A 58,222-nucleotide genomic window follows, 5' to 3' on the forward strand; every position below is an offset into this window, starting at 1 on the left:
ATTTAATGGGGGCGTAACAGTTACCCGCGCCGCGGGCCCTAGTTAAATTTTGGAAGTGAAGAAAGACTCCAGGATTTTAACCTTACGATTCTGATATTCATTAAGTTATTTCATAGTTTTACTCCTAAGATTATCATTAATAATTTTTAAGGTGAGTTGCATTTTACTAATTCGTTTATACAAAATTTCTCATCCACTAAGAATTTTATAACGATCGAAATCGTGTTGGTCAATTTCGGATCTAGATCTTAAAAATTATCTCGGATCTCCAAAAAAATTAAATAAACCAAAAGTTTTAATATCATCCTTTATGCGCGGCAAGTAATTTTTTAAATTAGCTCACTAATATTTTTGACAAATACCGGTACATTACTTTTAAAAGTAGAGGTTAGGAACAAACGATGGTGGCAACCCTTATTTCAAGCGAAATTTATATAACAGATTTATGACAATATTAGTATAGACTTAAAATGACGCTAACTTATTTTAAGGAAATTTTTTATAATATAGTTTCTCAGACTAAATATCAATTTTAAATAATAAAATAATATTTTATCACGTATAAAAATAATCGATAATATTCATATGCTGATTTAGTGTCTACAAATTAACTTTTAGATAAAAGTGAAGACCGGGGACAGGCTTTACTCAGGTGTGTATAAGTCATTTTTAAATAGACCTTTATTTTTAATTTTAAAAATTCAACTGAATCTGAAAGAACAACCAAGGCCACAAGTTATGATAAGACTACGGTTTACAAATATAAAGATCTTTTTTTGTTAATTACATTACATGATAGCTTGAAGAACAGATTTTTGATAAAATTTACCTAAAAATGCCAAAATCTTTTGTATTTTCATGCATAAATTTTTTTTATAAAAAATCTTTTAAGTGACAGAAATTACCTGGTGATATATATTTTAATACGATTAGTTGTGAAACATATTTTAAAAACTTTCTTATAAATTTGCTTTAATTCTAAAAATATAACACTATCCTGGCAGCTATGTTAAAGGACTCGTGTTAGCTGATTTTAAATTAAGATTTTAACCGGAATCATTACGCAAGCCTCGAGATTTCGTAAATAAATATCCAAATCTCGCAGCCTTCTATGAGCAAATTCTCCAGGCTTGCTTAATATTTTTGGTGAGAATATTGAGTTAGCCGTTTTTATAAAATCTAACCATTTATCAACATTATTGGCAAAACCTATTTCATGTCGAGCTATTATTTAATTTCGATTTTTAATTAAAATTAGCAATCTATCTTTTATAATATTAACTCCTTTATTTTTGTAAATTTTATCTTCATACTTTAATATATTTAAATTTTTTGAATTTATCTGCAACAATATTAAAAATGATAATAAGAACCATAAGTGTCACCAAACTCTACGATATTTGTCGAGTATCATCTAATTCAGTTAGTATCGCTAAATTTTTAAACAGATCAAAAATCGAGAAGAGTTTTTTAAGGGAGTCAGGTAGTGTTGTTAAACTGCCCGATTAAGATTTTAGCAAAAATAATATTTCTTAAGCCTCGATATTTGGTAAATAGAAGTTCAAATTTTTCTGCCATCTATGTGCAAAATATCCAGGACATAATATTATTTTGGCTAAAATCGAAATCAGGCCGTTTTTAAAAATCTACCCAAATTGGGTCGTTTAACAACACTAGAGTCAGGATTTCCAAAATTTTTAGAGGCTTGAAAATCTCACCACGTCATTGATCTAATTTAATTAAGCGATAATATATTAAAGACAAAACTGAGTAGGTGATCACCCAATAAACTTTCCTATTTTTTTTCTTTTTTTTTAAATAATTGTGGTTTATTTTTTATATTACAGTGATAATTAAATCAATTTTTTGGCCTTCCCGAACCGAACTTCTTATTAAATTAACATTTCAACCAAGCGGATCTAAAAAAGATCATGCGGGACCTATACAGCACTTCTGAGATTTTTCTTGATCTGACAAGGGCTATAAGAATAGGTTCGGGTTCTTTGGAAAGTTAAACTTAAAAGGAAATTATAAAATTATTCAACATTATTCTCTTCAAATTACAAATTAAGGATTGACTTTAAATTTTTTTAGTTCCCTTTTTCTGGCTTTCAAACTTATTTTTATCTGTATTTTCTGAAATATTTCCAAAACCATTAACCGTTGGCAAACTAGTGTTGTTAAACGGCTCGTTTTGAGCCGATTTTTAAAAACGGCTAACTCAATATTTCGTCCAGAATAGTATTACGCAAGCCTGAAGATTTTGTTTATAGAAGGAACAAAGGTTTGGACATCTATTAGCGAAATCTCGAGGCTTAGAAAATATTTTCCTGGCTAATATATTGAATTAGCCGTTTTTAAAAATCGGCTCAAAACGAGCCGATTAATTACTAATTCCAACTATCAACTATATACCATTATTAATAAATAAAATTTCAAAAATAACATTTTAATTCTGTCAGCGTCTCTGCGGATTTGCTAAAGCTATCAAAACATAAATTTTAAATAGAAAACAATGTCACTAATACATATCCACCTTTTTTAAATTACAATTTACCTTTTCAGATTAGCTTTTCAATAAGCGTAACCATGATTTTGTCAAAATGGAGGAAAAATGCTATTAGGTAAGTTCCGCCATAAATTTTATTCGGGGCTTTAGATCCACTTATTGTAGACCTTTGTAGATTTTAATAAAAAGATAATTTTGGGTTTTCACTTTTTTCAAAATGTTTCTTTTTCCTAAAAAATTTGAATTATAGTCATTATCTATCCCCTCTATATTGGTTACGCGCCTCTCTCATGTATATTTTAATGTAAAAAAAAATAACGAAAGCTTTATTTAAGGAGGAATAAATTTTAATTTAAAAGTTGTCATAATATTTCTAATAAAAATATACTTTTTTAAGTAAGTTTTATGGTTAGCTTTGGTTTCATATTGTTTTTATTATTAGAAGGTCGTAAATTTTCATTTTCGAAATTATGAATAAATTACAGAATAATAATAGATAATAAAAACTTCTTGAAACATGGTGGTGATGTAATGCTCATTCACTTTTGGGGTAAAATGATATTTATTTATTTTTACTTTTAGACTTTTAGCCAAAATTTAGATTTAGCCTTATAAATTTAAAAATAAATAAAAATAAAACAATTATAATAATTATAATTTTTTAAACAAAAATATAAATTATATTTATAAAAATTACAATAATGTTAGCGTGCCCCCTCCCACCTTCCCATAAAAAAGAATATTGTAATTTAAAAAACATAATTACAAATCAAATATAATAAGTAATTTATGTAAATTTTTGGTTCATTTTATATTTTGAAGAGGAAAAAAAAATTTCTTTGATTGGATAATTGTATAATATATTACATTTTAGTCTGGTATTAAAAATATATATTTTTTAAAACTGCTAGTATTTAGTAGTAAAACAATCTGAAAAATAATTTCCTCATCATCTTCTAGGTATAGAACTAAAAATAAAACGCTTTTTAGAAAAACCAATAAATGATTAATTTTAGAGTTAAACAAAATGCAATTGCAGACACTAAGTATAATAAAATTTAAGTTATTGGTTGATTTATTGATTTTAGGCGGTCCAAAATCTTTTTAAAAAATGCGAAAAGTTTTAAAATTTACAGTAGTTTTAAAATTTTTATGAAATCATAGTTTCTAGAATTATATTTTGGACATGCTTATATTTTTATATTTTAAAAAAACTTTATTTCACTTCGATAAAGTTTCAAAAATTTGAGAATCAAGTTTTTTGGTATTTTGGACACCTTGATTATTTTTAAAAAAATCTTTTCGTTCCATGTTCATGCTTTAGCTTTGAAGGTCATAAAACGTCGGGTTATTTTTCAGAATAGGCTCGGAAAAAATTTAAATATTTTGTCCGACTAACCTGATTAATTCCTAAATGTCTAAATCCGATCTATAAAGATTCAAATTAAAATAATGTTCGAGTCCGATCCAGAAATTTTTTATTTGAAGAAGTTATAAAATTATTTTACGATTTATGAATTTTTCGAGGAAGTGAATATTTTGATAAACCCTGGAGGAAAATAAGAATTTTTTGAAAAAATAGAATCTTGGTCTTGATTCATAATTCAGTGCCTGGCATGACATAAGACATTTTTTTGGTCTATTTTGAAATATTTCTCTTAATATAAAACATGCCCAAAATCTTCCAATAAATTTTTTTTAAAGTTTTGTAATATTGAAATTTATAATTACTACCAAATTATTTTTATATTTCCCATTAAATTTAAATACTTCCCATTTTGATTAAATAATTGCCCCTTTTATTCTAATTTAAAAAAGTTTATTAATTTTAATCTAAAATTGATTAAATTTTTAGAATTTTAAAAAAATAATAAATTTTTGTCGAAAAAATTATTTAGACCACTATTTTATTGTTAGATTATAAATAGTTTTTATCTCTTTTTTTTGTTAAAGTTTATAAATTATATTTTTAATATTTAGGTTATACAGCCTTAAGAAAACAAAAATAATTTAAATTTTTCGCCGAACTCTATACCCGGTACGAATGATCAATATCCAGCCACAGTATCTAATAATAATATTTGCCCATGCCTTGCCCATTACATATATTTATTTAATTATTAATTACCAGAAAAAGTGGTAGGGATTGTCATTTAATATTCATAAACCCGTAGAGAGCATAAGTTAGAGCCCTGAAAATTTAATTTATGGCCTGAGTTTGGTTTAGTGTTGTTGAATGCCTCGATTTGAGCCGATTTTTAAAAACGATTAACTCAATATTATTCAGAAAAATATTACGCTGAATATTTTGTAGATGGCACAAAGAGTTGGACTATTAACAAAATCTCAAGGCATTGGCAATATTCTCTGGCCAACATATGGAGTTAACCGTTTTTAAAAATCGACTCAAATTGAGTCGTTTAACAACACTACTTGGTTCAAAGTTGAAAAAATAGAGCCGATATTTTTGGCCACAGAGCTGACTCACATGACTTTAGCTTGAATGGTTAAGTTACTCCACTCCATAATATGTATTTAAGTAAATCTAAATTTCACTATATAAAATATAAAACAATATCTGTCTTGTATGTATACTAATTCCTTTCTTAAAATCTTATTCTAATTTTATTCAAATTCTATTTTATTCTAAATCTATCATATTATCTATTCATAATATATTGTGATGGAAAAAAAAAATTAAACCAAAAGAAAATTTAAATTAAATATTTTTTTGTAAATTATATAGACATGACACTGTATTTTAGAAAATTTCCTATTAGCATAAATTATTTTCCTTTTTTTTTGTGCCATTTAAGTCTGATATTGTTTTTTTTTAAAATATTTTAGCTCAAAAATTAGGATATTTGCATATTTGCAAAAAAAAATGTTTGAAAGTATTATAAAAGAAAAAGAATATATATCCAATATATACTCATGAATATTTAAATTTAATATATTTTTCTTATATATTTTATGTTAAGTTAAATAAGATTCTTCATAAGGAATTGTATGTAAATATTTATAGATAAAATAGCAATTTGTCAATCTCAGACCCAAAAATTAAATTATTGTTTTTAGATCAAATTAAAGGTGGAACCAGAATTCCCGGAGGAGGAGGTACCTTTTGAAATTTACCTTTTCTAATTAAGCTAATATTTCTCCCTACAACCCACCCCCTGCCACAAATATGCAAAGAATATATCATTATAAACAAGAGTTTAAATAAGTATATTTTTTTAAAATAAAGACTATAATTTGAAATTTGATAATAAAGAATTTTAATATATAAAAAATTGTGAAAATCAAAATTTGTTTTTATAAAAATATAACTTAGCCAAAGGCCTAGAGGTCTGCATTGGGGTTTTGCCGGCCCGCCTATCTAAGTGGACGTGTGCTGAGCGGGTTAAAAAATTTTAAAAACGGGTGGGTTGGCGGGTTAAGAGAAATATCTAAACTATGGATGGGTAGGCTGAAAAAATTTACAACTTTTATTTGTTATTTAAAATCATTTAAGTAAAATTTAAAAAAAATATGCTCCCTGAAATTTCGACACGGCAATAAACCATGTAATAAATCTAGGTTTAACAGCGACCCACATTCTGAACCATCTTGAACCTACAAATTTATCTCAAGTAGATGGCTTAAGATTGATTTGGGTCCTCGGAAGATCACTAGTATGGGGCTGCATACGTCTCTTTATTCCCCTCAAACTTAAATTTCAATCCACTAATACAGGCAGAAACTTAAAATATTAACAAATACCAAAATTTTAACAACTTCATATTCACTCCAATAGTAACTTAATTGTAAAATTGTATTTCATTTAGTGTTTATAGTATTTTAATTTGGTCTTAAACCAAATATATCTTTAGGAAATGAATTAATGATAAAATAATCAAAATTTTATTATATAATCTTTTTTTAAAAATATCTTCCTAAATATATTTTAATCAATTTTTTATTAAATAATAAATAGAGATTAAATATCTAGTAATATATAAATCTATTTTTATTTAATATTAATGGTGTAAAAAAATAATATTTACTAGCTTATTTTAACTAAAATTTAATTTACTATTTTAAAAATTTAATAAATATACTCTCAAAGAGGGCGTTATATACATAAATTTTGAAATACCTTATCATATCAGGAAACCCAAATGATTATGGATTAGCCCTTTTTTTATATTTGGTGTAGATACATATGGAAAACCTAAAAATAAAAATAAGATTATATGATCGAAAAATAATAACATACTTATGAGGCACATTGCATGTCTACGTTTAAAACCGTAATAGGAAAAACCCCCCGGGAAAAATACCCCCGGAAAAAAACTCCCGGAAAAAAACCACCAGATTTTTTTGGAACGTGAATCAGAGCACTCTATTCGACGAAGAACGCACAAATAATAAATGCGAAGGTTGGAATCATCGTTTTTCTAATCTGGTTGGGAATAAACACCCATCACTCTGGGTATTGATTTAAAAAAATGCAATGTGTAGTGGCTACCGATGAAACAAACTTGAGATGGCGTGTAGATAGTTGGACACATAAAAAATCGCATAGTTATAATACCCAGATTCAGTTAAAGAAACTTTGCGAGTAATACCGTGATGGGGTGCGAAGTCTTCCAAATTTTATAAGAACGATTTCCTTCAATAATAGATGTCAATCAATATAATTATTATTCTACCAATAAAATATATATTTTATAATAAAATTTTGTCAAATTTAGTTTACTTAATATCGTAATTAAGGATAAATATTGTATTTATTAATATAGCAAATAATCTTTACGAAAATAAGAAATACATGGGTTATTTTTTCCCCAGTACCAACTTGAACTTCAGCATTTTATCTTGTTTAAGTATTCTTTATAGAAAGTATATGAGTAATCTTTAAAATGAATTAGGGCCTAAAGAAATTTAGCTTTATTATATTTTTATAATATTTTTTTCTAAAATACTAATTTGTCTATACATTATAAATATGAGTATATCCATTATAATCCAAATAAAAATATATCTATATTATAAGGTCTTAAGTAAATTCTATAAATATGAAAAAATATCCTGAAGTTTTTTTTCGGTTTTTTTCCGTGGGTATATTTTCCTTGGGGTTTTTTCCGGGGGTTGTTTCCGGGATTCGTTTAAAACATCCCCAAAATATTTTACAAATATTGTGATTTTAACGATTGGCGACTCAAAACCGGCCGATGACTAAATAATGCATTGCTTGTGATATCTCTTTGAAAAATGTTCATTTATGTTTCATGTTGCTAAAAATACGTGAAAAACATTATCCCAAATAATATTTTAAAGCATATATTTAGAGAAAAAATCAAATATTTAGTAAGTGATCGGTTTTGAGTTCGGCAATCGGCCAAAATGTCAATATTTATAAAATAATTTTTTATTTTAAAAATATATTTTAGGATAATGTATTATACTTAATTATAGAGATATAAAGCAAGAACGAACCTTTTTCAATGGATGTTGCTAGCAATTTTCCAATCGAATATTTTGTAAACGGTGGGTTTTGAGTTCGACAATCAGTCAAATCACAATATTTTAAAAATATTTTTATCATAATGTTTAAACGTAAATATACACTTATAAAACAATTGAAGATTTTTCCAACAATAGAGCCTTCAATGTAATATTTAATCATTGCGTCGGGTATGAGTCGGACATCGGTCCATTTTAAAATATTATTTGGGATAATGTTTTGCACTTAAATTTAGCGGCATAACAAAAATGATATTTTTCAATCTATTACCAGCAATGCAGTATTTAGGGTTTTAAGTCGGCAATCGATCAAATCACAATATTTAAAAAATATTTTTGGGATGATGTTTTACATGTAAATGCAAGCATTGAGAACAAAATTAAGAGATTTCCAGCAATAAAGCCAGCAATATGTGCCTTACAAGTTTGCGGTTATTTTTCAATTTAAAATTTACTAATAAATTTAATGTCAAAGAAACCCATCATTTTTTTTAACTTTTAGGTTTTCCCTATGTATTTATATCCAATTCTAAAAAAAAGAGCTTACAATAATTATTCGGGTTTCATAATAGAAATTAACGCCCTCATTCAAAATAAATTTGATAAACATATTTTAATTAATATTAAATAAATCTATATTTTTTATTTAATAAAAAATTGATTAAAATATATTTAAAAACATTTCTGAAAATTATATTTAAAAAAAAGATTATATAAAAATTCTTTTATTAAAAGATATAGAAATAATACACAATTTAATTTTCAAATTGAATCTTGGTTATTATTAGAATAATTCATATCACATAACATAATAGAGGTCTGCATTGGGCGGGGTTTCGGCCCGTCCGCCCATCTAAGTGGGCGGGCATGGGCGGGTAAAAAATTTTTCGAGAATGCGCAGGCGGGCGGGCTAAAATAATTTTGAAACAATGGGCGGGCGGGTTAAGGAAATTTGAAATTTTTATTCAAAAACAAACTAAATAAAAATTATAATTAAATGATCAAGAACAATATTTCTTTTTTTATTACCAATCGTTATTGAGTGAAGAACACTTTACTAGTTTTTCGATATCTTTATCTAATTGTTCCCACCATATATAATGTCTCGTAATGGATTTCATTGATGTAATACCCGGATGTCCCTATGCAATATATGTAAAACTCTTTTTTGAAGTGAGTACGGAATGATTAATCTGCCATTCCAAAATAAAATACCCCATCATTTTCTATTTCATCTATTCTTGTTCTAAAAGCTTGTAATTCTGGTGCTTTATTTTGTATATTTGTACCATTTATTAATCTTTTTATTGGCATTCGTTCCCTCGTTGGATATCAGGGTTGAATTCCTTCTTGACTTGGTTCCATTGTTTCTACTGTTTTACTCCTAGCTTTATTGATTCGGTTTCCACTAGTTCTTCCCTTGTTCGTAGTTGGTCGGCATGTTTTCCTACTATTTTTTCTTTTTCTTCTTCCCTTTTCCAGAGTTGTGAAGGCGGATTCCCCTGGTATACGGCAACACTTGGTATATCTCTGCATTGTTTTTGACATCCACTACAGCTGTTTACTAGTTTTTCGACCCACCATATATAATGTCTCGTAAAAGATTTCATTGATGTAGTACCCGGATGTCCCGTATGCAATATATGTAAAATTCTTTTTTGAGAGTGCGGAATGATTAATGGCCATTCCAAAATAAAATACCGTCATCATTTTCTATTTTATCTATACTTATTCTAAAAGCTTGTAATTCTGGTGCTTGATTTTGTATATTTGTACCATTTATTAATATTTTTACACTTCTTAAAATTGGATCTTTTGCGGTTTCCTCTCTAAGTTCTTTTCTTGATAAAGTTAATGTGTCATAAGTAAGATTTCTTATATATTTCACTGTTTTATTTTCGCTTGTTATCTATCATAATTTTTCTCTATTGGGTTTCTCAATAAAGCATCTGCAATTATATTACTTGCGCCATTCTTATACATTATTTCATAATCATATGCAGATAATTTATAAACCCAATGTAATAATCTTTGGTTTGTTAATGAGCTTAAATCTCTGTTATTACTATATGTCTTTATTTAAGATTTGTGGTCTGTTCGTATTTTAAATTTTCGTCTATACAATAGTTATGAATTTTTTCTACGCCGTTTATTATTGCTTTTGCTTCTTTGTCTATTGTAGAATAATTTTTTCAGCGTCTTGTAAAGTTCTTGAGGTGTAAGAATTCGTTATATCATATTTTTGCATGAGTACAGCTCCAAATCCTTGGTTAGATGCTCCTGTTTCTAATATTAACTCGAGGTCCGGTTTATAAAACTGTATAGTATTTTATTCTGTTACTATTCCGAATAGCAAGAAAGCGATTACAAAAATAGCACAGTATTTTATTTTGGAATGGCAAATTAATCATTCCGTACTCACTTCAAAAAAAAGTTTTACATATATTGTATACGGGACATCCCGATCTCACTTGACTAAGAGAATCAAACGGATATCCTGTTTTGGTGGAAACGACAAGAAAGAGATTTGCCAAAGCCATCAAGATTTGCAAGAAAAATATTGGCAATTCCTGCAATTAGTGCTTCTTCTGAACGAGGATTTAGCAATGCTGGAAGGTTTTTAGATCAAAGAAGAACGTGTTTGTATTCAGAAAATGTCGATTCATTATTATTTTTGCATTATAATTACATATAATATCAATTTTATATTTATATTTTTTTCATAAATATTTTATTTGATCAAATAAATTGTCATAATTTAAATTGAATATTTTTTATGCTTAAATTAATTTCCTAAATTACAAACTTTTTGTAGAGGTGTAATGCTGAAATATTTTTATTAGATGCTTAAAAATTAAAAGAATGACCATAATTAAATTTTATAAGCGGGCTTGGGTTAAAATTTTTTATAAATAATGGGCGGGCGGGTAAGGAATTTTAAACAAATGGGCGGGACGGGCGGGTATATATATTTTTGAAAACTATGGGCGGGCTGGGCGGGCGGGTTAAATTTTTTTAAAACATTGGGTGGGCGGGCATTTGGTCCAAAAACTCGCTCAATGCAGACCTCTATAACATATCATCAATTTTTATCGAAAAATTTGTAATAAATATTCCCTCATAAATAACATTTATTTTATAAAAATAAAATCTGGTAATTTTTGCTGGTGCATAGGTATGCTTCAGGCCAGGATCGGACGATGAAATTATACAATTATAAAAATCTGGGCAAGCCCAAAAAAATGCAAACCGAGTAGGGTCGTAATAGAAATCAGTGCTAGGCATAAAAGAGAGATCCGGACTGAAGTCATGTAGATATTTTAAAAAACTAGTGAATTCGACCTTAGGAAGTCTGATGTTTATCAATAATCCGCTTTTGGCGTTATTTCGATTTCATTTCTAGAAGGGAGGGCTGAATTAAAAAATGATAGTGGGGAGGGAGATGGCTGGCGTATTGCATGTTTTGAACCCGAACTACAGGTTCGATTTTGACTTAGTTTAAATTTAAAATCTTATTCAAATATTTTTTCAATGTAAATTAAATTTATAAAATGTCAAACAAATTTTGCAAAATTTAATATATAAAATGTCATTTTAAAAAATAACATATTTTAAGGATTTAGTATACACATACAAACACCATATGGAATATAATATTTTACTTTTTAAAAAAAAATAGCGCGCGCAAATTGAAACCTACCCCATTTTTTTTTATTTTAAATATTGGTTGATTATATTGAGTTTGAATAGTATTCGGAAAAGTGTTCTATAAGTTTAGAATCTCTTATCTTTAAATTATTTTTTATCACGTAGATACCGCGTTTCTCGCCACAGAAGCACAATGCGAAGATCATAGAACTCTCCATAAATGAGATTTTTATGGCTTCCATTCCTATAATTTGACATCTCTTGATGCCCCCATGTCATGAAAGTGCGATTCACTGAGAAGAGTTTGAGCAGCAGATATGTAATTTATGTTATAAATTATGTTTGCTTTTGGTTTTTTATAAAAAAATATTCATATGGCATATATTAATTTTGTTTTACAATATTAACCTTATTATCAACCAAAGAGAAGTTTTTTTTAAAATTTAAACCAATTTTTTATAAAATATAAATATATAATTAAACCTTTGTGAGGGTTAAAAACCTTGTAATCCCTATTTATTCATTTTTTTTTAAAAAAAAGGATAATACTATAAAATCCATATTTAGAATTAGAAGGCTTAAACAACAAAAAATAACCACTTTTTAAAAATAAAAAAAAAATATGGTAATATTTTGTCTGCCAGAATAAAATGGTTTTTAAAAATATTTATATATATTCTTCCATATCATTTTTTTACCCTCTTCTGTTTTTTTGTTTCATGGAAGCCCGGACAAAAATGTCCTGGATAAAATGACCCCAACAAAAAAAAGATACCCCAATTTTAGAAAAAATTTTAAATGCTTAAAAAAATAGAACCTATGTAACGTGTGAAAGTGAAAACCCTGAGATTTTGAAATCTCACGATTTATAAAAATCAAAAATAAATATAATTTACTTTAAAAAGGCTAGGCCTGAAAATTTTATTTTCAAAAAAGTCGGGTTGGACCTAAAAAATTTTTTTAAAAAAACTCGGGCCGAAAAAATTTTTTTAAAAAAATCTGGCAAATGGGACCTCTGCAGGGCTCTGTTATTCTTTTTAAAAAAGATAATGTTCTCTCATTAGTTTACTAATGGGAAGAGTTGCTAATATATATAACCATTTTAATACATTAAGAATATAATCTAAAATGTGTTTAAAATAATGTTAAGCATCGATAGTATTTTTTGGGACTGCATCAACCATAGTTAATCTTTTAATCATAGTAATTCAGCTAATAAGGCATCATAAGATATTTTAACATCTTCGTTATAAAAATCTAACAAATAATTTTTTTTTCCTTCACCATCTGAAAAAGGTTGGAAAGGCTTTTGTGGAATTAATATCTGCGGATTTGTAAGTGCTGCATGATGAATTAAAAACCATTCATTTATTTGGGTTATAAATGTATCTAAGAGAGGGGCCATTTATAATACTCTTCTACTGATCCTATATTAATGTTTTGACGATGAGTTTGCTTGCTGCAAGTCGAGGGGGGCAAATATTAAACACTTATAGCTCTGCTTTTGACTCAACAATAACATATAAAATATGAAATTCTTCATCAACATTAGCTCTAATTTCCAGTTCTAATAAAATGCTCTCCGCTATTCTCATCTTCTTAATCAAGTCAATGTCATGTTTTTGAAAAGTATTACACAAAATAGTTGTATAATTAATAATACATTCAATGAGAAAAAAAAATTTGGAATAAGTATTGAATCCAATAATTTTATTGCTTCTGAGGAAATATTTATTTCAAGCCATTGTGATATTTCAGTAATAGCATTAATAATCGGCGCTTCTAACTCCATAAAAGCTGTTACTGCTTGATGGCGGAGACTCGATCTCGTTGGGCAAGCTTGCAATTTGAGTTTCAGCGATAATTATTATTTGACTAGAAATTTAGATAAATAATACGCCACTAAAATTTGAAAATATAGGTAAATTAGGCCAAGGAAAACTTGAAATCGAAATTAATTGATATAATAACTTAGTAAATGAATGTGATAAATAAATGTAATTAAATATATATATGAGATAGGAATAAATATTAACAAATATAAATTAATATTAACAATAATATTTTTGAAAAATAAATCCGGCATGTGCATTTTTTGGCTGGGGTGGGGGTGGGGGGGAATTTGTCCCCCTGCCCTACCCGCTGCGTACGCGCCTGCTTTAAATACACTGGGTGCCGTTTAAATTTCCAAAATCTCACGGCTATTCAATATTTCAAAATCTTATGGATTTTTTGTTCTCACACATGAATTTCGATATGCTTATGGCTTAAATTGTCTGAAATTGAAAACATCAGATTTGAATGAAACTGTCAAACATTTCTATATAATGCATTTTAATTTGAAAATCAGTTTTTTTTTCTCTATTTCCTTTATTTTAATCATTTTTTCAAAGATGTGCAATATAATCACAGAGGTGATTAGAATTTTAAATATTTTTACATGAAATCTTTAAATAAAAATTTTAAAATTTTGTAAAAATAAATAAATAAAATTATACTTATTGTTTATATCAATATAGTTCTTCGTCTATCTTTTTATTCTTTCATTAAATTTTTTTTATAAGATGCTAAATTATGAAACTTATTATAATATATAACCCGATTCAAATATAAGTACAAAGTAATATAGAGATAGGTTATCTTCAAAATATTATTTTTGAACATTTGAATTGTTTCATGTTAATAATTCTTGTAGTAACCCAAGATGGCCCTAAGAATTTACTAATTCCTTTTGAATAATTCCTATTTTATATTTCAAAATAAAATATCCTCCAATTTTTAAATTTATTTAATTGTATTCCAAAGGATGAAGTCTAAACAAAATAAGCATTACATTAATTAAATATAATTGTATTTTAAGATTAAGCCAATTTTTTAGGTTAAGATTTTTTCTTATTTTAGCTTCTACATAGAATATGGTAATTTTTAAGAGGATAGGGTAGAATTTTAAGGGGGTTTGCTTCCAGTAAATTTTCTGAGACGTAGAACGTCTTTGTATCTATTGCAAACTACCTTTTGTCAATACATTAATGTCGATCGAATAAATTTGCTATTAAATGAGTATATCATTTAGTTTGGTTTAATAATTTATTCCAACATCATTATTAATAAACTATAATTCCAATTATTACAAATGATAAATAATAGTAATATTAATATTTTGCCAAGGTAACGTTTAGGATTATTAATTGGAGCCTATCAATTTTCTGAACCATATCTACCCAAATGACACCTTTTGATATTAAATACAAAACTAAAAATATAAAATACAGACTAGAAATAGACGGCATTGAGCCTTTAGATATAATATCTAGTTTAGATAAATAAAAAGGCAAAACAAATAGATTTACAATTAAAAAATTTTAAAAAATGAATACCAACGGGATATTTAAATTATTGTTTTGAACGGCTAGTGACTCCTTCTCGAAAAGTATTTATTTTTATAAAATAAAAAAACCAAAAAAATGTATGGAGGTATGTGGATTCGAACCCAGATTTTCAGGATGTAATGCAGACTCTCACCAATCTGCTCACTATACTCATAGTCATTTCATAAGGAGTAGAGGTGGGTACGGGCCTAATTTTTTATTCACGGCCCGCCCGCTCACGGTGGCAATAAAAAATTTTCACGCCCATTCACGCTTACCACTAAAAATTTTCGACCCTACCCGCCCGCTCACGAAAGGTAATATTTTGATTCACGGCCTTCACGCCCGAAAATTCAGGATGTTTTTAAATTTTTCAAAACTTTAATGCTATAATATTTTACACTTTTTTGAATTTATTCTATTTATTTCTTTAATTCCATAATCCATAAAAACAAAAAATAAATACATATTATAAATCCAAATTTTTACTTAGAAAAAGATTAATGTCTATTTTTTTTTATTTCAATTGTGTACGCCTTTCCTCTAATAGGCGATTAACTACAGAAAATAACCTTTCACTAGAAGTTGAATTTGCCATTACTTTCTAATTTTTTTAAAAAAGGAAATAAATTTTCCTGCTTCCAAAACTTCAAAATATTGTAATTGTTATTTGTTTTATGGGATGAATCGTTTAAATTCACACAGCTTTCATCGGTAGATGTTGATGCTTCATCAGAATCTTCTAAAAATATGTTTCATTTAGAATATATGGTTTTTTATGAATGTAGGATGAATTGGGAAAGTTATAAATGACAGTTGGCATTGACTTATGCATATCTAATTTTATATCATTTTACATTTTTAAGATTGTTTTGTAAATATCTTCCTTTTCTTCGTCTATTAAAAACTTAAGGCTTTTGAAATTAGGATCTAGAATTAAGCCTACCTTAAGTGCTTGAGAATAAAATTTAGAGTTTAAGTAAAAAATCTCGCGACAAAACACCTAAACATAAAAAGAAAATAGAACTAGGAGCGTGACACTAGATGTTGTTTATAAAATTCCGGAATATTTTTTGTTTTCAAAAATTTTTCTTTTTTTAAAAAGAACTAAAATTAAATTAGAAAATATGTATTATAATTATAAAATTGCAAATTTATATTTATAAAAAAAAAATTTCCGTGATTCACGGGAAATTCGTGTTCACGCCCGATCACGCCCGGGAAAAATTTTGGGAAGGCCCGTCACGCCTAATAATTTAAAATTTATTCATACTCACGCCGTGACCCACCGTGACACGATGGATCACCTGTAATTTCACAGTCCTCGCCCAACTCTAATAAGGAGCAATTTTATTTGTATATAATTATAAATAATACACTATTTAATCTTATTCAATTACATTTATATATAGTAAAAATAGAAATTATATCCTTTACTTTATTGCTTAATGATGTTCGTTGATTTTATATCTTCTATCTTTTGACCTAATAATCTAAAAATATAAAGATGAGCTCTGAATGATATAAAATATCTCTCGCAAAGCATTATAAAAATATTATTCTATAACATAGATTATAATTATTAAAGGTTGTTTTTATTTTAAGATTATTACCATTGCCACCAATCATTTCTAAACTCTCTTTATAGTATTTGGAACAAAACAGAAATTATAGAACGGGAATTTAAAATTATTTGTTTTTCTAGACGAAATCCCCGCATAATAAAGGGATAGAAAATTTAAATTCATAATATTTACAACATCATTGAGAAATTTGTAAAATATTATTTTATAATATTATATCATGCGAATTGTGTATAAAATCGCAAATCAACTAATATTTCATTCTGGTCTGCTAGTTTGATTTAATATTTTTAAAAAAATGACGGCTAAAAATGGCGGTGGTATATTTTTAAAATTTCCCAATATATACAATTCAATTTGCCCTATTTACAATACACCAAGTTTCACTATTAAAAGAAGCGATTTTATTGCTCATCGATGACCGTGAATTATCATCTTTTGATACATTACAGTGAAATCTTGAGGTCATTGGTGATTACGTTTCGATCAGGGATCCAAACCAATCCTGAATTGTGAAGCGAGTAACCTTTATTATTCAAAACCTAACTGAACCTGAACAGCTAAAAGATTGTAACCTAAACATGAATTCAGCTTTGATTGATAAGCAACAGTAACTATTTTTAGATATTTTGCTAACGGTGCCCCAGGCTACTCAATAGGCGTATGAAAGTTTTCTCAACCATAAAATTATTTCTTCTCCTTATAGATGTAATTTTACAGAAGAGATTCTTTAAAATATTTTAATTGTATACAACTAAATATTATTTTTAAAGGAAATGTTAATTTAAAAAAAAAATGATTCTCTTTACATAATTCTAATAAGCCTGTATATGAAAAGATTCTAACTGGTTTTTAAATATTCAACCCGAACCGATACTATTTATTTTTATAAACCGAATCTGAACCGTTATTTTTATTTGAGCCTTAACATATTTTCGTTGTGGTTCGAATTGTAAACTTATTTAAAACGAGAATTATAATTTATCTGGAATTAGAAGATAGGAAATCGTGATTCTTTAATTAAATTTTATAAAAATGGGTTTAATATAAATTATGGGTTAAAATATTTTTAAAAAACTAAGCTGGGGAGTTGTAAAACAAATTTCCCGTCGGGCCGGGAAAAAAATGGTATTGGCAGAGTTCTGGTATGTCTAACAATATCAAATTATGAATTATATCAAAATGCTTTATTAGTTGAACATAACGAGGGATATTTCTATTTTATTTAATTTAAATATATTATAAGCTGGCCAAATTTTTTCATAAATTTTTAAGTCGCTCAAGTGTATTTCAAGTCGACTTGCAGGGCTATAGTATAGAGTGATTTAAAAAAGTTCAAGATAAGGAGATGATCATCTTTAACGGTTTCAATGTTCTATGCTAACGAACGACTAAAATATTATACTAAAATTAAAAATTATTAATATTGTATTTTTATTATAAATGTCGAAGACTATTAATTATTATAATGCATTCCCTGCGAGTTCATTCAAATTTGAAACCAAGGTATATGAATGAATGAAAAGAAAGCAGATCTAACACAACATCTATTAGACTCCTAGTCTAGACATTTTATTATAAATTATATATTATTTTGGTAATTTACTATAAATAATATAATGTCTAGCTTTTAATTTATAGAATTATTTATGGTTTTTAAATCTTAAGTTATAATATTATAAATATAATGAATATTATATGAAAAACATAATCTCGAACATATTTAGTGAAATATACTTATAGTTATAATAATCAATAATATGTTACATTTTTATAAATAATTAATAATAATGGTCATCCAAACCAAACCACACAGCGTATATAATAGTTTTCATTTAAACTTATAAGAGAGTGTGTGGGTTGGGGGGCTTACAAAACAAGAAAATGTTGTCTTCATTTTTTTTAGAAGTTAACCAAAATCAACCAGGTGTCATTTTCTTAAAACTATGACATTTAAAAATCCGAATTTATATTAAAATGTATTTTATCAGCTGAGCTTGGAATAAGAAAAATATTGGCATTTTTATGAAAATTATCAATCTTTTATAATAAATTTTAGACATTGCATTCCGGCATCGTTTTCTAGAAATCCTTCACGCTAGAGCTAGTAAGCATAATAAAATTAGGTGTAAAAATTCAAACTGGAAATATTTTTTTAGAGCTTAGCTTAAAATTTAAATTACTATGAGCCTTCTTAAACTAACTTATATCATGATTCTGAGTTTTTGACTAATCTAATTGTTATTACTAAAATATCAGATATTACCAAGCCTTTCATCATTAGTGAAATAATCACACTGCAGACAATTATGTTAATTAATCTGCTATATATGATTGTTTCTTTTCCATTTATATTATATTATTATAGAATAAAAACATACAATTTATTTTGGCAAGATAAAATATAATTTGGGATAAATATTAAAAAAAAAATAATATCAATATCCAAAATAATTGGTTCGGGCGGGGTGAGTGTCTAGTCATAATAAAAGTAATTTATGATTTTTTATTCGAAATAGTTATTTATAAATATATTAAATTTTATCGATGCGCCAAAGAAATTTGATTTTGTAAAAAATAATATATTTTTTTTAAATCTGTCTAAAATCGAAAAATTTATCTGCTAAGATTATAGGGGAATTTAGTTTTACATACCCAACAATTTTTCATTTTACTTTGGGCATGTTTGACCGTTTTAAGCAGGGATGCGAACCCGACAAAATTTTCGCCTGGGTTCGGTTTCAGGTTAAAAAAATAGGTGGGTTCGGTTCGGGTTTGGTTCAGGGAAATATTTTTGAACCAGGGTTTCGTTCCGTTCAGCTTGGGTTTAAGAAATTTTAAATTTATAAAAAAAATTCTATATTTAAATCATAATTGAAAAACTAGACATAGATTTGGTATAAAAAATAAATTTTTTATTTTATTTATAGGCAAAATATAGTTAAAAATACAAAGCTTAGTCATGTATCAATTTTAAAAATTTTATTTAGACTTATTACTTTAAATTAGTGTTGTTAAACGGCTCTTTTTGAGCTGATTTTTAAAAACGGCTAACTCAACATTTTAGCCTGAAAAATATTGCCTAAGCTTCGAGATTTCGATAATAGACCTCTGTTCCTTCTATGAGCAAAATCTTCAGGCTTGCGTAATATTTTTCTGGGTGAAGTATTGAGTTAGCCGTTTTAATCGGCTCATAACGAGCCGTTTAACCCTGAATTCATAGTGCGATCGCGATTTAGACGCGATATCGCTGCGATCGATCAGCTGATGGATCGCAGCGATTTTGCAAAGCGATTGTTAAAGCAGGCACAGTTTACTGCGGATACGACTTTATATTAATTCAAAATGGTAGCCATCCTCAAATTAATATTTTTTTACAGAATGATGTTGAAGAGTAGAAGATTAAATAATCTTAATATTAATAAAAGAAAGCATACATTACTACATAATATAATTATTGATAAGGAAAGATTTATTTCTTTTAATCCTAAAACAAAATCACCCCCTGAAAATTTATTTAAACCACAATCAATTAAATCAGCAACAAATATTGCAAAGTTTAATAGAAATTTATTATGCTTATATTTATATAAAAATCCCATAATAGATATTTATTTTGTATTTTATATAAAAATCTTGTTTTATATTTTATATAAATATCTTGTTTTGTATTTTATATATATTATAATAAAAATAAAGTTATTATTAATATAGTCTAAACTCATTAAATATATTTGTAGGAATATGTCACTAAAAAAGTTATATAGATGTTCTAAATTCATCTATTTAAAATATTTTTATAAAGCAAATAAACATAAATTACCAGTGTCATTAAACTTTCTATTAGGACATTTATAATATTAACTACCAGATTCAACAGAAGATCCTTCATTATAAATAATATATTTTTAGATATTATTGATTACCAAACTCACAAGCTTAATTAATGTAGGACTTTTGGGAATAATTATATTATTCAATGTATTTCACAAAATATTTATTTCAAATAATATAAATACATAAAAAATATCTATTTCAAATAAAATAAATATATACAAAATAATTTTATTCAATTAAAATCTTTTATAACATCAAATATTCTAGTTGTTAATTCTTTTTTTTCCTGTTTTGTACAATCATCTAATTTTTCTTTCAACATTAGACATATTCCATATTCAGTTGATTTATTTTTAATCAATTCCAATGTTAATAATGATTTTTCTTTTTCAAATTTAATTAGGTCCCTATATTCATCTATTTAAAATTTATCAAAAAATTAAAAAATATAAATTGCCCATATTATTGTTCTTTCTCTTAGGATATTTATAATATGAACTAGGTGATCCAACACAGGGTATAGATTCTTAAATATAAATAATATAAGTTTTTAGAGAATATTAATTACCAGAATCATTAAGATTTAGTGTTACAGAATCTTTATTAATAACTGTAACATCTGATGTATTGTCATTATCAATGAAATCACCTAAATAATAAATATATTTTCAATTAAAATGCTATATTTTACAATCATTCTCCCCTGTCATTTCATTAAAAATATCACGAACCTTTATTTTAAATTTAGTGCTAAATAAAATTTTGAGCTAAATTCACCAAAATCTGTATTTAACGAAGCACTATTTCAAAATCTCGCGATAAACACAAAATGATTTGTGTTTTGAAAAAAAATCGCGCGATCGGTAACTATGAATGCAATATCATATTTGCTGTATTTTGTATTTATCGCGTCTAAATCGCAATTGAGCCACTATGAATTCAGGGTAACAACATTACTTTAAATTAACAATATCCAATATAAATCTTTGAGAATAAGTTAAAAAAAAATAAATGGCGTAAATGAATTAATGTTTAAAATTTATTAACACCCCAATAGGAATCTTTAGGAATAAATTTAAAAATGGCGTAAATGAATTAAGTTGTTTAAAATTTATCAACACTTCACTTAATTGGAAATCTGAAAATATTATAAAATCTCAATTTAATTATTAATATTTTTATTTCTTATATGATTTTAAACAATACACTGAACTGAACCCGGGTTCAAATAAAATTCCCGGGTTATGGAAATTTTTTAAATGGGGTAGAGGTTCGGTTTGGGTTCAGATTTTTTTCCGAGTTAGGGTTCGAATCCCTGGCCATGACTATTTGATTTATATGCTCAAGGTTAAATATTAATGAAGCAAACGCGAAATATGTTGCCCCCCCCCTTGTGTTGCAGGGTTCTTACCTGCCAACTCAACCTGACACATAGAACTTTGGGCAAAAAATTTGGTTATATTGAATACTTAGAATGTTTTATTTTATCGAGTCGGATTCACTTATGCAGGAGGCGCTTAATACAAAGATATAAGATTTTCGGGAAAAATTTATTTATTTATTAAGGTTGAAATTGAGAGGTAGAGGAGGTGTTAAAATATTTTTTTATATTTATTATAATGAGTAGAAATCTATCTACTAAACTAATCTGTATGATGTGTTTTTTTTAAAGTCTAGAGTCTAGACAAACGCAAAAACAATTAAAAAATAACCTCTTTTTTTGTAATTACATTATATATTTTTTAAAGAATTTATTATATTTTTTTATGTGGTTTTTTAAACAAATTTGGATATCAGTCTCGCTTTTATACGAAATAATATAGATATTATATAATAAATTATAAAAATAATTGAGTAATCCACCAAAATAAATTTATATAAACACATAAATTTATAATTTATAGCTTTTTCCCTCGTCTTTCTAACCTTTTTTTTATAATCCAAAATACAATGCAATATAACATACCAAACCAATACTAGAATACACACCATTATTTATTTATATTACGTTAGATCAAAGGAAATTATTAGTGTCTAGCAAAATAACAGAAAAAAAATGCACTTTTAGCTAATCATAATCGATAATAATTCATTCCGGTAAGTATATAAACTTGGGAAGAATTTTAGATGGTACGTGGTTCAAATTGGACAGACATATTATAGTTGCTTCTTTTGATTACAAAATATTTTTTTAAAAAACAATTTAAAATAAAATTAATAACACACTTTTTGGTAGGGTGTTGTTTATATGAAATTGATTTATCGCAAGCTCGTAGCTATGAATTTTCAGTGGGGCGAGGGCACTGTTTATTTAGAGGGGTCAATTTTTCTTTAAAACAAAAAGACACTCATAGAAAATTTTTGTTATTTTTATTGAAATTTTTTAAATGCAAATGAATGAATATACAAATAATGCACAATAAAGCCAATACCAATAAAAATAAATTGAATAAAATGGATTGTATGATTAATATAAAATGGAAAGAGATATTGAAGGAGCTTACCACCTGGAAAGGTGAAAACTTAAAAGGAAAAAAAATATATAACATGAAAATTTTTTATTTTTAAATTTTAACATAGAGAATTAAAAACGAAATTTTAAGTTATTATTTTCCATACATACCAAAAAATCGAAGACTTTTAGGCTCTTTACGAACGCTTGAGGATTTTTCCGGGGTTAGATTAAATTTTGATATAAAATTTCAGCCTCAATCTTTATTAAGTCGAATAAATGTATCAACGGATTGAAGATACTTATTGAATGACAATTGTTGCTAATATTTCATTAATTACAATGGCCAATATAATTTATATTTTACATTTATGCATTGAGAAAAAAAACCAGTGGCTTAGACTGAATCATGAGTAGAAACTTTCTAAGAGTCCCTATTAGGAAAGTAAAATATTCACACCAATAGCCTCATGATTTTCATAAATGATAAGAGATGTTGCCAAATGACTAGTCCATCTTTTGTTTAAGTCTTTTAAGAGTGTGGCCTATATATTTACATAATACGTTAAAACGCCATAAATTGTATAAATATTTGCTAAATTGAAAAAATTAAAATTACAGAATATACCAATTATCAGAGTTGATAAAGTATCTAGATACTAGATATAAAAATGTGATATCTGTATCTAGATAGATTTTTTAAAAGTATCTGTATCTCGATATTATTTTAGAGGTATCTGTATCTGTTTTTAGTTATTTTTTAGTATACATTTGATATACTTTTATATAACGCCTTCTTATATTATAAATAAAAATACTTGAATACAAAATTTATTTTATATGAGCATATAATTTAAATATATATAAATATTTATTAAATATTATGTTTGAGTTTTTCAATAAACCAGACAAATTTTGATATTACAATCCATCTCAAGGAATCTGCCATTTTTATTTTCAATGGAATTGGTTAGTTTTATTTTATTATACTAATTTCAAAAATTTATTTTAAATTAATATTATAGTGATTAAGAAGAAGTTATAATTAATGAAGAATCAACAAGTTCAGACATTGTTTTTCCATGGCCAATTTATAGAGCATATTTTAAAATAATATCTCAAAATAAAGAAAAAAAATCTCTGATAGAAGTCTAAAAAAATACGAAAATTTGAGTTAGCATTACCTCAACTTGCAACATTGTAAAACATTTAAGGGGATAGAATAGATACTAAATAAATGTTCACAATTGTAATTTTCAGAGTTTATAATGTATCTAGATATAAAAATGTGGTATCTGTATCTAGATAGATTTTTGATTAAAGTATCTGTATCTAGATATTATTTTAGAGGTATCTGTATCTGTTTTAGATACTTTTTAAGATACATTTTGATTATAAAATATAAATAATTGAATGTAAAATTTATTTTATTTCATATGAGCATATAACTTAATATTAATATATATATATTAAAAAATATATATATATATATATATGTAAAATATTAAAACTTATATATAAAAAAGATTATATAAATATTATGTCCGAGTTATCAATAACATGCAAATTCTGATATTACAATCCATCTCAAGGAATTTGCCATTTTTAATTGCAATGGAATTGGTATTTTATTTAATTTTATTCTATTATATTAATTATTATATTAATTTATCATTGATAATATCTCAAAATAAAGAAAACAAATCTCTGTTAGTAAAATGTTTGCCATGTCTACCAAAAAATATGCAAATTTTAGTTAGCATTACCTCAACTTGCAACATTGTAAAACATTTCAGGATATAGATACTAAATAAATGTTTACAATTATAATTTTAAATTTTAAGAGAAAACATCAAACACTCTTAATCCAAAATAAAAAGGGGGAAGGAAAAAAATCTATTAAAGAAAATATTGGACTAGGCTCATCGTCCAGTGATTTTTTTCCCAAGAGATCTCAGACTTTAACCCAAACACTTTAGATGATTTAATAACTGATTTTATTATAGATAACATTCAGCCATTTTCAATTGTTGAAAATCCTTCATTTATAAAAATGATCAAAACATTAGCTCCACAAAAAAATATAATTTGCCAACAGACAGTGGTTGGTAGAATTTCCCAAAGATGGGAAAATGAAAAGAAAGAAATCATAAATAGCTAAATTTAAATTTTATAATAATAAGTAAGAATAAATTATTTGAGCAGTTTTAAGAATTATTAATTTTTAGTTTATACATAGGAGTCACTGCATACCAAGAATTGGAAAGAAAAAATGTAACGTTGGCTTGTAATGAATAACTGGTAGTCATACATATGATAAAATAGCAAAGAATTTACAAGATATAGCAAAGGATTATTGCATTCATAATAAAATCTCAAAGACCATTGAAAATGGCAAATAAATGGATAAAATTTTAATTAAAAAAAAACAATTAATACAAAAATTAGTTGATGAATTATTAAGGTTTTCAATTGATTGCTATGATAAAAAAAAATTTAATATCCGATTTTTTTCAATACTCCACAGCAGAGATGATTGTTAATAATGATTTAAATTTTGATACTCAACAAATTTTAAATAAATCTTTTCAAAAATGAATGTCGAGATTTTAGTATTTTTAAAGAATATTCTGATATAAAATTGTTATTCATAAAATATAACACCAATAACCTTTCAAGCGCCCCGGTAAAAAGATTTTTTAATGTAGTTAAAATGTCCTTACAGATAAACGAAGATGCCTTAATGACCAAAATTTTTAAAATATTTTATTACTCAAACCTAATAATTATTTATAATCATTTAATCATATATTATATTAAAATCTAAAAATCATTATTTTAGTTATATTTTGATAAAATAGAGTCAATAAATTATTTAGCTAAATTCATGAATTTTCACAATAGAATCCTAATTTAGTTTATGCAAACTTTATATAAGAGTATAATAAAAGTTGTATCTGTTTCTAGATCCATTTAAAAAGTATCTTTTAACAACACTGTCAATTATTAACAAGTTACAATTTATGATTGAAACAAATTTTATATAAGAAACCTTTTAATTAATTTTTTTGAAGCAAAGTTTGTATTCTTCCATTTCGATCAGACATGACATTTGTAACCATCAGGCGCTTGGCTTATTATATTAGATAAATTAATTTATCGCTAAAATGTTTTAAAATGCAATTTGTAATGCTTTCAGCGGGAAATTTTTATATCAATCATTCCTATTAAAATTTCTTGGATTTTTTCATAAACCGAATATTTATGCCCAAATTTTCTCAACCTGCTGCATTTTTCATCTCACCCACTGCTAAAAAAACGACATCTCACTTTTGTATAATTTGTTGAGAGATTCCAACACCATTTCTGCCATAATATGACTTAATTTAGAATTTGAATTGTTGTGTATTGGGCATTTATTTGGTATTAATTATATATATTTTTAATGTTTATCTTTTCAAATGTATGAAAACATTGCAGTAAAATTTCCTGAAGAATAAATTATATTACATGTTGAGAAATTGTATTAAATCAGATAATTTCGATTAAGCTCAACTTAATGGTTCCCTAAAATTGTGGATATTTTTCTGTATCCTTTTTTTATATTACGATTTTTATCAAGCCATTGAATTTAAATGACTTTTAGAGGTCTCATGTTTTAACAGCCATATTTTTCTAAAAAATTTGTTGTTTTATTATAGTTAATGACGAATGTAAATTCAATAACTAATATATTTTTTCGATTGGGGGGGGGATATTTTTGGAGGCCATTTCTGGGGGCCAACAACAAGGTTAGGTTTAGGGGTCTAAATTTTTTTTTTGGGGGGGGGGGGAGAAGGGCTCTCACGAGCCAGATTTGTCGACATATATTGTTACAATTTCCTATCAGGTCAATTAAGCGAAATTTTTATCGCAAAACCGATTCTAAATTTTTTCCTGCGAAACATTTACAGCGAAGACAATGTCGCGAATATTTTCGTGAAATATTTATCGAGAATTCATTACAGCTGATGTATTTGCAAGCCATTATCGCGAAATTACAGGAAAAAAATGAATGTTGCGAATGTATTTATTAATAGGAAAACAACATATTAAATAAATTTACCACGCAATTCCTAAATCAAACGCGCGAAATATTTTGGGGTGTTTAATTACCTATTATCAACTAAGTAAGCATGGGTTAGCTTAAATGTGACTTTTACATGGTGATGAAAAAATAATTTATGAATTTCTTTCTATTCCCCCTCACTCATGGCTCTAAGTACGAAGGGGATATTTTTGGTTCAATTTTTTTTACCCCAATAAAATTTCCCCCTCTCTTTTGACATAAATACATTCCATAGAATTAAAAGTAAATTTTAGCAAATATTCTGAAATACTTAGAATTTTCCACATTAAAAATACTGAATATTAAGAATTATTACTGATTTAAAAAAAATAAATTATAGATGAATTTGCCAAGTAAAAATGTTAGTTTTCTGATAATTTAATTTTCCGAGTTACATTTTTTAATTATTGTGTAAATAAGAAAAGTGTTCATTTTAAGAAAATTCTTATTTCTCTAAAAATTGTCCTTCTTTTATCTAAACTCCAGGAACTTAAACATGTTACAAAGGATACCTTTTTTTTATATTTAAAATTTTTTAATTATTTAAATAATATAAACCTAAAATGTAAATTATATATAAAGTCTAATATGTTATATTTTAAAATAAGTTTCTAGGAGATTCATACATTTTTTTGAATGTCTTCCAATTATTATTATCGTCTGCATAATGCCCATCGATATAATTTTTCAATATAATGGTATATAAAAAAATACTTTTACAATCCCCGATTTGAAATATTTATTTAAAATATTATGTTATCAAAAATGTTGATGATTAAACAATTTAATTTCATCTTTAACATAGATTTTGTTTATTATAATATAATACATAATTTAAATATATATTTTACATATTAAAAAAGATTAGAGACCTACAGGCCAGGATCAAACCAGGCCCGACTGCTAAATTTTTTTTTCAATAAACTCAGGCTGGGCGAATTTAAATAATAAATAAGCTCTATCTATTAAATTAGAAAATTATATAACGGCATTTTTAATATTCATATATTGTCATATTTTCAATTATCCTTTTGATACAATTTACAAAATTATTCAAGGTAATAAAATTTTAACCATTCAAGGGTAGAAACATAAAATGATCAAAACTAAAAATTCCAAAATATAAATATGGGCCGGGTTTAAAAATAATTTTTTTCCCCAAAAAAAATGGCTGGGCTGAAATCTGCAGGTTTTGTGAATCAAATAAATAAAAATAATTTTTTTGATTATTAAACGCTTTTTACCAGAGAAAAAAATATATAAATAAATATTGGAGTTATTAGTCCAGATAATTCGTTGTGATTTTTTTTTATGTTTGAATGTTGAATTGGCTATCCTAAATAATATCATGATGTCAATCAACGTTAGAATCGTATGGGCTAACATATTCAACTTCTAATACTACGTCTCCTACCTGAAAAAAAAATGCAGAAAAAATTAGAATTTTTGTAAGAGTATTTGGTAAAAGATTAACGATTGCTCACTTCCTAATATGTTAAAACAATAATTTATATTTTAAAAGCCAAGTCTATCATAAGGTACAAATATAAAACATTGGCGTAACCTGAGCACCCAATATCTTAATGGCATCTTCAATCCTAGAGCTTCGTAGAGATATACCATTTATAGAAAGTATAGCATCTCCAATTTGTAACTGCCTACTTTCTGAATCTGATTGACCTGCGTGAATTTCGGATATAAGGATGGGGATTGCATGGTCTTTGCCGCCCTTTTTATTTAGTACAATAGGTTAAAACAAAATTAAAGATGTACCATAATAGTTTTATCGCATATTATAATATTGAATTTCTGTATAGTATAGATAGGCTCACAACTAACTCGTGGCCTAACTAGAACTAATCGGGTGGGGGGTGCAGCATGGCCCAACCCTACAAATGGCCTAAAATAGAAGCTAAAATTATTTTTACCAAAAAATGCATCCTAATAAAATTTTAAGATGAATTTGTATTTACAATAAAATAAATTAGCACATAAAATATAATCTAATTAAGAAAAAAATCTTCATTTTGCAAAAAAATAACTCAGTGACAGCTCTAGATAATCTGTCGCCCTACGCAAATAAATATTAATCTGTCAGATCATTTAATAAAATGCCCTTTTAACGGAAAAGGGACCGTTTAAGCCATGAATAAAAATAATAATAACATATTTAACATTATATCTTGACTTTAAAAAAAGTACTAATATCTATAATATTTAAAAAATCTAAAATCTTTCTAGACCTTTTGAGAAAAGGTATCATGTACAAATATTTTCCCATCTTTTGCTTTTGGCTAGATATAATAATAATAATATACTTTTTAACAAAGACAATATATTAAATATGCAATATTATTTGATTACCGTTATAGATAATCCGAAGCCATTTTCATTCCTCTTTCTCAATACTACAGTCCTAACTTTGGCAACATTCAGAGCTGCTTTATCATTCGTTTTAAGACCCTTTGTTTCTTGGTTTAGATTTTCCTTGAAATAAAAATTAAAATGGTAATTAATTATTACAATCTTGAGTTTAATAACACTAATTATAAGAGTAAAACCCTATTATGATATCAGTAGTAAAAGTCACGGTTTGGACTTGATTTTCAAAGCCAAACCAAAAACCAAAATGTAAAGACTAAACAGAACTTTGGACTATAAAAAAAGACTAAGCAGGAACGTGAATTAGGAGAGATTTTTTATTATGAGTTTAAAAAAATATCGTACAAAATTGAAAAAAAAATAATTTATTTACGAATATAGAAATAACAAAATAATAGCAACAATAATTTTTTATATTAGCAGAAGTGGTCAAATTATTTTAAAGAGATAGACAAGGAAACCAATTATTAATGTGCACTAATAAAAGAGATGTTTTTAGAATGATTTAACCATATGGATTCTCTATTTATGAACTTGTCATTTAAACATTTCACCATAAATTTAAGCCTACATTAAAATTTAATGTCATCAATGGTAAATAAGAAATAATATATCAACAAAAAGGAGTTAAAGGTCTAAGTGAAATTAAGTAATTTGTATATGAATAATAGAACTTGGTAGATAATAAAACTTCTTACTATTGTTTATATTAAATTATATAATCATAAAAAATATTATATATATAATTAAACATATTTTTCCCCTCTCGGTCCAGATTAGACCAAACCATAGGCCCAAACTATTCCAACCAAAAAAAAACCTGACCATTGATTTTTACTACTTATCAGAAATATTAAGGTTAATATCATGTTTATGTAATTTATGCTATAATTGTAACATAGTATTTCAATTAGAGATATATATGATACTTAATTGGATCACTGTCAATTCTTAGCATATTAAAAATTGGCCATTTCCTGATATTATAATTATTCCTAAATATATGTATATATAACTAGCAAAGTTAGCTTATTACAAAATAAAGGGGAATCATAAAAAGTAATAAATAACAAATGGTGAACACCATTTTTGTATAAAAATACAATTAATTATTTTTTAAACTATAGGCTAATCCTAACTCATTTTTAAGTTTTAATACAATAGGACAAGTTCTGAGATCAAGAATGTCACAGGTTAATTTATTTTTTATCTTTATTGAAGCAATTTGACATTAAATGTGGGCAGCCCTCAGAATATGTTTGATTTCACAGTGGAAGGGACTAATAAAAGTGGTTTTAGCAAAATTTTTATCCAACCTGTATTCAAACCTGGAACCTGTTGTGCCTGAAACGTAATGTTTTGCAATTGAGCTAGCAAATAATTTTAAAAAATTACAAATTATTATGAAGATTATAAACTAGAAAGAATACCATTGCATAAAATTCATGCAAGTATCAGAATATAAATAATTAAAAAAGTATAGGCAGGCCTTAAATTTAAAAAAGTCCCAAGCAAGGCCATTCTTAGATGGTAACTCAAAGGAAAAATTCTATTTAAAATTTAAGTTGTCTTGATTTATATCAATATATTTTTTAAAAGAATATAAAACATATAAAATGCAAAATTTTTTATGATTATTTTAACATAGAATATAAAAAAAATAGGATTTAATCTTACATAACATACTAAAACTTTATATATATCAAAAATAAATTTTATTTCTTATTAAGTATTTAAAATTCTAATTTTAACAATATTAAAAACATATTGCAAAAAATGATCATAAATATCTTGTAAAAACAGTAGAGGATTGATGGAGTAACAATGCTAACATGAATAATTTAGTAGCAAAGCATAAAGACTAAATTTGGTGTGAATAATTTTTATATCTAATATCTTACCTATGTTCATCTTTTAAAGAACTTTCTCAGTTTGACATACTTTGCCAAAATACCTAAAAATTATTCTCTAGTTTTTTTGCTTTTAGCAAAATTTATTGAGGCTCAGAATTGAAAAATTTCTATACATGTTCCTTAAAGTCATAGCTATAAAATAAAATTTATTGGAAGTTTATAGCTTAACTAGAAGTCATGTAATAACTATTTACCAATATAATCATATTGGGATAGAGTTGCTATGGGTATAATGGTTAAAATATTCTATTCCACACCATATAAAGAGACCCTTTTGTCTAAAATGGAACAGTAATAATTGTTTGTGTATATAATTGCAAATGGGGAAAATAATTGAAAAATACAATGTGCCTAACATAGGCACATTGAAAATGTACAATTTTTTACATTCCGTGTATTATTTAGTTTAAACTAAAAGTGATAAATAGTGAAAATTGCAATATTTTGTTCAATTAAACAATAATTATGCTCAATTTTATTTTAACCACTTTACCCTAGGTATGGGTTAAAATGGCTCACTTTTTTTATTTTGTAGATGAGGGATTTAAGTGCTTATAAATATATAATTTGATCTATTTTGTTAATTTAGATCAGGGGCAAAGGCTAAAATAAACAAATAATTTAAGAATTCTGTAAATTTTACTTAATCCCCTAAAGTTGAAAGTGGTACAATAACTTTATAAAAATTACTGAAAATTTAACCAACACATCCAGCATACCCCCTTCCCCTTTCCCCCACTTCCATGAAGCCACTGACAAATTTACCTTTTGAGTATTAAAAAATAAACTCATATATTATAATGATTTTTATAAAAAAATATATTATTTGACAATAAAATTAAATGAAATCATCTCATAATTTTGATAAATACAATATAATACAAACTTGAATATAATCTCCATCAAGAGAATAAATTCCACTGTCATTAAAACAATTGTCACCTGTGAACATAAAAATGTATGGAAATTAAATTTTTTCACTTGCTGCCATTATTGTGTCATCCTTTATTCCCACTTTAGCTCTACATGCTTTAACAATTATTTTTTGTCTAAGTAAATTAATTTCTGATTCAAGTTGCTTCCACAATTTGTCTCTCTCAAAAAAATCCATATTTTGTCTTAAAATTTGTATTTGTTGAACTCTATACACAAAAAATTTCCAAAATTATTAAATTAATTAAACAATATTGTATAAATATTAAAATGACTTACCTACCTGAGAGTTCTTTACATAAATATTTTGTAGCTATTTTAGCATCATATAATTCTTCTATAATATTTAGATTTTGTTTTTTCATTTGATCAAGGTCAAATTTTAATAAAATGTTTTCTGATTTAATTATTGCATACTCTTTGATAGGATCAAGATTAGTTTTCTGAAGCTATTTAATTTAAGTATATTTTAGAAATTCTAAACAATTTACTAATTTTTGTTTAATATTTCCTACATCAATGCCAATATTTTGTTTGTCACAGATATCTAATTGAATTTGATGTGTTTCTTTTACTATTACATCCAGCTCATTTTCAAGCCTTATATTGGAAGCATTTAAATTTATTAAATTTTCTTTAATTCTTAATATTTCGTTCTATAAATTGGAATAATACAATGATAATAAAATATTAGAATCACATTTAGCAAATTATTATTTTGTGATATAAAACTGATTTTGTGCAAAACTTGTGCAAAAACAAGCCCCAATCCCCGAAGCTTAATTCTTCCCTCAATACTTTTATCAACATTCCCCTGTTCAATATCCTCAAAAATATTGTATAAATCAACATAATTTTTATCAAATTCTTTTTCCAACTCAATCATTTGGATTGCAAATATAATTACGACGACAGATGAATAATTTTGTTTGACAAGTGTTAAATTAGTTAGAATGTTAGAGATATTAATTTTTGAAATATATTTAATATTGTTTATGATCATGATGGTACCTCTAACATGTGAAAATTGAGTACAAATAAAGTATTCAATCAAAATCGGTGGGGAAGGGGGTGTCAATCCCTCGGAGGGGGAGGGGTCTCTAGAGGGGACTGTGTATTTGTAAATAAAAATGTCATTTTAAAATTATTTTTCAAAGGTCTGAATTTTGAAGTTAGAAAAAAATTAATCATTTGTTATTCTCTAAATCATGGATAAATGTTATCTAAAATATGTTGAATCAAAGGGAATTTGAACCAGCCCTGTACAGCACATGGTTTGTAGATATATAAATATTTTGGTTTTAAAAATTTAAAGTTTTAATTGTTTTTGCAATTTTTTAGTTTAATATTTTAAGTCTTTTAAATTTTTAGTTTTTATTTATATAATATTTTAAGTCTTTTAAATTTTTAGTTTTTATTTATATAATACAATTAGTGTTGTTAATGTAATTAGTTACATTTTTAAGGAAGATAATAAATATAATTAATTATGTTTAAATATAATATTTTCATACCTTAAATAAAGAATGATAATTGATTTTTTTTTAATTGCTCTATTTTTTATAATTAATTAAAATAAATTTTGTTTGCAATTCTTTTCAGGCAATCATATTCCAAATCAAAATTTTCTAATAGATTCAACGACGCTTAAAGTCAGTCTAGCTGAGAATACAGAAAGCAAGGACAACTTTCTACAAATTTTTCAAGCTCTGGAAGACCAGGGAGATTTCGGTTTGTACAAGATTACGGATATTTAATTCCACGGTAATCCCCATTTTGTTATACGGGTGTGAGACCTGGGAAATCAGTAAAGCTGACAACAGGAAATATCAAGTATTCATCGACAAATGCTAAAGAATTATAAATGGCATATTTTACCCTAGGTTGATATCGAATGATAAATTGTGGAAAATGTCAAGACATATCCCCATTCGTATTCTGCTCAAGAAAAAACGTATTCAATTTTTAGCTCATATACTGAGACATCCAAACTCAAACCTAGCCCATGATGCTCTAACATGGCTTTTCACCTGCAAAGGCAAATCATATAGCAGATATAAGGCACTCTGGTTCAACCGTGTTCTAAAAGATGTGGTAGACCTTAACTTAAACTGGAAACAATTTACCAAACTAAACAATAATAAAAAATCCATAGATAAGCTTCTCAAGATTAAGTTCAACTATCTGAAATAACACCCCTATCTCTTGTAACTCCACCTCCTCCCCAAACCCTTACATTCCCAAAATACAGGTTTCATTTCTTATTTATTTATCATATTTTTCTTTTAGATTCTTAAAATTTTATTTCTAGAGAGCCTTCCCCGTCCAGTTTACTTTTAAATACAATAGGGCCTTAGGTTTTAGGTGTGGGCTGTTCTATTGGTCCTCCCTTATCTGTTCCAGCCCACAGATGTTTAAATAATAGTTCACGAATTATTATGCGTACAAGTACGTGCGGCTTGCCCACAAACGTGTGAAGGGCTCCTCATATTTTACTTTACACTTAACTTAAATCTTCCAATTAGATGGAAATGAGGAAAACCTAGCGTAGCTCTGTTGTAACTACAACGTAGAGAGGGCGTATGCGCTTTATTCCGTATTCCGTAAATTTTCTAATAGGAATATAATCTAAAATTTAATAAGCAGCTTTGAGTTTAATTTAGATAATTAAAAAAACATTTTCACGTTTTACTTGAGTTTACGAAAGTTTTGGTATTAGATGATTTAACCCATACAATTTAAAAAATAATTAAAATATTTTGTTTTATATATTATATTTTAAATACCCTTTTCAAAATCTTTTATCATAAAATATAATATTTTATGAAAATGAAATATTTGATTTAATCATAAATTGAAACCTGAAACCCTCGGAACAGGACGAATAGAGGAATCTAAAACACTTTTTTAAAATTATAGGGGCTAAAACCAATTTTTAAATTTTTGAAACATGTTAACCGGTGTGAACACAAATGCAGTTAATTTATATGCTGTTTGAAATGTTGTGTAATTAATTTTAGCAAATTTATTTAATTTTTAAAACGTTTGTAAATTTTATTAATTGTATTAGCATAATTTTGGACCCTTAATCAGAACCTGGAATACTCGGAACCGTGTCAAATTAAAGAACCAGAACCTATTTTTTTAAATTTTAATAACCAGAACTAGCTTAACATTGTAAAATGACTGCTGTTGATGGGCGAGTGGGCCAGCCGGCCTGGGCCGCCAAAATTTGGTGAATGATTATATGGAAAGAAAGTCTATTTTTTAATATTTTTTAAAAATTATCCTTAACATCTAAAATAGTCAACGGGAAAATGGCTATATTTGATAGAAACCCAGATTAAAGATCTAGTCGAAAAATTTTCACAAACTTATACAAATTATGGGTTTAAAGGGCTTACAAATTAGTTTTTATGTCTTGGGTTGCCAAAGGTCTCGGTAGGGCCCTGTAGCCAAAGTTGGCATTCGCAAATTATCAGTTTATTTTCGTAAAATTAGGGGGGAAAATCAAAATTGCCATCACATCATATCAGAACTAAAAATATCAAAATATCTGGTTTACGTTATATTTAGTGCTTTACTCACATAATCAGTGGCGTCACTAGGGGAGGGGCGCAATAAAAAATTTGAATAGCCCCCTGAAGCAAAAAATTTTTTTAATGGCTCCTTAATATCCCCTTGAACTAAAATAAATTTTTGATTGCCATCTGAACGATTTCTTTTATAATTCTATTAAGTAATATATAGATTTAATTTTATTTAAAAACTTAAATTATATTTTAATTATGACAGCTTGCAATCAAATTCTGTGTTAAAAATATAATATCAATATCACTCACTAAATATTTAGCATTAACAGCTGAAGCTTGACTTTTATTATTTAAATTATTATATAAACCTAATTAAATAAATATAATCATTTATTAATTGAAAATTAACAAATTTAATATTGTAATTAGCCGAGTTCAAAATCATTAATCAATTATATTATTCATTTTTTAATTTAATTACCATGCCTCTTCCTAAAAATATTTTCAAGGTCCAAAAAGTCGACATATAGTTTATAATCCTCTATTATATATAATTGGTTATAAAATATTAGGTAAAATGCCACTTTTATAGACGTATTTACAGTTATATAATATATTACAGCTAATATTTTTATAAATTTTACTAATAAATGCTTTTGATAATAAATATAAGTAAGAATTTGCATACAATTCTTTAACGCATCTATTTATTTAAAATATTATTAAAAAATAAACAACTTATTATTCATCCCACAAAGGATGTAAATTAGATATCTTTTCTTCTCTTTTTTTACACATTTTTAGGAAAGCTATTTTTTTCTTCTTTTGAAAAACAGTTTTGAGTAATATTTTAATACAAGTATATTTTTGATATTATTACAAACTTCTATTATTTTAAGATATAATATACCAACTAGAGGTGGTGCGACATATAAAAATTTTTAAATTTCTTTCATCACATCACTCTGGTCCTTATTTTCTAGTTATCAAATAATTCATTTCTGACATGACATCTCCACTGTGTAAATAACTCATGGCTTCAATATATTTGCGAAATTATTTCTTCTAAAGATTTTTATTGTTTTTGTTTTATCAATTTATCTAACATAATATATTCATATGAGTTAACATCGTGAGTGTCATCGCTATGACTGCAAATTAACTAGCATCTATTATTTGTGTGGCTATGCAATTTACGATTATTACTTTTGCTACCGAGAGCATTTGATTGCATAATTAATTGAGAAATAACTGTCTAGTAGTTTATATATCACAAATGGAAGATAATCTTTTAGAAATTTAATAACTCACAATAATTTTCTCGATTTATCTAGCTTCCATCATGTTATCTAAGAGAAAGCTCTAACCACCATATAGTTTTATGATTTGTAATGGTCGTTTATATTTTCTTCTTCAAGAATTGTTGATTTGGTTAGGCCTCTTATTAGTACATTCTATAAAACATTGTCCATAATGGTAACAGAGAGTTATATTAATTTCATGACCTTTTGTCAATGTAAGTTGTTAAGAATTATATTGCCTTATGTGGTCTTTAAAAACCATTATCAATTGAGGCATATGTATGAATTAATTAACCTTTTTTATTACTTGTAATTCCTTAGACACAAAATTATTTATATCAACAATCGTAAATATTTTATACTGTAATACATAAATTTTGTATTAAAAAAAATTATTTTTAGAAATGTCTTGTATTGTTTTAATTATTTATATGTTAGTTTATTTTGTATGCGTAATATAATAAATGACAAAATATGAAATTCAATATACCAAATTTTAAAAATAAAATATATTAATATAAAATCCGGCCGAAGCCCCGGAAATTAGGGGGAGGGGGGGGGGTATGGAAGGGGAAGCTCCCAATAAATATTTTTTTAGTTGAGCCCCCTAAGATTGTAAAGGCTAGCGACGCCCCTGCACATATTAATTAATGTAACCGAATTATAAATCAAATAAAAATTATAATATCAAACCTTAAATTGAAGTCAGCAAAAGATAGTGTTTTATTATTTGATTTTTAATAATTCTGATATAATTCTATTCATACCTGATTATTTTATCAGACGCCGATTGCAATATATTTTTGAAATTACGCTATTATCTATGTTGATTTTATTAAAATATGAACCTCGGGGTTATATTCGGAGACAACATTGAGAATATTTTTTAAGTTTCTAATCAGATAATATTTGATCATATAATTTCTCAACTACCCATTTGTATGTAACTTGTTGGTTTATAAAGCTTATATTGGGAAATTCACGAATTGAATATTTTATTTTAGTATTCCCAGTTTCTAAAGCAGTTTTAAGCTGCGTGAATTTGTCTTCGTGTTATAATGAATTATTTTTGTAAGAAAGCTCAAGTAGAATATTATGATATATTATTATGCTATTGCTTAAAACCTATATGAATTTATAGTTATCGTTCAATAAAGTTACAATTAGACTCACAAGATTCATTAAATTTTGATAAGTTTATACTAGAAAAAGAGAAATCAATTAAACTTGTTACGATACTTCTAAAACTTATGGAAGCCGATCGATAGTAATAAATAAATGATACTTACTTAAGGTCTAGTCTTTTTTAATTATTTTTTCGAATCGGATCTTATTTTATTGGGTATGACCTATAAATAATAGTTTGATTTGAATTTAACTCAAATCATTGAAAAAATAAAAAATATTGATGTAGGGCTCTAGTTAGAGCAATCCTTATTTTATAAGTAAAATTAGCTATGGGCAGTGGTGCGACTAATGCTTAGCGTTACCTTGCATAACTTAATTTATCATTTTGAAACAAAGAGTTATGTAACCTACACATTTTTATGGTTAAATCAACATTTCTTTTCATTAATTTATAAGTTTTCGCATTTAAAAAAAATCTTTTTATTAAAACGACTAAAATTTAAAAGGAAAGCTACCAGATGACTTTTGAAGTCATAAGATCAAGTTGGCATTTTACCATACACAGCGTCTACATGAGAGGATATTCACTGGATGCAAATCTCCCTCAAAAATCTATACCTACCCCCTAAAAAAAATTTAACACCTTTGGTGGCTATAATTACAACTTTTTAATTATAATTATTCCCTTCATAAATTTTAAAAAGAATAGCTTAAATTATTAATGCTCTACTACCAACTATCAAAATATTGTGAAAGAGTAATTTTTTAGAGCTTGAATTATTAAAAACCCACATTTACAATGAGTGCATTATATTTATTACATTTAAAAGGATAGCAGGAAATTATCCAGAAATAGAAGATTAATATATAGATTTGGTCGATGTTTAGAAAAATCATTGTATTTTAATAAGTCTATAATAAATAATATTAATTTTTACAGCAATACATTTTGCCCTATTTTATCAAAAAATTTGATAGATAACCCCCCTCCCCTCCCAATAAATTTATCTTACCCCTAATCTACCTTCCCACTAAATGCCTACCCTCCTTAAAGATACTGCCACCCTTCCACCCCCCCCCCCCCCATTCTCCCCACCGCTCACGTAAACCGTGACCCCATACTTATCAAAAATATACCAAATTTTGCCTGAATATTGTTTAAACGAAATTATTAAGCTACAAATGATATTGGATCAAAATAATAAATAGTTTTAATGTTATTATAGTTTTAATGAGTGTTTAATCATAAAAAACCACTAGTTATCAAATTGTTAATATGATCTTATATGTGGAATATATTATGTGAGCAATTTCCATAAGTATACATTATAATAGATATGCAATTAATATGATTTTAAATGTACAATTCTAATATAAAATAAGTCACTATACTATCGTATTAGTTTTTTCCTGGGAAAAAATATAATAGCTGCAAAATAAGGTTATAACTCATCGTTTTTTTAAACATGTTTTTAAAAAAATATAAGAAATTAAAAATATACTATGAAAAATAAGTTCTTAAAGGTGACTTCGAGGTATGGGATTAAACTTCCCTATAAAAATGAGGTAGCTAGAAAAAATTTACTGAAGAGGCCGCAGTAACACGAATCCACCTCAATTGTTAATTTTAAAATTTATTAAACACGTTTTTATATTTTTTTTAAAATTTATTTTTGTAACTATAAACAAAGTTGGGCAAATTTTCAAAAAAAATGTATTCTAATATAATTACAAATACACTAAAAAAAGTATTTGAAATATTAATACTAAATACCTTCAAAAAAACTTGACAAATATAAATACTTTGACGAATACGATTTTTATAATACCGCTATGAATTTCTTTACTTAAATAATATTTTTATTATTGAATTATCCATTTTCTGAAATTCTAATAATTATATAAATATCATCATATAGAAAATGTTCCAATTATATTTTATCTCCAGTAATGCCAAACATTATATATATTTATTTTGCAGCAGTAGCATATCACATAAATTATATAATAATTGCAAATATAGATAATATAATTATTTTACAGAGAATGCAATAAATTGTTAGATGATGAAATCTCTCTATTTATGATTTTGGTTTTATTTTCAGGATATTACATTTAGCTTTCACTACATAATTGATTTTTAATGATATTTTGAAAAAGTTTCCATCCAAATCGGTGAAATTACAATCAGAGGATGTTGAATTTGGCTGTGGATCCCTGTTATCTTATAAAACATAATAGCTTAATTAGAAACACATTTTCTTTAATTATTGCATCTTCAAAAAACTTGTATCACTATCAATAATAAACTCATTTTAAAAATAAAATGGGATTTAAAATAGAACAACTTAATTTTTTTGATAACTTAGGTCACAAATTTAATATTTAAATAAATAAACATCGATTTGCATTTTATAATTCAATTTTAAAAAATAGAAATATCGTGAAATTGTAATAAATACAAAATAATTTTTATTTATTAGTATTTAAAATACAAATACTGCCCAACCCTGTAAACATTCCATTTTAAATATTAATAATAAAATGCTCACATAAAATGTTAATTTTATATTTATGGGGAATTTTTTTTTTGAAACTATTATATTTTGATGTATTAGCAAAAATATCCCTACCCCCCCCCTACCCTTCCCCCCTTCCCCCCCCCCCCCCATCTCCTAAAATATTTTAATATATTCAATTTTTAACCAAACTATATAATCTCATATGCGCTGACATAATTATCTAAAATAATGATAACAAATAAAATAGGCTCTTTTATTATAAAAATATTTGACACACTATTGACCGCATAATTTAAAAATTAATATTATCATTTCTATTTATTAGATAAATTCACCCCAAGGTTATTTAAATTATATTTTAATAGTTTTTTATAATGTTTTAAAAAAAGTTTTCAAAAATCCTAATTAATGAAAAATAAATCTAAATAATTTTCCCCTCTATTATTTTACAGAAAATATATTATTTACTATCTCATGGAAAGAAACTTCTTCCAATTATCGATTCTATTATGACTCGTACTAAATTAGCTAAAAATATATTGATTGTCACTCAATTTATCATAAACATAGGTAAAAAAATTTCAACATATTTTAAATTTTATAATAATATCTATAAGTCATTGACATGCGGTTTATGCATGCCAGCCTATATATGATAACTAAATATAATTTGGCATAAATACGAACGAGAAAACAAAGTAAGAGGGAAATGATTTTTTTATAAAAGGATTAAGGTGATGATGAATGATAAATTGTCAACCCACATTATAAAAGATTAGATTTTAAAATGATTATTGTAATATCAAACATATCCATATTTTGTACAATAACTTTAAACCATTAAACCAATGTACATATTTGAACTCCAATTTGATATATTTTTTCATAAAAAAATTCGAAATAATAAAGATTATAATTTAATCAATATTTAGGATAAGAATTCTTGGATATATTTCTTCTATTTAAAATAGAGATTTGTTAAAACTTACCGAAGAATCGATTATAAATATATTTAAATTTAAAAAATTGACAATTTGGCAATAATGGCAACGGTTAAAGTAACATTATGCTATGCTAGTCTAATTATTTTATTTTTAAATTACATATCGATATGAAGATTTTAAAAATATGAATGGAAATAATCTTTTCCTGGCAAAAAAAGTCTAAATAAGTTGGGCATCTTCTGAAAATTACCTATCTTTATCTGCAGGCGCGTACGCAGCTGGGAGGGGGACAAATCCCCCCCCCCCCCCAAAGCCAAAAAATGCAGATGCCGGATTATATTTTTCAAAAATATTATTGTTAATATTAATTTATATTTGTTAATATTTATTCTTATCTCATATATACATATATATATATATATATATTATATTTATTTATCACATTCATCTACTAAGTTATTTTATCAATCAATTTCGATTTCAAGTTTTCCTTGGCGTAATTTACCTATTATTTTCAAATTTTAGTGGCGTAATATTTATCTAAATTTCTAATAAAATAATAATTATCTCTGAAACTCCTTGTCCAACAGGGAGAAAAAAATTGCAAGCTTGTCCAACGAGATCGAGTCTCCGCCACAGTAACAGCTATTTTGGAGTTAGAAGAGCTGATTATTAATGCTATTACTGAAATATCACAATGGCTTGAAAGAAATATTTCCTCAGAAGCAAGAAAATTATTGGATTCAATACTTATTCCAAATTTTTTTTCTCATTAGAATGTATTATTTAATTATACAACTATTTTATGTAATACTTTTCAAAAACATAACATTGACTTGATTAAGAAGATGAGAATAGCGGAGAGCATTTTATTAGAACTCAAGGAAATAGAGCTAGTGTTGTTGAAGAATTTCATATTTTATATGTTATTGTTGAGTCAAAAGCAGAGCTATACGTGTTAAATATTTGTCCCCCTCGACTTGCAGCAAGCAAGCTCATCATCAAAACATTAATATAGGATCAGTAGAAGAGTATTATAAAACAAATGTCCCCTCTCCCAACCTTTTTCATATGGTGATAGAAAAAAATATAAATATTTGTTATATTTTTATCATGAAGATGTTAAAATATCTTATGATGCCTTATTAGCTGAATAACTATGATTAAAAGATTAACTATGGTTGATACAGTCCCAAAAAATGCTATGGATGCTTTTTATTTCAAACACATTTTAGATTATACTCCCAATTATTAAAATGGTTATATATATATTAGCAGCTCTTTAGTAAACTAATGAGAGAACATTCACTTTTTTAAGAAGAATAACAGAGCCTTGCAGAGGTACCATTTGCAGGACCAGGCCCAGATTTTATTTTAAAATTTTTTCCGGCCCGGGTTTTTTTTAAAAAAATTTTCAGGCCCGGCCCGGCTGGCTTAGCCCGAATTTTTTAAAATAAATTATATTTATTTTTGATATTTATAGCTAATAATGGCGATTTCAAATATTTGGTTTTAAAATATACAACTCGGCTCGGATATTTTTTCTTAAAAAATTTTCAGGCCCAGCCCGGGTGTTTTTTAAAAAAAAATTACGAGCCCGGCCCGGGTATATTTAAAAAAATTAAAATACGGTCCGGCTCAGGGGCCGGGCCTGCAAGTCTGTGAAAAACATACCTATGAAATACAACATCTGAAAGTAGATTGAATGATTTGGATCTTTTGAATATTCATAGACATTTAACGCCAAGCAAGGATTGATAATTGAAAAATTAGCTCAAAACATACAAAATACAATTATTCCTAAGAAACTTTTTGTGTATTAATTTATATTTACAACATTTAAATTTTTTATACTTTATATATTTTAAAAGCTCAAAAAATTCAAATTTCAATTTTGGGTCATTTAGGTGATTCATATCGTGGGTTATATTCACTTTATATTTTATGATTCACATTTAAATGCCGGTTTATATATATAATTTTTTTAATTCACATTAGTTTAAAATTGTGTATTAGAAAAGTTATTAATCCTAATAAATTTATGCTTAGTATTTTTAATTAAAAATATTATTTCTTAAAAAAATTTATTATCCCCCCCCCCCCCCAGACCAAATTCCTGCGTACGCGCCTGTTTATCTGTCAAATGATTAGAAGTGAAATTGTTAACATTTATAAAAACTGCTTTTTGGTGAGGCATATTCCAGCAACACATTATTCATTATTTTTATATTACAAAAACAAATAACAATTTAAATAGTAATAAATCAAGAATATTGTTCGAGTTTCACCGATATCAACAAGAAATTTGTTAATGGGTTTGCGTGCCCACGGTATGTAGACAAAAAGAACGAAATATATTGTTGTGGCCAGTACAATAACAAGTATTGTTGTAATGCTGTAGGAAAATACACCCAAGAGGAAAAATTGTAAGTTAAAAAAAAATAATATTTTGATATATACTTTTAAAGATTGTTTCAAAGTAAGAGCTAAATGTATGCTAATATATTTTAGCATACAATTAGAGTTTGTATATATTAGATAATTTTAAATAGTCAAAATTCGCATCTCATTAAATTTTTAGCTCAAAAATATTATAGGATGTGTGCCAAATGAATAATGTAATATTTATAAAAAATAAGTAGTCTTGTTAAGAAGACTTAAAGAGATCCTAAAGGTAAACTTAGTGTTGTCAAACGGCCCGATTTAAGTCGATTTTTAACGGCCCGATTAAGATGTTAGCCAAAATAATATTATGTAAGCCTCGAGATTTGGCAAATGGAGGTCCTAATTTTTCTACCATCAATGAGCAAAATTTTCATACATAATATTTTGGCTAAAATGGTAATCAGCCCATATTTAAAAATCGGACCTATTAACAACATTCAAGCTCCTTCCCATTTTTTAAAATGTCTGTTCAGAAAATTTTAAAATGTATATTCTTTAAAAACTATTTTTGTGTGAATTCCCTTTTTAAGAAAATGAATTCTCTCATTTTAAAAAGTTTAACAACGCCATTATTAAAATCAAAATAATTAATTAGTTTTCTTTCTAATTTAAAATATGTATGATTCGTTAATAATGGACTAATCATGCGCTAAAAAACTACCAAAATTCTCATTCACATGTCTAATTGATAATTTATAATTAAATTCTAGATGTGCTGCAAAAAAGGAATTAGTAGTTTTATATTTAACACAATAATGGTGTAGTTCATATCTTCTGTATTTATAAAATGAATATTGTAGTATCCTTACTCTATATAAATTGAGATGTTATTCATTTAGAAGTAGGACATTCCTTTTACACGTGAATTCTTTTTAACTCACTATTGTCATTTGGAACCTCTATCTTTGCCTTAAAATCATCATTCCATTAGCCAGAATTTTGCGATGGAAGGAAAGCACTTTAGGTGAGTTTTCTCAGTAAGTTTATTGGGGGTCGTCTTTGTCCACTTATTGCAGGCCTTCGGTTATGTTATTGGGTTTTGACTTTTTTTATAAAAAAAATGCTGTTCTTTTGAAAATTTTGAATTATGCTCATTATTTTAAATACTTATTAACTTTCACTTATTTTTTTCAAATTAATGTTTATAGTGAAAGTGATATATTGTATTTATTTTTGGAGGGGAGCGGGGGGGGGGTAATAATTATTAGCTTAAAATGATATTTATGAGCAAGCTAATTTCCGAAGGAGGTACTCTTCCATCTACCACTAACTACTTTTTCCTTACATAAATCTTTGGGATGTGTTTAAACTACCTTAACCGCGCCTCTCTAAGATTCTATCTTAAATGTTCCCAAACCAGTATACCTTTATAGATTTTATTACTACTAATTGATCTTTTTTTGATTTCCCCAACATTATATATCAATGGGATAGATGCCATAGAGACAAAATTGATAAAAGATATTTAGGAATATGATCAAGAATCAAAAAAATATATTATGAAGATGCTTTTTGTATGAGGTACATTGAATAAAGATAGCATTGCATGTTATCAGTTTTAAAATGTTTGAAATAATTAAAGAGCAGGAAGTGGTAGACGCCCTTATAAAAATAAAGCGATATCGCCAAATTCCAATAAAGAGAAGAAATAGAGAGTGTGCACTATTTTGGAGCACCTGCTATAGAATTAAATTGATGAGACCTGGAAGTTTTTATCGAAAAAACTTTAAGCCGAATATGATCAATAAAAAGAGCCTATTTGATTTAATGCGTGTTAGATCAATCTAATCTATAAATTCGGTAGTAAAAGTAGAGAGAGAAATATAAAGACTACATCTGTGTAATGACTCCCTTTGGGAAGTAAATGCAGAATAAAATAGCATAGTCCTACTCATTCGTAGTAAGGAAGCAATGGGTACTTAATTGGGTTCATGAAGAGATGATATGCAGACTATAAAGAAAAAGAAAGGGAAAAATATGGGAGGGCGATAGATGTCAAGTGTCAGTAGAATGCAAAAACAGATGAACCAATAACACTTTTTTGCCAATACTGATACCACCAATACTTATATAAAATATAAATGAAAAACATACACAACTTAATCATATTTAATAAATAAATCTTTTTAAATAATCCTGGCTCCAGAGTTCTTTTCTATGTAGAAAAAGGCGGATTAAATTTTACCACCCATTCTCCTCTCTTTTTTTACAGGTTATAGTCAGTTCAAGTTTGTTACCTACCATACACGACCCTGATCTACAAGATGCTCTCCAGACTTGAGTGAGCATTTGCCAGCATGCCATTGGCAGACCCATACCCACATTTCAAAAGGTTTGGAATATTTTCCTAGTATCTTACTTCTTTAATTACCTCTTACCGAGTGATTTATTAGAACAATGTCTCTGCTAAGTATATTGAATTGGCTACTATTCTTCTTCTTACTATGCAAAATAACATTCTTTTACTTTATCTTGGGTGTGATATGTCGCTTTCTTCAAAATGTATTAATTTCTTACCTTCAGATTCTAAAGAATATAATTATTTATATTATAAATATTACATAGACCACTTTCAATGCACACAAAAGTCATTAAACGGATCTCAAAAAACTTAAAAGATTAATATTCCCGATATTTTTAAGCTAAATTATTTATTTCCAAGCAACAACAGAAGGCCGGATTATTATCAGCCAATACCTTGTGTTTTTGGCCTTCCAGTTGCTTAAAATTATATATGCGTTGATTTATCAGCGTGATCCAACAGAAATTCTTTCGAGATTGGATTAGTCTAACTCTTGTAAGTAAATAACATTGATAATGTATTATTTATACTATTTGTTAACAATACTTTGTGTTTTTGATTAAGAATTTCTAAAATTAATCACATTATTAAAATTAAGTAAAATAAGTGGAGATCATAATGAAGCATTCTACTAAAGCAATCCATTATTATGGCTTTTCACAAAACCAACTTCTTTGCTATCTATGACTCCATTTAACAATACCCATCATCTCACTTTTTTTAATTTTTTTTTTCCGGTCATGGGTTACTTTATTTGAATATTTACTGATATGATATGATGTCAAAATATATTAGCAAATAATTAATTTTTTAAAAAGGTAAAATAAATAAAGGTGAAAAATTGTAGAAATAGAATTTACGGGAAAGGATAGGGGATAAAAAAAGGAAGCTTGGAAAATGGAAGGTTATTCAATGGAAGAGATGAAGCTTAGATAGTTAGAACGAATGATGGCGGTAGCAAGTCTTTGGCGTAAAAAGAGGGATTCCTTAGGCTGGTCAGTTTTTTCGCGTATCCGTTTGCCTAAATCTTTGAAAAAACGTTGAGCTTTGCTACCGAAGGTGGTGAGAATGGTGCAGGCGATGGGTATGAATAAGAAAGAAGGATCTAAGGAACTGTACTTTATGGTTTTGCGGGATTCAGCGAGGGTGAGGGCATCGACATTATGGTTAGAAGGTGCATTTGGGTCAATGCAGGTGAAGTCCCAAACCAGGAGCTGACCCCTTGACCAGGGGATCAAGGACATTCCATCAGGGCGTTTCCCATCGGTTCTGAATATTCCGGTTGGTTCTAGTCTAGATGGAATGCCTCCTGATTTGAGGGCGCGTAAAATGATGTCATTGCATTTGATGTGCCGTGAAAAGCGGCCACGACAAAAGCGACAATGGAGGCAGTGCCTACCCTTGCTGTCGACGCTGGTTTCGCAATGTTTGCATTGGTACGGAAGAACAATTTCGCAATTGAGCCGTAGTCCAATAGCAAATCTTAGCTCGTCAGCAGTGAGCAACAAATCGAGGTTGTTGGGGTATAGTTTCCAGAAACTCGTAACCAGATCCTTGGTTCAATTGGTGAAAAACTGTGAGATCGTCGTCGTGAAGGCTCGATTTTAGGTAAGCGACGGAGCCTTCGTTGAGTGGAATATCCCAGTCTCTCTGTGAACATGAGGAGGGTCGTGCGTTGTCCCAAATGGTCTGGGCTTCAGCTAATAAGGGGTCAGGGAAGTTGGAAAGCTGGCTAATGTGTGAATCGGATGAAAGACGAGAGGCAATGAAACCACTGATGGAAAGAGTTAGAGGTGAGCGTAAGCCGTTACCCCCGAGCTTGCATGGAAGTGATGCTTGTAACCATGAATTATGGTTAAAGCGGAGATTAAGGATCTCTTCGGCGAGAGATTTGACGGAGATTTCAAAAGATTTTAATGAGTCGGGGAATTTGAAAATTGAGGTGGATCGAAGGGCGTAAAGAATTTTAGGAATGTAATAGAAGTTTTTGAGGAGAAAAAAAGCTTGATGTGGAGGGAGAAACTTAGAGATGTTTTTGAAATGAAGTAAGCTGGATGATGCGTTAGTGAAAAAGTGATTGATGGATTCCAGGCCACCGACTGGAGAGCCGAGATGACTGAGGGATGAGAGTTCGGTTGTGTGAAAGTTGTGGTTGAATGGGATGGAGCAATGAAATGGACAGATCTCAGTTTTTTGTTCGTTGAGTGAGAGACCGATAGCATAGGAATGTGTTTTGATGATGGTGAGTGCCTTAGCAACCTCGTTAGGGGGACCGCAGAGTATTCCGTCATCAATGTACCAAGTATGCAGTGGGAGATTGCAGTTGGAAGAAATGTTTTTGACCATTTCGTTGATTTCAATGCAGAAAAGTATCGATCCCAAAGGATCGCCTTGTTGGATCCCTCCAAATGATGAAAGTAAATAGTTGTTGAATTGGAGATGAGATGGCTTGGAGTAGCAAGAATTGAAGAATTGGGAAAAGGTGGGGAATGAGTGGTACATTTGTGGGGGAAAGTGAGAGCGGCGAATGGAGTTGAAGGCGTTAGAGAAATCAATTTTAACGAGGATTTCGTTATTTGGGTTGGTTTGGAGATGGATACGTAGCGTGTGTGGCTATTTCGCAGCCTCCTTGGATGCCGATTCCAAGTTGATGAGGTGCTAGAATTAAGGCTGCGTTGTCCTTAATTTTGGAAGATATTAGCTTAGCGACAAGACGGCGAAATACGGTTCCGATTGCAATTGGGCGGATATCCTTATTAGGTTTTTCGAGTGTGATTAGTTTAGCACCGAATAAGAGTGGTCTGATGGACTCGGGAACGAGGCCTTGTGCTATTTTGTTACAAAATGTTGTTAAATTTTGTAAAATTAGGACCTGGCTGACTATGAGGGGGGATGTGAGATCCTGGAGGAAGATGGGACGAAGCCCATCGTAACCGGGAGAAGAGTCGTGATGGAAGGATAGAATAGATTTACGCACCTCGGCGGGGGTAAAATTAGAAGGGAAAATATTGGGAGGAGGTGGAGGTATGAAATCAACTAAGGAGGGGTGCTTTAGTTTGAGTTTGTGGAAACTTTCCTCGTTACTAGTGGCAAATGAATCATCAGAAGCTACTAAGCGAAGAGCGGATTTGATGTTTAGGTTGTTAATTTTGTTGGAAATTACTTTGCCTTTAATTGTAGGCTGGAAAGTTTTTTGGGTACATGAAAAGATGTTGTGGTTGTGAGGGTGAGGGGATGTAAGGTTGCATCTTTAATTTGTTGGGTTAGAGATTTCTGAATCTCTGGATTGGGAGGTTGGAGAGTCGTGAAGGAAAATGTGAAGAGTTTGAGCCAATGATCGAGGGAGGAGAAGTTATTTAATAATGATTGAAGGCATGTGGAGAGGGCTTTGGCTACTTGTACTCTGGAGCCTTTAGGAATTCTAGAGATAATGGGAGGTTTGTCGGATTTTAGGAAGTTGATGATGTCGCCATGGGTGGTTGGTTGGAGGGGAATAAATGTGTTTGATGTGGTTGGTATGTGGACGTTGTTGGATGAGGTGGAAGAGTGGCTGTGAGTAGAAAAGATGGAAAGGGGATTTAGAAAGGGAGGAGAAGGACGCTTCCCGGACTCAGGACAAACGATGCCATTGGTTTTGTGTTTGGTGAAGAGGCCAGGTTTGGTGATTTTTATGTTTTTAGAGCATGCGGGACAGTGTACCATTATATGGATAAAGAAAGGTTGTGAATAATTGTGTAGAGAATGGGGATGTGACAGAGAGTAAGAAGAAATAATCTGCAGAGAATAATGATGTTGTAAAGATAAGGTTATTAAATATGAGAGGAAAGAATGGGCATAAAGGTTGTTGGGGTTGGTTGGTGTTTGATAGAGGTTGGTTATTTTTTTTAATAAATGTGATGGTTAAAGTAAATAAAAGATTGAAATGAAAGACTGAGGAATATATATAAAAGGGGGGAAAAAAGAAAATTATTTTGGGTATGTTTATGAAAGGGAAAAGAAAATTATATTGTATTAATGGGGATATTACAAGGAATGTAAGAAAATTTGAGTCTTGAAGAATATATATATATATATATATAAGAAAAAAAAAAAAATTTTTGGTTCAAATGTGAGGAATAAATGTGTACAAAGAAAAAAATATGCATATTGTTTTTTAAATTTTCTTTATACACAAATTTTTAATATTCTTATAATAGTGATTTGTTTTAATATATCTTTGTTATAAATCTAAGATATACAATTATATACAAATAAAAAGAGTGCACCACTTATGTTATATGTACATGCGCGTAGCCAGGAATTTGCTTTTATATAAAAAATTTCTAAAACTCATCTTGTAATTATTATTGAACATCGAAAATTTCGTAAATTTAATAGAACTAGTGACCAAAAAATGGATAATTTGTAAATTTATCAAATATAAATTTGAAATATAATTTTATGCACAAAAATTTGGTTATAAATTATTAACGTAAACGGCCTATACCACTAGGCTAAGGATATTTTTCAGCTGAAATTCAGTTTTTCCGTTTTTGGAATAGGCTGAAAAGGCTAGATATGGAGCTATTAATAAATAATCTACAAAAATATGAATTGTTTCGAAAATTTCAAATGTATATAAATGTATATGAATTACTTTTTAGAAAAAATTACCCAATTTATAATATATAAATTTTATTTAAAAAATTTAAATGTTGGCATATGAACCATCAACTTATTTACAAAAAAAATATATACAGACTTTTTTTTTGATTGAGCTAAAATGATGTCATCAGTATTTGGCAGTGTTGTTAAAAACCTCGATTCAGTCGGTTTTTTAAAAATTATAAATTAATATTTAACCCAATAAAATATTACCTATATGCCTCAAGATTTTGGGAAAGGTTGGTTCTCTTGTGGGGAAATGTCGAGGACTATACAATATTAAGATTAGTTGTTTTTTTAAATCGGCTACATCGAAGTTTTACCACACTAAAGAATAAGGATGGGATAAAAGGATATTTTATATTTTTCTACTGCTCTTACAATAGTTGGAACGATGGGCATGGATTGGCATGTGAATTTCAAATTCATAAAGGCCTGCTTTTAATTTAACTCAACAATCACATTTATGAAATATAAAATTTCATCAACATTTGACCTAATTTTTATAAGCTCTACTATTATATTATTTTATGCGATTTTCATGATAACTAAATAAATAAAATTTTTTGAAACAGATAGGATAAAATACTAGTATACCAAAATAATTTTTTGATACTTTTTTAAACAAATATAAATTGGAATTTCTTCTCTTCTATCAATAATATCCATTTAAGAAAGAAAAAAAATTGATGAATAAATTTGATAATTTATGAAATTAAAATTGTAATAATACATTTCAAGTTATTTTTCTTATGCATATACTTTTATTATCGTAATAAAATGACAATTTTTATTGTTTTTTTTATCGGCAGTCTATATTTAAGAATAATTACATAAAACTTTTGATATTTTCTTATGCTAAAACTTGAATGAGTAAGCTAATTTTCTGAGTATAAATTATAAGTCTATCCTTTTTAAGTAATATAATATATTCTTATATTTATTTTTAAACAATAAAGTTCCCCCATAGTCCTGTGGATAGCGACTGGATTATCTATTCTGTTCATCATATTCATAACCTTGCTGGTATGCATGTATTGCAAAAATTGTTTCATAGCTCAACTTTTGAGACGAAATAATCAAAACATCAATCAATGCACAAATGGGATCCTGAAAGAAACTAAATTAGGATATTTTTGATATATCTCAAGTCTTTCTGGGCATATGTGGGATTTATTTTTCCTTGCTTTATTTATTCTCCAATTAATTTTTAAATCCTCCATTTTTTTATCAATTAAAGATTTATAAATATTTAATTTTTACATTTTATGGAGGCGTTAAAATAAAGAGATAAATGATCGTTTTCGTATGTTATGCAATATATGCAGATATAATGCCAAGAAATCAGCCAAAATATAAATTATATTTCAGATGTTTTGTAGATAGTTTTGATTACACTATTTATATGCTACCTAAAAAGAAACGAAATATTTTAAATATTAACAAAATATTTTCGTTTATTTCAACATATCATACGAGATAAAGTGATCGTGTTAACTTATATTATTATAAAAGCTAATTAAAGTTGGTTATTTATATATTGTAATCTGTAAAAGATTTTATCTCGTGGAATTTTTTATATAATATTTTAAACCAATCAATATCTGATCCTTTTGAAATAGTATATAATATATTATAATAAGGATGGTTAATAAAAATATATTAGGATGATATACAAATGGTAATTTTATAGAAACTGTGTATTCCACACTGATTCATGTCACATTACATGCAACCGGTTTTGGTAAATAGCCCATACCTAATTTCTTTCTATTGATAATTTTGATTTGGATTATCTTTGTTAAAAAATATTTAGGAGGTTTTTTAGGGTATTTTTTCATAACTTAGGGGGAGTAGAAAAATCTTTTTAATTAAATCAAGTATATATTTATTATTTAATGTGTTGTTAAGTTACTTTTCATTACAGTTACATTATTAAATTACTTGTTATGATTTTCAAAAAAATAAAAAAATCTAAGTAGTAAAATTTTCTTAGGTAACTAGTTATAATACCTTTAAAAAACAATACAAATTACATCCAATACACTTGAATTTAACTGGTTTTTACAGCTACATTTTCATGTAAAGTAGTTAATCAAGGGCAATAATTATCTGTTAACATTTAATTTAATTATACAAAGTGACGTCACTAGCCTTTACAATCTCAGGAAGCTCATCTTTAAATTTTTATAGTAGGATCTTCGAATTTTTTAGAGGTATTGAGCACCCTCATCTCTAACCCTAGTGGCACTATTGACCCTGCTACAGTTTAGGTTATAGCTCTTTTGAAAACATAACTAGTTACAGATATTTATTAAGTATCGTAAATAAAAAAAAGGATATAAATTGATGACCTTATTAAATTAGTTTGAGAAAATGTCAAATTGATAGAAAAAAAATTATAAAATTAAATAAGCTTTTCATTTCATAAAACCGGGGAATGAGGTCCGTTTGATACAATACATCAAATAGAAATGTAATTATATAGAGATAATACTAATCAAAGTTATAATTATATTTACACATGAATATTTTATTCTTATTTGTAGTCAATGATTGTTCAGCACAATAACATGTGATCTACCATTTTTTAATTTATATATATATAAATTTATCATGGAATAGGTTCGGTCTTCAACCCTTCTTTCTAAATACATTTATACTGAGCACATTCAGTTGTTAAATTGTTGAAGAGTGTCAAAAATAATCTGAAATAATATTATAAAACATTGAATAAGTGGCATTAATGAATGCCTAAGACGTGCTCAGCTCATTTATATTTAATTTGAGCTAACCTGAATTAGATTATTTACTTCATGGCATGCTTAAATAATAAGCGCTAACGACGTAATTGTTGGCTAATGTTGTTAAACGTCCCGATTTAAAAAAATGACCCGATTAAAAATTTAGCCAAAAATATTATGTAAGCCTCGACATTTGACAAATAGAGGTCCAAACCTTTCTGCCTAGGAGCAAAATATCCAGGCTTACATAATATTATTTTGGCTAAAATCTAATTTTTTAAAAATCGACCTTTTAACAACACCACTGTACACAAGATAATATATTATTGCAACGCCAACTACAGAAATCATTTTTACACTGGATTCTATAAAAGGGCTTAGATCATTATTTGGCTCATGATCAATTATTGTTTTAGAGAAAATTTATTTTACCCCCCCCCCCCCCTACCTTCTCTCAATTGCAATTGTTCTCTTGTGTTATATTTCGTTCTTATTTTTAATTCTTGATAAGAAATATGATTGAAAATTCACGAACTGGTGGATCGAAATTGGAACACAAAACACTTTCATTTTTACAGAAACTGGAAAGGATAAATATATAGTTTATTTTTGTTTGTTCCCAGATACTCGTTACAAACATCATTGGTTATTTAATTTTATTTATGTTCGGAGTAGAGGTCCTCTTGGACCTGGACGCCCCGCGGTCCTTAACCTGCCCATATATTTTCAAGCTGGCCTAGGTTTTTGAAATGTTTTTATTAATGGACTTGGGACCAAAAATTTTTTTATTTAAATTTGGCTATTTAAAGCAGTTGTTAATTTATGAAAATATTGCATTTTTTTCGAATAATAAAAAAAACTTCACTATTGCAAACAAAATAAATGCCTAAATAAACTGAAATATTGTTTATTTTCATTAAATTCAATAAATTTATTTGAATATGGAATTAAAATAAATTTTCCTATTAAATATAGGCCAAGCCTGATCCAAAAATTAAGGCCTATGAAGGTCTCAGTTCAGAGTTATGAGCAAAAAAAATCTATCATAGATAAAGAATTTTCTCGGTCCCTAATTATTCCTCCAACGAATTAAATATCAAGCACTTTAAAATTTAAATAATTTTTTTATTCAAGATAGAAGAAACCAGCGCTAAATGTTTAAAAAAATAATAACAAAGCTAAATTTTAAAAAATAATAACAAAGCCAAATTTGAAATTTGAAAAAAAATTTTTTAAAAAAATATAAGCACCTTTTTTTAAATAGTCATCCTATTTTTAAATAATTATTTTATAAATTTTTAAAATGATAATTTATAAATTTTTTTAAAAAAATGATATTTAGAAATTGCATAATTGACTATAAAAATGCTTATATGCCAGAATATTCTTTTTTGTATTCCTTTTTAATCACCATATATGACATTTCGTAGCTGGGTTCATTGCTTTATTAGAATCACAGTTGAACGCATTGGAAAAATCTTCCGAGTTAGCTAAAGTACCCAAGACTCTAATATTTTTTTTAAAATTATAATTTATTTATGATGGTAATTTATTTATGAAGGCTTCTATTGTAGAGGTATCATTAATATCCACAAAAATAGAAATCACGTGTTTGCATTATTCATATACTATTCTTATATTTTAATCGAATAATTGTAATATTAGTATTCATATAAATTCGTCCACTTTCCGATTCGTTAAATTCTTTTAAATATTTTCAAAAAATGAAAATAAAAATGGATTATTAAAATTTAAAAAAAGATGTGATTGATAGATGTGGAAATAAAGTGAGAATAATTTTAAATATTTATGATTTATTTTGAATATATACGAATAAATTTGGAGATTACGAATAATTCAATCTAGGTTTGTTAAAAGATTAGATTCAGGTCAACTTTTAAAAATGGCCTGATTAATATTTTAGTCAAAATTATATGTAAACCTCGAGATTTGGTAAATAGAGGAGCAACATTATTATTTTAGCTAAAATCTTAATAGCGTAGTTTTAAAAAATCGATTTGAATTGGGGCCTTTTAGCAACCCTAATTCTATCGAATAATGGATTTAAAATTAATCAACGTACATTTTCCTTATTCGTATTTTCGAATAGAATAATTTTGTTATTTGTATTCGTAAAAAATGGAGGAATATCGAATAATTCGCTTTAAATAGTGTTATTTTATTCAAAAATATCATGAAAAATTCTTCTTTATAATAAACCTGACCATCGTTTCCGGGGGAAAAGGTCATTTTAGACCATGTCCAAAATAGCAAAAAATTAAATTCGCAAACCTTAGAAAATTTAAACTATTTTAAATGTAAAATTAAAATAGTAATAAAAATGATTTTTTCGAATTTACGAGCTTCGTATTTTTTAGAAATTAGCAAAGTTTAATATCTTTTACCTTAAGATTTTGCGAAAAAAATAGAAGCAATATATTAATCATTTATATTATAATAAATATTTTTAGTGTTTATATGAATATGAATTCATAGAGTGAGAGCTTATCAACACTTTTGGTATGGAATAAAAATCATAAAGTTCAAAGATACCAGTGCGAGCAAGGTAAAATGGGAGAAGATAGTAAAAATATATCATTTTAACTATGATTAGGTAAAAAAAAATATTTGCATCGAATAAAGGAAAATTTAATAAGTGTTATGTTAGCATTAAGCAAAAATCAGGTATATATAAATTAAAGGTTCTGGGTTATGATTACAATAAACATTTAAAATTTGCTAAACAATATTATTGGTTAAAGGAAAATGTGGAATATATTGGCAAACTTGCCTGTTCCTTTAAATATAATTTTAAGCTAGTAAAAATATCTTCCTTACACACCTTCTAACACAAAAATGTATACAATATATCATTAAGCATTATTTTTTTTAATATTATTAATAAAAATATCTAAAAAATATACAATCTTAATAAATTTTTAGGTTTTTTACAGAGAGCTCGCTATCTTTTTTAGTAGCTATAGCTAATAGAGCGCTACTTTTTTTCAATTATTTATTTTTTTAGCGCGCTTCTTTTTTTGACTTTTTAAATTATAATGAATGTAACTATAAACATGAAAATTTAAATATAATATAATAATTAATTATAATTTATTATTTAATTTTGAAATTGAAATTTTCAATTCGTATTATAAACCTAAATCATCTGGTGTAAATTATTTAAAATGTCTTCGCAAATGGATATCTCGATGTAAGTGAGTCAGGCAATTATGATATTAATGAAATGGAACCCTGGCAGAAAATTTTCTTGATAACAATAATATAAATTTCCCATTTCCAAAATTTGCAAATTAATGTAAAAAAAAGGTGGAAATTTATTTGTTTAAACTGTAAAAAAATATATTCTCAAATTCTGAAAAAACACATATAGGCAATTGTCATTTTTTAAATTTTAATAGTATTTTTATTTTGTAAGAATGTTCATGCCAACAGTTTTAAAGAGATAGAAAATCATCTTAATAATTTTGTTATAGGGGAGACTACATTCAAAAAGACCAATTCAATAAGCTAAATTGATTAATAATTAATATTACATTAAGAATAAATATTGCACATGTCAATATTTCTCAGAAACTGGCTGATAAAGTTATTGTCGATTTTATAATTGATACAATTCAGCCAATGTCATTGGTTGATAATCCATCATTTACTTTGATGATTAAAGCTCTATCTGGAACAACAATTTTTTGTTGTCAGACACTACTGATTGAGATAGCAGACAAAGATGTCCTAGTTAAAACCATAAAAACGACTTCAATTGATTATTTATTGGAAATAAAGAATACAAATATAACAGAAAATCCTCTAGACACATTTTTGGATTCTAAAAATACAAATGAGTATTTTTGATAATTTTTCTTATATTAAAAATATTATATAAAATTAAATACTGCCTTGCGCTCAAGTGCTAGTGTTGAGAGATTATTTAGTAAGGATATACTTTCTGGTGGTCGCCTTAGACTTGGGGATGATAGTATAGATGATTTTATTTTTAAAATGCAACAAAATAAATAAAAAATGAATATTACCGTAAATAATTATTTTTATTATATAAATTATAGTTTTTTTAAATAAATATTTTTATAATCAAAACTAACTAGGTAAATATTTATAAATGTTGATTTTTATGTATTATATACTATGCAATTATATTATAAGCAAAAAATAAAACAAATTTATTTCTAATTTTTTTTATAAAAAGTAGCCAAAAGTTACTTTTAAAAAATAGTAGCTAATAGCGCACTACTCTTTTTTAATGGGTAGCGATAGCGGTAGCGTGCTTCTTTTAAGTAGGGTTTAACAACTCTGCTTTCTTAAAAGATAATTCTGAAGCAATGTATTCCTTAGCAATCGTTATTGATAAGCTGCAGGGCCAAAAAAATGTTATTAGGGATTGG

At 27.1% G+C, this 58,222-nt stretch overlaps 2 protein-coding genes across 2 annotated transcripts; one reads left to right on the top strand and one right to left on the bottom strand.

Annotated features, from left to right (window-relative positions):
* Positions 1 to 27,682: 27,682 nt before the first annotated feature.
* LOC135923937 (Golgi-associated PDZ and coiled-coil motif-containing protein-like) lies at positions 27,683 to 33,160 on the bottom strand. The gene is made up of 8 exons (XM_065458959.1): positions 32,942 to 33,160; positions 32,733 to 32,897; positions 32,521 to 32,690; positions 32,290 to 32,450; positions 32,195 to 32,250; positions 29,378 to 29,500; positions 28,578 to 28,742; positions 27,683 to 28,427 (listed from the first exon to the last, which is right to left on the bottom strand). The coding sequence occupies exons 1-8, from the start codon at positions 33,125 to 33,127 to the stop codon at positions 28,368 to 28,370; spliced, it is 1,086 nt and encodes a 361-aa protein (XP_065315031.1). The 5' UTR covers positions 33,128 to 33,160; the 3' UTR covers positions 27,683 to 28,367.
* An 8,022-nt stretch (positions 33,161 to 41,182) lies between these two features.
* LOC135925540 (protein shisa-like-2B) lies at positions 41,183 to 52,224 on the top strand. The gene is made up of 3 exons (XM_065460928.1): positions 41,183 to 41,295; positions 43,927 to 44,095; positions 52,020 to 52,224. Exons 1-3 carry the CDS (start codon positions 41,235 to 41,237, stop codon positions 52,198 to 52,200), a joined length of 411 nt encoding a protein of 136 aa, XP_065317000.1. The 5' UTR covers positions 41,183 to 41,234; the 3' UTR covers positions 52,201 to 52,224.
* Positions 52,225 to 58,222: the final 5,998 nt, after the last annotated feature.

This window comes from Gordionus sp. m RMFG-2023, chromosome 2, assembly GCF_954871325.1.
Source record: "Gordionus sp. m RMFG-2023 chromosome 2, tfGorSpeb1-WG-v2, whole genome shotgun sequence".
In the NCBI taxonomy this organism is placed as follows: domain Eukaryota; kingdom Metazoa; phylum Nematomorpha; class Gordioida; order Chordodea; family Parachordodidae; genus Gordionus; species Gordionus sp. m RMFG-2023.

Excerpts from the sequence above, each read along its gene's own strand:
- LOC135923937 (XM_065458959.1), bottom strand. The coding sequence starts at position 33,127 with ATGATTGAGTTGGAAAAAGAATTTGATAAAAATTATGTTGATTTATAC. Across the intron at positions 32,898-32,941 it reads AAAATAATAATTTGCTAAAT|AACGAAATATTAAGAATTAA; the intron begins GTGATTCTAATA and ends TCCAATTTATAG. Across the intron at positions 28,428-28,577 it reads TTAAGATATTGGGTGCTCAG|GTAGGAGACGTAGTATTAGA; the intron begins GTTACGCCAATG and ends TTTTTTTTTCAG.
- LOC135925540 (XM_065460928.1), top strand. The coding sequence starts at position 41,235 with ATGACTCGTACTAAATTAGCTAAAAATATATTGATTGTCACTCAATTT. Across the intron at positions 41,296-43,926 it reads TCAATTTATCATAAACATAG|TAATAAATCAAGAATATTGT; the intron begins GTAAAAAAATTT and ends CAATTTAAATAG. Across the intron at positions 44,096-52,019 it reads TACACCCAAGAGGAAAAATT|TTCCCCCATAGTCCTGTGGA; the intron begins GTAAGTTAAAAA and ends TAAACAATAAAG.